Raw genomic sequence first — 71365 nt, forward strand, 5'->3', positions numbered from 1 at the left:
TGATGGGGCCAGCATGGGTCAGAGTGGGAAGGGCCTTGACAACCAGCCCAAGAAGCCTGGACTGGATCCTGTCAGGACAGACAGACAGCGGGACAGGGAGCTCAGGCAGGGGAGGAAGGAGCCTCCCTGAGAAGAACCCCCTGGGGGCAATGGGGAGTGAGCGATGGGACTTTAGGAGCGGGGTGATTAGAAGGATGCTGCAGGAACCCCAGCAGCGATGAGGAGGGCCTGACTCTCCCTCAACATCCCTCCTCTGACCATCACCAAGTTTCCCTCATACATTTCTCTCGAACTCTCCCACTTCTATCTGTCCCCTCCCTACTCCTTGCCCAGACCCCTCCGCAGAGGCCATCAACATGTCTCCCCTGCACTGCTGCAAAAGCCACTCTCCCGGCTTCCGGGTCTGTCCCCACGTCCCACATCCTCACAGCAGTCCGGGTGAGCTTCATGACATGGAGATCCGACCTGTCCATCCCCTCGTTGAAGCTGTGGTGGCTAACAGTCGCGCAGCACTTGTGACAAGCCGTTTGGGGCCTTGTAATAGTCCTGTGAGGCTGACACTATTATCAGTCCCCGGGTTACATTTGAGAAACTGAGGTCCAGAGAAGTGAAGGGATCTGCCTGAGGTTACACAACCAGTGGGTGGCCGAGCCAAGATTCGAAGCCAGACAGTGGCTACTCCTGCCCTTGACACCTTTCAGTCTGCTGTCAAAGATGTAGTCAGAAAGACCTTGATCATGTTCAAGCCCTTACAATTCCCTCCAAGGCCCTATGTAGCCTGGTCCTCCTTACTTCTCTTCCCCCTCTGCTTCCCTCTCCTCACTCTACAGTGCCTTCATGGCTGTTCCTTGAACGTGCCAGACCTCAGGGCCTTTGCACTGCCTCTTCCTTCTGCCTAAGAATGTTCTCCAGTATGTCTGCTTGCCTTGCTTATTTACCTCTTTCATGCCTTGGCTCAAAAATCACCTCCCCAGGAAGGGCCCTGAGCATCCTACTGAAAACTGCAACTCTTTCCCAACACTCTATTTCCCTTCCTTGCTTTACTTGTCTATGTAGCACGTATGGCCTGCTGGCATATTATACACTGTTTGTTATAGTTATTTATTGTCCTTCTCTTCCACTGGAATGGAAACTTCATCAGGGCAAGGATTTTCATCTGGTTTGTTCATGGCAGTATATCTCGTGCCCAGAATAGTGCCCGGCACAAGGTAGATGAAACATATTTTTTGAACAAATAAAAAGATCTTCACATCTCTGCCCTTGCCCAGGTTGTCCCATCTCCTTGGAATGGGTTTCGTCATGGGTGTCTATGAGACTCTGATGTGCTCTCCCTATGGTGTCTCCAGTGGCACTTCTGCTGGGAAGCCTTCTCCAGTCCTTACAGCTGGAGCCAGTCCTCCTGGTTGGTCACAGCCCAGAAAGTTGCTCCTATGTCACCAACCACACACTGTCCCATGTGCGTGTGATCCTGAATTTGAGTCATTACGGGAAGGGATGAGGGCAGACTGGTGTCTGACTCAGCACTTTCTGGGAGATTGGGATGAGGCACACCCCATGGAGTGGAGGTCCGCAGGGGAGAGGATTCATCAGCCTGGCCTTCCCTTCAGACAGGCCTCCGCAATTCTCTGGGACTTTGCTCCTTGGTTTCTGCTCCCATCCCAGGACCTTTGACGCTTTGCTCCCTTTCAGGTCCTCGTCCTCAAACTGCTCTGCACCTCTCTTTAATCTGACCTTCATCTCCCTACCAATCTATTTCCATCTTAGAGCCCAGAGACTAGGTTCCTCATGTTCAGTTACAGAGGTTGTACACTGCACAATTTGAAGAGGGGGTATTCGTCTTGTGGTCTACATAAATAACACTCCCGGAAGCTTGTGCAATGCAAAATCAGCACAACCAGACTAGCAGACCTGCTGGATCCCCATTCACAGTACCTCCTTGGGCAACGTTTCTCTAAGACCGTATAGTCTTTGGGCCTTTCTTGGGGCTTTGCTCTGTTCTCCTAGTGTCAGGCTTCACTCACTCTGCTGCCCACAACCTAGCTGCATTGTCTGAAGCCAGAGAAAGACTTCAGAAAGTAGGATCTCCTGGTTCTGAGTCTTCCCGCCCCCTTCTGTGGGAGAAGCTAAGCCCGAAGGAGGGCATGGGGAGTCCCAGCTGGGGCAGCAGCCTGCATGGACCCAGACTTGAACCTGTAGCTTACCAATTACTTATGGAGAGACAAGAAGATCCTGTGGGCACGTTACTTTGGGGATCATTTCTGGGCCAGCAAAGACTTCCTGATGTAGTGTGCTCACTCCTCCTTACAGCGTAGGGTGGCAACAAAGTGCCCCTGGTCATTGCTCACCACTCCCGCTGCCCACATCCACTGCTAATTGCAGTGACTCAGCCCCATCTAGTTGGGCTGCCCATGTTAACCCAAACAGGCCATCAATGTCCCCATCTTCCTCTCTGGCACAGCACAGACTCAGGGCCGTAACGACCGTTACAATCACTCCCATATATGACGGTGAACCACGTGCCCGACAAGATGGAGACTATCCTCATGCCCATTCTACAGATGAGCAAATTGAGGCTGGAGAGGTTCTGTGACTTAGTCCAACTCACAGTAAGTTGGTGGAACTGGGATTTGAACCCAGGCTTGTCTGGAAGCCCGTCCTACATTCTCAACCACTCTGCTCTCCCACCTCTAGAGCCTCTGGACGTCGAACATCGGGTTGAGTACGCATACCAAGCCCCCAGTGCCCAGGTGCAAGATGTACATGTCACACTGTGACCGGTCAGAGGTGCGGCCTGGGTAAAGCGTGACCCATAGGTGGGTGGATTGTGTGGGAGCTGTTCTTATGCATGTGTGAGGGGGTGAGGAGCAGAACGTGGAAACCTGGGCCTCTCTTCTCCTGACACAAGCAAGGGCCTGGAATGGATTTCTCGCTGAGCTGAAGTCAGGCCAAATCTGCTTCCTCACAGGTGTTAGGTTGCTCCCCTGTTGGCTGGAAATTCAACTGTGGTTGATTTAAAATCTGACACCTGTGTCCATCACGCCAGCCTCCACCGTGATTACCATCCCTATAAAGTTCCTAATCCCTGTACTTATGCAGTGTCCTTACCCTCTGACGGGCCGGACCTATGTGAGCAGGGAGATTGGGTTATTATGTAGAAGAGTTATAATAAGAAATATGACTGCAAAAGCCAAGTCAGTTGAAATTGGACTATAATTAAATGCTTAGAAAATTCTATGCTTGGCTCATTTTAAAATCAAGTGCTTCTTTGTAGCAATTTCCTTTCTTTAATTACAATTTCCTGTCTAGTTTGACATTTACAATGCAATCTTGGGGGACATGTTTGTGATTTATTATTCCTGCTCCTATCAGGATATCACTGTGCAGAAATGAGTTTATAAAATAAGAGCTCAAATTATTATGGCCTTTGACCAATAAAGCAGGCTCATAATTTCAGGCCTGAGAGAAGATTACCATTTTTGACAATCTAAGGCAGAAATACTGGAGAGGGGGAGGGCACAGTTTAGGAATTTGCTCCATGTTCACAAACATTGCATCATCTCCTCGGGGAAGGCCAGCTTGGGAGGCAGAAAAGCATATTAATAACACCTCAAATATATACAAGCCTTTGCAGCTTTGAAGAACTTTCACTGTCATTGGTTCCTATCATTGTTAGCCATAGATAGATACCCTTATCCCTATCTTATAGATGGGGAAATTGATGGCCAGAGAGGTTAGGTGACTTGCTCAAAGTCACACAGCCTATAGGAGGGGTCTTAGAAACAACATCCAGGTGCAACTTAGTGAGTCCTTTCCCCACAATATAATAGCTCTCCCAAAGGCCGAGAGGGGACCTGAGACCCAGAAGATGCCCTCAGGGTACCTCCCATGGCAGGAGCTCTGAACTAACCCCAGGGGAACATGTGCCCATTACCCACATGTAGGCCGTCAACATAGGCCTCCGTGGCCCCAGTACATGAAAGAGGTGTCATCATTCCCTTTTCTCTTTTTCCTTCTAGCTCAAGGTTTTACCTAGAAATTTGGGAGTATCATTCACTTATTGGCCGGCATCATGTCCTTTTACCCTTGGGCTGCAAAGTGGGACTTCCAAGCCCAGTATAGGAGGGTTTACCTTCATATGCACACATGGAGATACAATTTCTCAGCTACATGTTTAGGGGTATGTGTGGGCACCGGTGTGCAAAGTGGTGTGTACACGTGGTGAGTACGGTAGGTGTTAGATGCTTGCACAAAAGTGTGCATTATTACCCCATCCCATTGGACAGAATCTAAAGAGCAGAGGCCGAAGTGAATGCACAATGTAATGTGCACCCAAATCAGGAAAGACTCGGTTTCAGTCCCCCTGGGAAGGCCTTGAAGAGAATGGGTGGGACGGAGAAAAGTTGGGTCTCCTGGCGGTTGTCTGCGGACCCTTCACCATCCCATTCCCTGGAACTTCCTATGGCAAAGGTTCCCATCGGCCTAGTCCCCATCTGGGGGGCTAGGGGTTGATTTCTGGTGAGGTTAAGTGTACCCACTGGCCCCTCTCTGAGCCTGAAGAGTCTCTGGGAAATGAGCATCCCCTATCCCACTCTCTTCCAGAATGCCAGTCAGCTCTGTGCCCTGGTCAGGAAGGTGATGCCATCTTGGTGATGGTGAACACAGGAGGTGAGGCAAGCCTGCGCATTGGTGATGAATCTAGTTGTGGATGCAGTGAACTGGAGGCACTATGGGACATCCAAGGGGTGGGGTCCAGGTGGTTACATGCGCAGTCTGGAGCCTGGGGAGAAGATCTGAGCTGTGCTTATGGTTTCTGGCCCTCTGGCCTCTGCCCTCAATGCCCACCCCAAGGCTTTCAGCCCCGGTGTCCCTCTCCAGCTTTGGCTGTGGCCATGCAGCCAGGATCAGAACAGATTTGGGCACATGGTACAGACATCTGAGGTGGGCTGAAGCAGTCAGTCTGTGACGAGGTGGCACCCAGCAGTTGGTTGAAGTGGGGTTGGTGGAGCTGTTGGCCTGGGTTTGGTCATAAGCAAGGCTTCTAGGCCCAGAGCAGGGAGTTCTGGGGCGCTCCTTCCTGCCTCTCTGTGGATCCCCTTCAGGAGTGGAAGTCAGGCTTCCGCTTTGTCTCACTTGAAAAGAGCCGTTATGGGAGGTAAATCCCCGTCTCTGGCTTTTGGCCTCAGATTAAGTCTGTCCAGAGACTCATTTGTTGCCTGTGAAAATCCCTTTATTACTTCAAAAAAAATTTAAAGCAGAATGCATTAAGATTTTTGAAGAAAGAGAAAGAATCATATCCCTACACCAGGATGCTGGTTATGAAATTCAAATGGATGGGACAAAGCAATCCTCTTATAGTACCTCCCTCACGTCAAACTGGGAGATGAGGAGGGGGCTTGGGCTCACCCCTCAGAGTCTGGAGTCCTAAGGAAACCTGACCACTGAGCAAAGCACCACTCTCCTGAAAGCTACCACACTGGCCTTGCCTGGACTCATCTGCACTCGCTTTCCTCCCCCACATGCACATACATACATTCACATGAACACACACACATGCACACAACAGTCCCTCCCTGTCTACAGTTACTTCTTTGAATCATCACATTGTTCAGGAAGGAAGGAGATGACTATTTGATCCCTATCGTTGAAAGAGAAAATGGAGGCTCAGGGAGGAGGGAAGTGACCCTTTGAAGGTCAACTAGAACCAGATCTTCCAAGGTCAGGACTCTCCCCTTAGAATTTCCCAGACTTCCAGGCATAAGTCTGGGGCTCTTACCAGGTTCCTGAATCCAGGAGGGAGGCCTATGAGGAAGGTGATCCTGGGACTCCAGCTCTTCCCTTGCTGGGTCTGTGGGGCTTGCTGCCCTATCCTGCCCAAAGAGACAAAGAAGTAGGCCAAGTTAATGCCACTGCCCTTACCCCACTCCAGTCCTCCCCTGTGCTGGCCCCTTCAGGCCCCAGGATCAAGCAGGGAGGAAGGCCTATATAGGAGGAAATGGTTTCCAGAACTCATAGGAATCCCCGCATGCATGCCTTCATCCTTCCGTCCACCCGGTTCAGCTACACTGTGGCTATAGCAATGAGTAAGGCTGCTCCAGTTCTGCCCTCCAGTTGCTCATGGGTCTGAGAGAAGACAGGAAAAGTCATGTCAAACCAGCGTTAAGTGTTGTGACAGGAAAAGTGTAGGGAGCTGCGGTAGCACAGTGATGTCACTTACTTAGCTGGGGAGGAAGGACTCCTGAGCCACGACAGATGGAAGAGCCAGCCACGGATTCCAGGGGAAGAAGGAGGTTGGACAATGGGTGACCATGTTCTTTCCAGATGTTTGGTGGGAGGACAATGGACTCCCATTGGAGGACAATAGACGCCAGGACTGCCTCTGTGGAGTGCCCACAGAGTCTCCATAAAGCCTCTGGCCTCACCTGCAGCCCACAGACCCTGATTCCACTGCACATCTGTTGCAACTTGCCCACCCCACATTCACCAGTGGGGGCCCCTTCTCTAAGCACTGTTCACAATATGACTAGCTCTGGCACAACCACTCCAAAGATGTGTGCCACACCTTCTGCTAAATGCTTTAGGGATGTCATTTCCCTTGGGGGTAATGAAGCTGGTACAAATACCTCTATGACACTGAGGATGCGAACAGTGGCACATCTTTTGAGTTTTCTAACAGATTAAATATGGTGCCAGCCAAGCTCCTCAAGGTTGATGATAGATCCAGTCTTCATTATTTGTAGTGGGCTCTTTCTTCCCCTCTTTTTTTATCTTATAAGAAATTCAGGGACCTTATCCTCAGATATGGCTGTCTTTGCTCATGACCTGGGCCCATCCCCTCAGCTGGGACCTTCTCCCAAGGCGCTGGAGCCTGCTGGTCAGCCTTCCACCTTCTCCTCTAGGTGGACCCAGATTTGTCTTCAAGGTCTTCCTAGAGTCTAAGGATGTATCTCATGGACTAAATCACTTGGAGGACCCACCTAAGGTTCATAAGTTGGTTTAGTGGCTTAGGATCTCCTTTGGTCACCCAAGGATGTCAGTAAGCCCAGCACTCTGTGTCCTTCTCCTTGGCCACTGGGAAGAGTCTGGCAGCCATCCCTTCACTGTCCTGCTAAGGGCACTGCCGGCCTCTCCATTCCCTGCAGGCTGACCCATCTCTGTGACAGTTCAGAAATTGTACATTCAGTGGGAAGATGAGGCCTGATTAAGAAATTTGTGCTAACGCACTGTGCTTAATTGGATTTGGAGAAGGACACAACATGGGCTGCTTGACATTCCAGGGTCCTCAGCAAAGTCTTGGGACCTCCCTGTTTCCTCCCTGCAAAGCTGGCCGTAGCCCCAGCCCCGTCGCCCCCAGTGCCGCAGCCTTCGGCCTCTCAGCCTAGTAACGGGGAAGTTATCTGCCTAATCAGACTAATTAGCACTGGGGACACAAAGTCATAATCTACAAAGAATGCAAATGCCAGTTTTACAAAATGAAAACGCCATATGTGCAGTAATTAGCAAACCACGGGCACATTTTATAAATCATATTTATTAGTTTGTAAACAAATCAAGCTCTAAATGAAATGAAAGATGCCATTAACTGTGACTGCAGCAGTGGAAATGCTAAGCCTCAAAATGGGGGCCTGGGGGTATAGGGTCGAACCTGACCCCGTGACCCTGCCTAGGAACCCACCCACCTCCACCTAACCTTGCCCGCCCCCCCACCTCCACCCAGGAGCTCTGCTGTGGGAGGCAAGGGGTCTGTGCCTTGGCCCATGGCCCACTCGTCCTCCCACCAGACCCCTGCTGGGATGACCACCTGCCCAACATCCCACGATTCTCGGCTGGTTACTCAGATGAGGGCTTAAACTGATTGTTCCCCCCATGATGGCAAGATGGTATCTAAGTGCCAGGCTCCCCTTCTCTTAATTTTGGAGCCATGGGCCTCTGTGTTCAATTACATACTTCTGGGGCTTGAGTAAAAGTAAAGCAAACATCTTAACTGAAGGAACTACCAACACTGACCAAGCCCGCTGCCCTGCTCTCAGCCTCTCCTGTCCTTGGAAAGGGGCTTGGGGGAAGGGGGTTTTCCTGGGCGGGCTCTCCTCTATGCTGCACTAACATATTCTCCTGTCCATCCAGCTGAGGTCCTGCCTTGCACTCAGCCCTCCACTGGGCACTCCAAGTGTTGAAACAGAAGTATAAGGGTAAGTCTAAGCTTTTCAGGTTCTCCATATCCTGAGAAGGGCTCCTGGTGTGGACTGTAGTAGCATGATTATGTTGTGCTCAGAACATTATCTCAGAACATCTCCCAGCTTTGGAGATTTTTTTTTTTTTTTTTTTTTTTTTTTTTTGCCTTGGAGAGAACACCTCTTTCTGCCCCATGTGGCCATGATGAGACTCTCAGTCCAGGTATCCGGTACCATCTCCTCTATAAGATAAGCATGTGATGCAAAGAGAACCAGCATTGCGTTGCATTGCACATCCCAGACCCAGTGACACAAACTAGGCCCATCTCCCTCTTTGTCCCGATTTTCCGAATTGAGACGGAGGGATTGTCAACTTCAGAATGAAGTTGGTTCACACTCTGGTTGCCTAATTTGGCCTAGACAAGGATCAATGACTATAAATTTTATAAAAAGAAACCCAAAAGTTCATCAGCAGTTTCAAAAATAAGATTAACATCTCCACAAACCAGACATGGAATAGAAGTCTAAAATGGTACAGTGGGACCAAAGCCATAATTTTGCTTGGATTCTGGGTCTGGCATCAAGAGAGGCAGTCAACACTTCAACCCTTGTAGGTTTAAAGGGGAGGAAAGTGATCCCCAAGGACAGGAGGGGTAGGAGGCAGCTTTGTGGTCCAGAATGAAGGCAAGCTGACTGGCCAAGTCTGTGACTGTGTTTGGGACATGCCACTACACCCAGGGGAAAGGAACCACAAACTGCTATTATAAGAGTTGGTTGGGGATAACAATGGGTAAAAACAGGGGAGAGAGAGGGAGAAAAGGAGGAGGAGGGGAAGGGGAAAGTAAGGGAGAAAAGGAATCCCTGCTTAAAATGAGCCTATGACTCAATATTCCAAGATATATGGAGAGACTTCTTGCCAGAAAAAAAAGATCAGCAATCTGAATAGAAATTCAGTCGCGATAGAATTCACTTGACAGAAGAATCTGTCCAAGACTTAAAAATAAATATGTTTAGAAGTTCAAAGATATACAGTCTTATTAAAAGAAAACAAAAGAATTATAAAATAAAAACAGGCATAAAGGACAAGTAGATATGAAAAGGAACCAATTAGGAACCTGGTTAAGGAAAAATGGAGTCATTGAAATTAAATGTTCAATGGATGAAATAAACCCCAGACTGGGCGTAGTTAAAGAGAGGACCAGATATTTGAGTTGGAAGTTAGAACTGGAGAAATTAAACAAAAATGCACCACAAAGTGGTAGTTAGAATATTTATTAAAAAAAAGCAATGGAGACACATGGAAGTTAGATTGAAGAGCTCCAACATGGGTCTAATAAAAGTTACCCAAGAAGAGGAGCGCCCGGGTGGCTCAGCCAGTAAGCGTCCGACTTCAGCTCAGGATATGATCTCACGGTTCATGAGTTTGAGCCCCACATCGGGCTCTGGGCTGACAGTTTGGAGCCTGGAGCCTGCTTCGGATTCTGTGTCTCTCTCTCTCTGTTACCCTCCACCACTTGTGCTCTGTGTGTCTCTCTCTCTCAAAAATAAATAAACGTTAAAAAAAATTGCTTAATTTACCTAAGAAGGAAATGAAAGTAATAGTAGAGAAGCAATATTTAAAGATAATTGTCAAAACTTTTCCAAAATTGAAGAAGGATGTGAGTTTTCAGATTTAAAAATCCTCCAATTATACTGATGGGAAAAATAAAAATAGATCCATATCCAGGCACATCACAGTGCAACTTCAGAACATTGAGGGTAAGGAAATCATTTAAAAGCTACTAGAAAGTGGAAACAGATTATGACAAAAATCTAAATAGATCCAAAGCAGGATTCTCTTCAGCAAAATGAAATAATATCTTTAAGGTGCTAAGAAAAAATGACAATAAATCTAGAAATGTGTGGCCCGCTAATGTATTATCCAAAAGTGCTCTGGCACTTTTTGCTCTGGCAAAATGAAAATTCTTGCAGACATGCAAAGACTAAGCTAATATTCCCTATAGCCCCTCCCTGAAATAAAGATTTCCCCTTAGTGAGAAGGGAAGTGGACACAATGAAATGGGATGCGGGAAACCATGGATGACCACAGGAAATAATAAAAGCATGTTGGTAAATTCAATTAAGTGTTGACTATAAAAACTAGTAATGATACCCATAGCATGTATATTTAAGAGGTTAAACTCAGTTTCTAAACAAAAATTACTAAATGGATAGGGATGTTCAATACGGCATCACATGAGAAAGAAAGGAAAGAAAGAAAGAAAGAAAGAAAGAAAGAAAGAAAGAAAGAAAGAAAGAAAGAAAGAAAGAGAAAGATCTTCAGGATGAGAAAGAATGTATTTATTTTTAGGATGGTAAGCAGATAGTGATGCTGTAATGTCCCACGGTGGTGGTCGTAGGGTTTTAACACCCAAGCAGGGACAGGAGATTTAGCCTCCTGCGCCTGAAAAGCACAGAGCTGGAACTAAGTCCCCTGTAAATGGCCAGGAGCACTGAAACGCTGCCATCTATATGAAAATGGAAGTAGAAAAACTGAACTCACAAGCTGAGGAAGCAACAAGAAAGCTTATTGTGCACCTGGGGCACTGGATGAAAGAGGGAAAGAGCCCATGAGAAGGTAGACTTGAGAATGAAACAGAAGCAGGTGTGAAGTCCCCAGTGCATAGTATACTACCCGTACATAGGGCATAGGATCCACAAGCTAAGAGAATAAAATGGGTCTGGGGGACCAGCAACAGGAACTATGAAGTGGCTTGGAAGGATTATTTCGACAACTATGGCACAAGAGATTCCAACAGAAACAAAACCCCTGCTAAAGAAAAGCTCAGAAAAGTTACCAACTACATGAGGAAATGAGGCACCATGAGGGAGAATCAGGACATATAAGATCATCTGAAGATTCCTGGTAGTTCCAAAAGAAGACAGCAGACAGAATGGTGGAGGGCATGCTAGAAGGGAACATGTCTAAGAATTTTCCATAGTTGACGAAAGAGGTGAGTCCTCAAATTGATTCACCCCCTTAAATCCCGAGAAGGACAAATAAAACATATCCACACCTGGATGCCTTATTGGGAAACTTTAAAACAGGAAATAAAAGAGAAAAGTAGAGAACTCGAGACAGCAGAATCTCTGAAAAAGAACGACGACTGGGTTCACAGCAGATTTCTCAGCTTCCAGATTGATTCCATAAGACAACGGAAGAGTATCTTCAAAGTACTAAAAGAAAAATGGCTGGCGATGTATATAACTCATTCTGAATAAAGACAAAATAAACTATGTCAGGAAAAGCCAGAGAGAGTTTACGACTCACAATCTTCTCTGAACTAACAAGTAAAGATTGCACCTTTAAAGGAAATCAAGACCAAAAGGTAGAGTTGATGAGCAAATACAGTAGAAAACATGTTTGGTTAAGCTAAGCATTGCCCACAAAAAATAAAGGCTAACCTTTGGGAAGAGTTAAAAACAGGGTAAAATTAAAGTACTTTATAACAATAACAAGAAGACAGGGGCAGGAATCAGAGTTAAACTATTTAAAGGTCTTTGTATTGTAGGAGGCAAATAAAGATACTAATTACATTTAGACTTCTATTTCTTTTATTAATTTAATGTTTATTTTTGAGATAGAGGGAGAGACAGAGCATGAGCAGAGGAGGGACAGAGAGAGAGGGAGACACAGAATCCAAAGCAAGCTCCAGGCTCTGAGCTGTCAGCACAGAGCCTGACGTGGGGCTGGAACTCACAGACTGCGAGATCATGACCTGAGCCAAAGTCGGACGCTCAACCGACTGAGCCACCCAGGCGCCCCTTACATTTTTTTAAATGTTTTTATTTATTTTTGAGACAGAGAGAGACAGAGAATGAGCAGGGGAGGGGCAGAGAGAGAGAAGGAGACACAGAACCCAAAGCAGGCTCCAGACTCCGAGCTGTCAGCACAGAGCCCGATGCAGGGCTTGAACTCAAGAACTGCGAGATCATGACCTGAGCTGAAGTTGGACACTTAACCACCCAGGTGCCCCAAATTACATTTAGACTTAAAAAAAAAAAAAAGTGTAACATCCAAACCACTAGAGAGAAGGAGAAAAAAAGGTAATAAAAAGAACTCAATAAATCCAGTTGAAAGCAGGAAAGGAAAAGAAACAACATGGTAAAATTTTTACAAGATGGTACAAAGAAGTCCAAGTTTATCAGTAATCACAATTCACTTAAATAGATTAAACCCACTTATTCTGAGATATTCTGAGATTTTAAAATTCCAGTTCTAAGTTGTTTATAAGAGAGATAATAACTGAAACATAACTGCGGAAAGCTTGATAGTAAAAGGAGAACATCTAAATACTAACAAAAATAAAGGAGGTATAGTAATAGTATAATGTTATAATATTATCATTCTATAGTATATATGTAATATAATTATAATATAACATAATAATATAACAGCAAGTGAAAGAGATTTTAAGGCAGAAAATTTTTTGAGATTTTAAAAAGGTGAACATTTACTGACAAGAGAAATAATTCAATAAGAACCTATAATGATGCTGAACCTGATTGTTTTTAATGATATAACTCTTAAAATGACAGAATTATGAGGAAAAAATTAACAGAGTACATTAAACAAAATTATGTAGCAATATGGGAGAGAAACTGATAAACCTAAAATCATAATGGGAAATTTTAACCTGCTCTTTCAGAAACTAACAGAACAGACAAAAGATTAGTAAGAACATATACAGTTGAATATCTATGATCAAACTACAAAATTAGCTCTTGTTTAATATACATATATAAAATCCTCTCTCCAATAAAGAGTACACTTTATTTTTAAGTACACATGGAACATTAACAAAATTGACTATATAATAGGTCACAAAGGACGTCTTAACAGATACTAAAAATCTGATGTAATTAATGACACATGTCCTATGACTCCAGTTCAATAAAATTAGAAAACAATAAAAAAAATTAGGTCAAAAAATATCTCATTCTTGTTTTTGGTATAGTTGTGGACTATGCTATATGCATAAAAAAGTATACTTACGATACACACAATGTTAAGAAATACAATAAACATTTGTGTACCATCACTCAGATTTAAAAACAGTGTATTTCCAGAATCTCAGAAATCTGTGTGCCCCCTCCATCTGCATTCTTTCTGCTCCCCACAGGTAACCACCACCCTTTTAGGAAAATAATTTTATTGGTTTTTCTTACAGTTTTGTTACCTATATGTACATCCCTAAACAATATCCACTCTTGGACTGTTCTTGATTTTTATATTAATGAAATCTATATTCTGCCTGGTATCTACATGTCTTGCCTTGTATCTAATCATGTGCTGGGCAAAGGGAATATAGACGTGAATTACACGTGGATCCTGTCATCTAAATGATCACAGGGTTGGTTGTGCGATGCGTAATTATGCCATAGTGTGCAGTAAGCTATGGGAGCACACAGAAGGGGGACCACCACAATCAGACTGGGGAGAAGAGAGACTTCTTAGAGAAGTTGACATTTGAGATGAGTCTTGTAATCAGTTGTTTTATTTTCCAGGATGACAAGGGAGGTGAGAATTGCTGACAGTTTAAACAAAGGTGTAAAGCAATTCAGCCATCGTCTTAGTTAAGATTCAAACTAGGCACGCACACAGAATTTAAATTTACATAACTGAAAAACAGATGAGTGAGTTCAGGCATGGCTGGATCCAGGAGCTTAATCTCCATGTCTCTCAGATAGGTTTTCTCTCTGTAGTGAATTAGATGGTCCTCAAGAGCCCCAGACTCACTGCCTTTCAGCTTAGCAATATCATTAGGAGGTGGTCTCTTACTTAAGTTCCAGCCAAGATTCCCAGAGAAGACTCTTAATAGGCCCTGCTTAGGTGATGTTCACATTCCTGCGTTACCCACTGGGTCTAAAAGGATGGTGTGTTAATATCCTAGATCACAGACCTAGATCACCAACCATCTTCACTTAAACCACATAGAACTGGTTTCTCGCATGAGAGGACTCTGTTCTCAGAGTGAGAAGAAATCCTAAGAGAGCAAAAACAAGTAGAGTCCACCCCAAATATGAAGACTGCTTTGCAGTTGAGAAACTGCTAGCTGTTTGGTAGGAGCGGAGGGTATGATACAGGGGGACGTGGCCAGAAAGAAGCTGGGGAGGTGAGGGAGGGGCAGAATACGTAAACTACCAAGTTTTGTTTTATTCTGAACCTAATGAGAGCTTTACAGTGATTGAGGGGATTGAAGCAGAGGGTGAGGGGTTCAAATGTTCATTTTAGAAGGATCCCTCTGGGACCTGTAGGAAAGAGGGACTGGGGAAGGACTGTCACGACAATTCCAGGGAGGGGCATGAAATGGTAGAGGGAACGGAAGGCATGTGGGGCAGGGGGCAAGGAACGGTCAGGTAGGAAGCTGATAAACAAGTGGAGACTATAGAATGGGGTAGGAAAGGATGAGAAGACAAAGAAGTAAGAGGAGTCAAGTCAAGGTGACAGCCACATTGTCATCTGGCTATCAGGTGTGTGTTGGGGTGCTCATCACCAAGATGGAGAGCCTGAGAGGGAGGAGCCCCTTATTATATGATGGTTGTTACTCTGCCCCTGTCCTCAGGAAGGACCTGGTGCTGGGTACACTCTAGGCTTCTGACAAACCTTTAGGGGTAGGCTGATTGGGGGTGGCACTGAAATGTAGATTTAAGTGTGGCCAGGGCTCCAAGCTGTAGGTCTCCATGGGGCCCGTTGCCAAGTACTTGACAGTCCCATTGAGGACGGCTGGGGCTGAGCCAGTGTGTGTCTGTTCCTATTGTCTTGTCTGTCTGTGTGAGATGACTTTCCCGCCCACTGCACTCACCCTCAGGCCTCCCCATCCCTGACAGCCAGGCTCCCAAGCCCAGGCATCCTGCTGGCCAGGACCAGGGTGGGCTTCTCCATATCTGCTACCTAGCCTGGTGTGGGGGTGTCCCTTGTCACCTCGCCAAACCTTCCAGAGGAAATCCTGGGGAGGGGAGTGATGGAACCCATGTCCTAACCTTAGTCAGACAGAGTGTGTCAGGGAGGGACCAGGCCACAGCGTTGTGCTCTGCCCCCAGCCCCCATCGGGTGCTCTGCAATGCCTTCTCTCCGTTCACTCTTACCATGTTCTACAAGGCAGATATTAGCCATGCCCCCAATTTACAGATGAGGAAACTGTAGCCCAGAGAGGCAAATGGAGTTGCCGAGACCCCTCATTGGTAAGTGGGGGATGGAAGCACAGGTCCAATCAAGCTTGGGTGCCTCAGCCCTTTCCAGAAAGGTTGTCTGGAAGCAGGCAGCCTGGAGTGGTAGAGCCACAGGGCTCCTGGGGGAAGATGAGGAGCTCAGATTTTCCTGGGCCCCAGAGGAAGTAGATCTGAAGCCCAGCTTTAAGGGAGCACACCAGCCCCTCCCCCACGGGCCTGGGTCCCTAGGGGCCCTCATAGCCGCCCAGCCCAGCCCGTGGCAAGCAGAAGGCCGGTGGTGGTGGGGGTTGGGGGGGCTGGAGGAGTGGGTGGCCAGGGGTGGGTTAATGCTGCTACCTTATGAAGGACATTTTTCAATTGAGCCAGTAACTGGAGGCCCTGGGAGTGCGTTCTGTCTCAGCAACTCTACAATCGGAGGATATGAACTGGCTGTGAGAAAGCCATCAGGGGCTGGCTATTCCCAAACTCTTGGAAGGCATAGGGCTAGATTTAATAAAAGGGGAAAATGAAACATTTTCATTAGCACCAAATTTTCCATTTAATTTGGACTTTTGCAAAATAAGTGGCCTAATTACTGCCAGGATTTGAGCTTCTCAATAGGTTTTACCTCTAAGAAGTTGAAGACCCCACACGGACTCTGTTCTCCAGAGCTTGCCCTGCACCTGAGCCCCTCCCAGCCATCCCTGGAAGCAGGAGGGCTTCTGAGGCCTGAGCGGGGTGACGGGGCAAGCCATGGAGGGGAGCCCAGGATTCACTGGAACACACACAGTCCTCTTCTGCTCCCATCTGGCAGCCTCCAGTGGGGCAGCCACCATTCTGGGACCCGAGGACCCTCAACGCTGGCCTAGACTGTGTCTGAGCCCTGACCCGAGTCTTACCTGAGTCCCAGCTCAGGGGCTGGGAGTTTGCTGGGCTGCAGTGAGTTGACTGTATCTTCTCCTCAGTGGCCTGGTTTTTGCCTTTGGTGCTGTGCACCCCAGGCGGCTAGTCTTGGCCTATAAAAATGACTGCAGCCCAGGGGTCTCAGTCCCCAGCCTACTCACACTGACCCTGCCAGTCCTGGAGGAGCTCAAGGAAGAGGCAGCCTCAGCTCTGGGTCTCACAGCTCTGGTTCAGGACCCTCAGGGGTCCTTGCTACCCCCACTCTGTATGGAGGCTGAAAGCCTAGGGCTGGAGCCACTTCCTTCATCTCTTTTCACCCCTCCCCCACTTCCCTCACCAACAGGCCTTCAGCTTTTTCCTATTAGCTCTGCGCTTGAGGAGAATCAGGGATTAAAGAAACAGAGCAAGAAATTGCCAAGAACTAGCCTAGCAGACGATCAGATAGAGTGATGGAGAGATGGGACCCTTCCTCCAAAAACAACTTGGAACATCCAGTCTGATTGCGGCCCAAGAGAGATGGCATAATCCAGTAGGCAGGGTCTGGGCCACTTACCCGCCATCCCTGATGGAGACTCCAGGCCTCCTTCTCTCCCAGAGAGCCAGTGCCAGCCAGGACCTCATCGCTGGGCCTTCTATCAGCAGAGCTTGCCAACCCTCCTCTTCCTGCCCAGGAGAGCAAACCCCACTCTGGCCCCTCTCCAAGCCAAACCCAGCTACTGTAACACCTCCAAGGACTCCCACTCCTAATTTTCAGAGTCCAGACCCCATCTTAGCCTCAGCACCCTAGTTCTGGTCCTCTTTTTCCAGAGAGAGAGAGGCTACCCCAAGTGCCTTATGGAAGATCAACCAGAGGCACATGGGGACTCACCAAAAGCCACTGGGATGTTGTAAAACAAGGTAAGATGTTTCCTAGGGAGTTATGGCTTCCCTCAGTCCAAGAGCCCTTGTTGGGAGAGGGTCTTACTATATTGACAGTTTCTCTTCTTTCTTTCTTTCTTTCTTTCTTTCTTTCTTTCTTTCTTTCTTCTTTCTATAAATGTTTATTCATTTTAGAGAGAGAGTGAGTGGGGGAGGTGCAGGGAGAGAAGGGGACAGAGGATCCAAAGCGGGCTCTGCGCTAACAGCAGTGAGCCCGAGATGGGGCTCGAGCTCATGAACCGAGAGATCGTGACCCGAACTGAAGTTGGACATTCCACCGGCTGAGCCACCCAGGCGTCCCTATATTGGCAGTTTCTTAAGCCAGACCTTGAGTAGAGCCCAGGGAGGACACAGAATGGAGAACATTCTTTATGGCCCCTATTCTCATGAAGCTTGAGGACCAGTGGGAAAGAGGTGGGTGATAGTCTCCTGGTTTACAGATGAGGAGACTGAGCCTCAGACCTAGTGTGAGGTGTCCCATTGGTCATCCAGCTGGGGAGTGGTAGAGCTGAGATCCAACTGAGACCATTACATTGAAAAAAAGTTTCAAAACCCCCCACAAAAACTAGGGCCCTTAAAGGGGGAGCCTATATCTGTTTGTTATTATAATTTTAAATTTACATACAGCAAAATGTGTGACTCATGTGTACATCCATGTGTACACCCATGTAGCCATCACCCAGCTTAAGGGCTAGATTTCCAGTATTCTAGAAGGTTCCTTTGTGCCTCCTCCAAGTCAGTACACTCCCACAAAGGTAATCTTTATTCTGCAAATCTTGGCACTTCTTTGCAGGAGAATGGATTGGCTGGCCCAGTGGGGCTCCCCCATTGTGCCCATGACTGAGCTATTGCTGAAAAAGTGGCATGACCCAGCACCATGCTGGCATATAGAAGGAAACACTAGCAATTTGGAAAGTAAAGAAAGTTAATGTGGGGACTACAGGTGTTAACAGGGACTATCCTCATTTCTCTCTTTACTTGGGCCTGCTGTCTCTCTGCCTGTGTCAGAGTTCAGAGGCTCTGAGCCAAAGTTTTTGGTGAGAGTTGTGCTGTTGGGGGGGGGGGGTCTCGCCTGAGGCAGAACCAGACCTGACCCACCAATCCCTTCTGGGGGTACACCAGCCTCGGGACACAGTGAGGATGGGGGGGGGTAGGTGGGAAGCTAAGACTCTCTGGGGCCCACGCTGTACTTTCCTTGAGGGTGGACCTCAGAGACAGCTGGTGGGGATTCAGTGTCCACAGCAATGAAGACTGTCAGGAAGCAGGGTCCTGTCCCAAGAGGCCTTCTGGGGCCTCTGAGGCCCGCGGACCCACCCCCACCCACCCCACCCCACCCAACCATCATCCATTGGCCTGGAAGAGACCACACGGGCAGATCCTCTTTAACCCCAGCCTGCCTCTTTGTCTCTGAGCCAGGCCAGCCTATTCAGTGTTAAAGTCGCTGGAGTGTCCAAGGAGACATAAAGAAAGTTTAGAGACTTTTAATTTGCCAGCTCGGCCTCTCCCACTGGCCAGCAGGTTGAGCATTTATGGAGAAGGGCAGCAGCAATAAAGGCTTATTGTTCCTCCTCTGAGCCACTGCTTGGTGACTCCTTTCTTAAGTGAGACAAAGGGAACTCAAGGCCCACAGGCGTCCCCAGGCCGAGGAGCTGGGCCCACAATTAGCAGGCATCCCCCACAGCCACCCCAGAGCCAGGCCTTGTGGGGAGGGCCCAACTCTGCCTCCCTCTGGGCTGTGCCCACAAGAGAGAACAAGTGGGGGAGGGGGCACAGTCCACTGGGACCCGCATTCCAACAGGGATTCTGGAGGACCCCAGAGCACCAGGGAGCAGGACTCAGGGAGGGGCCCAGAAGTCCCACTGCAGGGTTGCTACACAGCCAGAAGAAGAGCAGGTGTGGGGGACACAGGGGATGAGCCTCATTTTCAGAGTCCTCTGTGGAAGGTGGGGGGGGGTGTCCCAGGAAAGGTTTCCAACGGCCAGAGAGGCCACCTCAGGAGGGAGTGAACTCCCAGCCACAGGAGTGTGAGCAGAGGCCAGAAGCCCACCTGCCAGGAGGGTGCCCAGAACGAAGGCCGAATTCTGGTTGAGGGGGTCATTTCCAGTGTCCTAATGCCCAGACTCAGGATCTCCAAGCAGGCTCTTTTGGCCAGACAGGAAGAGCGGAGAGCAGAGGAATGTGGTGACCCTTTCAGAGACACGCTGCACTTAAGGCAGCCACCTGGTGCTGCACACCTGGGAGCCATGTATCCCATGGCCCTGGGGAATAGAGACTGAAAGGAGGCACCATGTCCCAGAGCACCTCTTGCTGGAAGCACCTTGTATCACATCCCATGGCAGCACTGCTCAGGGGTCCAGAAGAGAACCTGCACGGTTTGTCCATTCTGCCTGCCCTCACTTACCACGAGGCCTAACACCTGTTGGCATCCTGGCAGATAGTGATAATGGGAACATCCTCTCTCACTGTCCATCACCCCCTCTGGAGACTCTCCTTACTTCATTGCCCAGGACATTAAAGGCTTTGGAGACATTAGGCAGACAGTAAGTTGCTTAAATATGGCGTTTTCAGGCCACAAGACTGCTGGTAGGGAGGGTGGTAGGGCCGTCATGTACAGTTGCCTAGGTTGTATACTGCACAAGGGCTAAAAGAGCAAATGAGGGTTGGAATCTTGATTTTTCTCTACTTACCAAAACCATAGGCCCTGCATGGCCCATCCCTGCCTGGAGGAAGGGGACCCTTTTCCTAATTTTAATACACACAGAGTCACTATAAGGGGCTAATGGAGACCTTGAAGATGTAGCCACCTGGTCCGTGAGGACTGTCCTTGCCACTGTTTGGCTCTTTCCCCTTCAAGTCACTCTGACCAACGGTCATTTCCGAAGCCTTTGTGACAGTCACAGGCCCAGCTCTAGTGTATACTGGGTCCACCCCCAGTATGCGGGGTCTTTCCTGGGATTGGCAGCAAGAACTGGTGCCTGTGAGTTTTATGCCTGTACACCAGGCTTCAGCCCCAGTTACATCTGGGAGCTGCTACCTCTTTCCTCCCACCTCCCAACGCCTCTCTTCCTTGGGTAATTGGATTGGGGAAAGGGAGTGTTATTTACTAGTCGTGTGGACCTGTTCCTCTCAGACCCATCTACCCTCCCTTTTCTCTGTCTTGCCAAAGAACAAAGATTGGGGATGAAATAAATTTGATAATAACCAATAAGGACCCCCAGAGAAAATAAAGCAGCTTTTATTAAACTTCTTCCAAGACCTTTTGTGCTGAGCCTCTCTGCAGGCTCTATCAGTGCAGCCTTGGCAGGCTCGCCTCTGTCCCTGCCGGCAAGGGGAGCCCTCAGTGTGGCCCTCGTGGTCACTCCCGCAAAAGCCCAGCAATGACTCTGGCCATCATTCTTCCTGTGGCCGTCTTGAGTTGACTCCTATTTGAAAGGCAGTTACAACCACGGCGAAGACTCTGGCTATGTGTTGCCCGGCTCTGAGGTTTTGGCCGCGTGGTCTTCCTTGGCCCCGCCAGGGCTCCAGGTGGCTGGTGCCTGTGGGTCCCAGCTCCAGAGGCGACAGAGTGGAGCCTCCGGGGCATGCTGCCATTCATCCCTGGAGTCATCTCTCCAGGTTGAGTATGGCACGATTTAATGCTCCCATTCCTCCATTCCTGCTCTGCATGACAAATTGTTTTAATAAACATAAACCGGGTAATAATAAAGTCATAATAAGCCCGCAACTCACCTTATATCACTGCAGTTAAATCCTCCCATAAGCCGGCGCTGGTTACAATGACAATTACGGCCGGGCCAATCCGCAGGCAGGCCTGCGTGCGGACAGATTTAATATCGTTTGTAAATATGATTAGTGGGCTGTCATGTTATTGCAGGCTGCTATTTACATTTCTCTCCGGGGTTATACACTCCGCCAAATCAACATTAAGTAGTGGGCCTCTCTTTCCTCCTTAAATCATACATTCCCTCTGCCTGCGCCAATCCCGCTTAATGAAGAAAGGGAACCTGACGGCAGGCGCTGGGCAGAATGGAGCCTCGCCTCGGCATTTTTCTGAAGACAGATGGGCACTGGGAGCCCCGAGAAAGCTCCGCCCGGAAAACTCCAGTGGGTGTACGGGCCCTGCCTGCTGCAGCCCCCTCCCCTCCCACCCACAGCCCCTGCCCCTCTCCCTGCCTGCTCGCTTATGAAAAATGTTCAAATAATGAATGGTTGTTGTTTACAGAAGTAATTTCATGCTACATTTCCATTATTGCCTGGATTTGTTTAGCTTCGCACACTACCCCATTGCCTACGATGAACTTTTAAGGAAATATTGCTCGCGCTTCCCGCTCTGCCGTTCCGCTTCTAATGGAAGCCGCTTGCATTTGAGACATATTGTGACACTTCATAACTGTGTGCAAATAAGCATTCTTAAACTGCTAGGGTCAATTAATCATTGTTGCAGAGGCTGATCTGCTTCTGGTGCAGCAGAATCCACTCTTCGGGGGGTGGGGGTGGGGGTGGGGGGGGCAAGGTTGGGTGGGAAAGAGCCAAATAACTCTGGCAGAGGGACCAGGGGCCTGTCTGTGCTTTCCAGATCATCCTAAACCACTGGAGCACAAGTGTGTTCCTCTCTCGTCTTCAAAACAGTTCAGTGTGGGCCTGTAGAGCAGAGTGTGAGGGATAGTTAGGGTGGGGGCTGCGTGGGAGGACGGAGTAACACACGAATGCCATAGGCCTCCGATGTCTACTTAAAGACAGCGCTCTAGTCGGGATTCCATCTTGAGATGGCCCACGTCTCCGTTATGTTTGGGAGTGTGATATATTGACGCACTCCGAGGCTGGCTGTTAGCCCCTGCTCTGAACGCCCCAGCCCTGTGGTCTCTGAGCCCTGCAGCTGGATGTGCTCGGTGGCTATCACCCTCGGGGTGTCTGTCCAGAGCATCCTCACTTCCTCCTACTGCTCCAAATTGTTGGTGATCTTGGCGGCCAGGAAATCAACTTTGGAGCATGAGGACCAGATAGCCAAACTTTATGAATTCTTTGTGAAAGAAGAAAGAATAGACTGGCTACGAGCATGGGAACCCTCTTCAAAGTAAGAGTCAGGATGTGTATTTTACTCAGAGCTCTTTGTTTCCTTCCTGATTCTCTATTGAGTTGGAGCAAGGGAAGAACCTGGAGACAGGCTAGGAGGGGCTGTATCCTTTAGTGAAAGCGCGTTAGCCAGTTCATTCTGTAAGTCTACACCTGCTGTAGGCAAGACGCTCCTGAGCACCGTAGATCAGAGTCCCTTCCTTCTCTGAGGAGATGATGCTTGAGGGTGATAAACACATCCCCCCTCTTGGTGCATACCTGCAAATCCTTCCAGACCCCATATGTGTGCACACCTGTATGCATTTTCTTCTTCATTAATGACTCTCGAATGAAATAATTTTTCCTCATAATGGCCTATAGTTGCCAAACTTTGTATATAACAGATATTTATTATTTTAATAAAAAGAGATAAATATACGGTTTTTTTTCCAACATCAGGGGAGATTTGAAAACATTTGGGAAAGATTTTCATCCATAAGGATTAAAATGATTAAGTGTTGGTGCTTCAGTGATCATACATTCCACTATCTGAAAAATGTGGGTGATGAGCGAGGGTGGAATGTGTGTGCGTGTGTGAGAAGGGCAGGGGTGTAGCTAGGGGTGGCAGGCCTGGGGATGGTCCCCGGGATTCTGAGGCAGTGTGAAACGGACCATGGGTCCTAGAGCATGTGTTCACTAAGCTTGTCAGCCTGTACAGAGATTAGGGCTGGGACCATGGCCAGAGAACCGTCTCAGTCCCCAGCAGCACAGAGGAAGCCTGAGACATAATGAAAATGAGTCGCCCAGCACAGAAAGTGGAAAACGATATTGATTTTCCAGTGCTTGGTTGCTCAGGGGAGCTCATCAGGTACAACCTCACAAGCCTGTCCACCACCCTGGAGGGGTCTGTGGCGCCCCCTGCCTGCCTCACTTTGCTACTTCGCAGAAGCCAGCTCCCCCATTTAGCCTCTGCAAGCCCCATGAAGTACCTCCCCCGGGGTCCTAGGGGTCCAGCTCAAAGTGGAAGGGCAGGTAATGGAGGGGCAGAAGGGGTCTGGGAGGGCACAGCACTTGGCTCTGATGTGTGTGAGCAGAAGTGAGACCACTGCCCACAGACCAAGTTGTTGCCCCAGCTCTGGATCCCTACCCCCACCCATCACTGCTACTTGCCCCCCCTCCCAGCCCCCCTGCACTACAGGACTCCAAAGCCATGGGGAGGGAGAGCAAGCGCCACTCTTGAACATGAAGCAGAGAACGGAGGCAGCCCCACAGAGCCTCACACCCCTAGGAAGGTGTTACCATCTGGGCAGCTGATAGAATACCATTGTTACAATCCTGGCCTGGCATCCTGGCTCCTTCATTTGCCACTATGTAAGTGTAAGCAAATCATTGAACTTTCTTGAGCCTCAGTAGCACCATCTGCAGAACGGGGAGAATAGTTGTCTCCTCGAGGGGTTTATTGTGAGAATATCATCACATAAAGCAGGTAAGTCACTTAGCATCTGCTTGGCTATAGGAGTGCTCATGATTGTTCACTAAAACAACAACAACAACAACAACAATGATAAAATCTAAGGATCTAGGGGAGGGCTGGAGCCCACATCTGCTCCCTGTGACCTTTTTCACTTTATGAATGGTACCATCATCCCCTCATTGCCTGAGGCAGAAACCTTGAGGTCATTCTAGAGTCCTCTCTTGCACCCCACAGCCAATTAGTTGTAAAGTTCTTCCCATTCCACTTTCTGAGCACCCCTCTATTCCCACTGCCTCCCCTACCCATTCAGGCGCCACGACTTCTCTCCTGGACTATTATAGTTGCTCCACACCGGCTTCCCCAAATCCACTCTTGCCCTCCCCACTGCGTTCGACACCCCACACCTGAAGCATATCGGGAGTTCATCACACTCTGATTCAACATCTTCAATTGCTCCTCTTTATTCTGTGCTCGCGTGTCACTCTGCGTGTCCCCCAGGGAACAGTGAGCTCCTCCAGTACACAGCCCTTGGACTTGCACCACTCTGGAACAGAATAGGCTCACTGAATGACTGTTGAGTGAATGCACGATATATACAGGGGGCCCTTCCTCCCTCCCCTGTCTCACATCTACTGCTACTTAGAGCCAACACCTTGGGCCTGCATCTGACCACAATATATTAGAGGCATGAAATGATGGCCCATTGCAGGTGGGTGGGCACTGAGGGAGTGGGGTGCTGGGGGCAGAGCTACAGAGGTGGGGGAGGCAGAGGAAGAAGAAACAGTGGGCAGGGGCAAGACTGCGAGGAGCCTGGGAGGTCTGGTAAGGACTGTGCACTTTACTTTGTAGGTAGTGGGGGAGCCATTGAAGGTTTCAGGCAATTAGAAGACATGATCCGATTTCTTAGAAATGTTGCTCCAGAATGAAGGGATGTGGAATAGAGACCGGAAAACCAGACAGGAAACACTTCCATTCCTTTACGTAAGAATTGAGAGATGGTGGTGGAGAAGGGGGATCAGATTCAAGAGGTAAAATTAATAGGCTTTGGTGACTGTTGAGTTTGAGGGAAGAGAGAAAGAGAGAAGTGGAGGATCTAGCAGGTTGCCAGGTTTCTGGAGAATTCCCAGACGATTGTGCAATGATAGTGCCATTCACCGGGATGCTAAGTACAGGAGGAGGGGCAGCCTGGGCCAGGAGGGGTGGGCTCCATTTTGACCATGTGACACCCAAGGTTAGATGTCCGGAATCTGTTGGCTGTAGGGGTCAGGATGCAGCTCAGGGCTGGAGACAGAGATGCAGCGGCCTCTGTAAAATTCAACAGTGGGAGGAAGCCGAGCACCAGCCGGACTGTAAGGAGGTATGTTCAGTGAGAGAAAGAGGGCTGGGTCGAGACCCTGGGAACACCAGCATTTAGGAGGCCAGCGGAGGAAGGGGAGAGAGAAGGGAGTGAGGAGGAGCAACAAGAGGCAGGAAGAAAGTAGGGGACTGTAGGATCGGAGAAAATGGGAGAAAAAGCCTTCACAGAAGCATGGTCAGTCATGTGGCCCACAGAGACTTAGCAGGAAGGGGAGGGGTTCAAGATGCCTTGGGCAGGGTGCCAGGGGGAAGGCAGACTTAAACAAGATTCTTTTTTGGTAACCATTGAGGAGACTTAAGTGTAGATAGTTACCTACAGATTTAAATTTTTATCCTGCCTCCTTTCCCAAACAATGTAAGGCAGCTGAGAAAAACGTGATCATATTTAGAGTTGGGGAAGAGCATCAAAGTGGGGCCAGGCCTGCTTCCCGCATGATCCCCTATAGCGCAATTCATTTCTCAGCAAGTACTGTGCAAGGGTCTCCGCCATGGTCTCAGGACAAAATCAGAATTGGATGAGGCCAAGGTGGGGTCAAGACTGTGAAGTCAGGGTGGGGTTGCTGGGCGTGCAAAGTGCGGCAGGGGTCAGATGAAGACAAGGGGTGAGATTGGAGGGTCAGGGTATGGAGGTGTCAAGGGCATGGAATCCCAATGGGAACAGAGTGTGGTCAAGTGGGGTCAGGACAGGTAGGGCCCCAGCAAAAGCAGGAGGGAGTGGTCACTCTGGGTGGTGACTGTGATGGGAGCTGCCGTATCCCTCGCCCCACCGCTACATGTGTGCCTGAATGCATATTTGAGTGGTGGGTCTGCCAAGTGCTCGTGGCGTGTGTGTGTGCACATGTGTGTGCCATGTCCTTTTGTGAGTATGTGTAGATGTGGAACATATGTGTGTATTTTGTATAATGGTATGTGTTCTAAAACCACAGAATGGACTGACTATTATAATCAGAAACTCAGTACACACCCTTCAAAGATACAACCAAATATCCCATCCCATTTCCTGATAATTTCCCAAGGCCAAAGAACTTTGGAAGCGATGTGGAGAGGGAGGACCTCTGGTTCTTTGTCGGCTTTGAAGGATACATTGATGGGAATAGGGCAGGGGGTAGTTGGTAAAAAATGGACCTCACCCCCAAGTCTGGAATCTTCCCACCCTGCATCTCACCTTACTGAGTCCAAACTATTCTCCCACCTAATTCAGCATTGGAGTGAATGCTACTGCCTCAGCACCTCTCCTCCACATCCCCCTAATCTATCCCCTTCCTTCCTTCCTTCCTTCCTTCCTTCCTTCCTTCCTTCCTTCCTTCCTTAACTCAACAAATTTTTATGACTTGCTTCCAGGATCTGAAGATACAAAGATGAATAGAACTCAGACAGTGACCTCCGGGGGCTGGTTATCCCTCAAGGGAGAGAGTTGGATTAACAGAGTATCAGCCAGGCAGTGACTAAATATAATAGGTGCTCAATAAATACATATTGAACGAATGAGGGAACATAGTAAGTATAATAATAGATTATAACAAAATAAGGGACAGTGATAGGAAAGAAAAGAAACCTTTCCTCTTCCTGGAGATCAGGGAAGGCTTCATGACATCTGGTGACAACCAGATGAACTTGTAAGATTTGAATAGGAGCTTATAGGTGGCACTGAGAAAGAGCACTGAGCAAATGTCAGCACGGGCAAAGGATAGGCAAACAGGAGCAGCCGAGTGTGTGTGTTAATTGGCACAGCTAGGGCACGGGGCATGGAGACAGGAGGTGGCAGACGAATTGGGGAGGAAGCTGGCACTTGTCACAGAGGGCAGTGAGCAATGCTTTCTCCCGAAGGTGGATGGGGGCTCTTCCAACCAGTCAGGGGGGCAATGACCAAGCAGGGGCCTGGTGAAGAGGAAGCATTTGGGTGCAGATCTGTGGGACCCAGCTGTTGAACAAAGGGCTGTGGCCTAGAGGTGGTGGCCCATATTCAGAAAGGCCCTGTGCTTAGGGTTTAATGCTCTATCGTTGCCATCTTGAAATTCTCAGAATTTTGAGTTTGTGTTTTGTATGTGAAGCCCGAGGGGACAATGGAGCATGTGCCAAGGGCCTGGAGCACAGTCCAGCTTCCAAACCTCCTGGGGTGAATTCTCAGCCTTCTTCTACCCCTAGCCCTGGGTAGGGCCCCCTTGTTGCCTCCCTCCACTCCAGGGGCAAAAGAGGGCCCTATTCCGAATTGGCCCTCACCCTGGCAGTGTTCTGGACACAGAACCGGGGAAGGCCAGGTACGTATCCCATGGCTTCTTGGGCAAAGTGGCAGTCATCCCTGCCCACCCTCGTCAGCCAGGGTCAAGAAGAGTCCCGCATTTAACTCTATGGTGGTGGTCAGGGTGGGGGGTCTCTTGCCCATCCCTCACACAGGGATAGGTCACATCCCAAATACACCCTGCCTGGGTTATCAGGTGGCAAAGGGCTTTTTAAGTTTGCACAGGGATGACAGATGAGGCACATGGGGTATGAAACAAGGCAGACCGTCTCCTGACCATCCCACCTTTTGTTCTGGCTTCATCTTCCTGGTGTGGTCACCGTGGGGGGTGATCAAAAGGCAGATATATCAGTGTTACTCACTGCAGATTTCCGGGGAGTTCTTTATGGCTCAGTTTCTGTGGATTTGTTTGTTGACAAAGACGATCGTGCCTGCCCGTGGCTTCCATTACCATGAGGACCTTCACCACGGTGCCCCTAGGAGTTAAGAGTTGGAGGTCTGGCTCTGCTGCTTATTCCTTTTGGGAAGTCGGGCAAGTTACTTAACCTCCCTGAACTTCGGACCCTTCATCTATAAAAGGATAGTAATACACCAACTTCATGGTACGGTTATGAGGATTAAGTGAAATTAAGAAAAAGTTGCTTCGTAGAGTGTTTGACACTGAATGGGTTTGACACTTGGACAATAAGAAGAACTGTAATAATAATGACCACTTGTATTGTGTCATTGTACTTGCTGTGTGCCAGACACCGCCCTAGGGCTTACGGGCATCAACTCATCCAGTTTTCAGCACACCTCGTAAGGTGGGTCCATCTTGCAAGAAACTGAGGCACAGAGAGATTAAGAACTTGTGCCAGACCACACAGCCAGTAAATGGAAGAAGCAGGCTTCTAACCCCTGGTCATCTGGCTCCAGGGTCTGTCTTCATAATCACTGTTCTATTCTGCCTTGTTTGTTAAAATAAGTGCACAATAAGATGACAGGTGTTATTTTTCTATTTTTTAAAATTATTTTGCCTCACACACATGCACGAGCTCCTATACTTATCAACACACACACATGCACACATGAGAACTTGCCTCCTGTGGCAATGGAAGATCATTCCAGAAGGTGACTTCAGGGGAGCGTGGACCCTGTAGAGAACTCAGGGCAGACAGAGCCAGGTTGCTCCAGCCCAAGGATGCCCACTCCCCTCCCACCAGGCCAGCAAGTTATATGAACAGAAGCCAGAAAACAGAGGACGGGGCCTGGCGCTCAGCCAAGCTCACTGAACATATTGAGTGGTCCCTTGTGTCACATGAGGCCAGGCTCAGGCAGTCCTGTCTCCCATCCATGAGAATTGGGTTTCCTAGTTCCAGAAGGTGGAGCAAGAACAACACAAGCCCTCATTACTTTGTGGTGTGACACAGGACAAAAGGACTGAGTGTGGGCTTCTGCTGAGGCAGGAAAAGGAAGTGACCTGGTATCTCTCTGTGTCCCAGCTGCATGGTCCTCTGGCCCTCCTTCTATACCTCCAGGAACAGAGACCTCACTGCCCTCCGAGGTAGCTGTGATGTCATTTGTCAGCATAGCACCACAACCCGCCCGCCTGTAGCTCCCACCCTCTGAGCCTACCTGGGGTCCTTCTGTCACACACTCGGAGCTCAATGACTCACCTGCTCCAAGCTAAGACCCTCTCTTGTTCCTGGGGCTCAGACCACCTCATCAGGTCACCCCTGCAGCCACCAGGCCTGGGATGGAAGACACATGGTCCTGAGACGATGGTTTGGTTTTGTCAGCAAGAGCCAATTTGTTCAATATTCAGGAATTTTGCAAGTCAGTTCTTAAACTACTGGGAGCTTAAAATCTGCCACAGTGGAAGTATTGACATCAAGGAAATTGGCAAACACTACACATTAGGGCCCGTTTTCCCCTGGAGAGCCAGTGTGCTGGCACGCCACACCGTGGAGCCCTGACTCTCATGGGCCAAGGAGGATGCCCAGTGTGTGTGTGTGTGTGTGTGTGTGTGTGTGTGTGCGCGCGCTTGTAGGAGTCTCCGTATGTATCCGTAGGAACATACATGTGTGTGTATGAGACGTGTGTTTGTGCATCCCTCTCTGTGTGTTTCAGGGGCTGGCAGTGGGCTCACTGACAACCAAAACTACCCAGGTAGCAAGAGTGTCCCAATGTAGGAAAAATGTCCCCCAGAGGTCTTGCAAGCGGCTCAGACCTGTGACCACGCAGGGTCTTCCACCCAAACCCGGGGCGGGGGCAGGGGGACTCAGGCTCACCTTAATCATATAGTAAAGGGCTGGGACTTCTGAGCAGATAAACCCATCAGCAGCCCCAGAATCCCTGCAGCTGGTCCAGCAGCCACTTGTTAGCTCTATTCATAAACTGTGTTCTGATTCAGTTGGTTGTTCTTTTTTGTTTTAATACAGAAAACAGGGTTGGGTCACTTTGCAAAGTCTTAAGTCTGGAACAGTTAAAACAGCAACGACGGTAACAAATTACCTGAGGTTAGTAAAGAGATAATCTTTAGCTTTTCATGTAAAATAATGTTCATACCAAATCCAGAGCAGACCAGTGAGAAGGCACGACTGGGGGGGGGGGGCGGGGGGCTGGTTACTACGGCAACTCCAACCCAGTGAGGGAAAAGACAGTCTGTAAAACAAGCTGTGGCTCAGTGTCCTACGAGGGCTGGGACAGCCCTGACTCTGTTGGGCCAGGCACTTGTGGAAGGAAGTCAGGGCTTTTTCCAGAGGCCATCGGGCTGACCTGGGTGCACCCGAAATGAGAGGGCTGGCAATTAAATAGCACGGTCACTTCCCCATGCTGGCCACGCACAGGAAATGCTCCGTAAGTGCTGTGTGCTTTTTTTTTCTTTTTAGGGGTCTTTCTTTCTTCCCCCACCCTTTCTTTCCTAGATAAGGACTAGAGATGTCTGCACAGCCTGGATCCCTGGGATGCTGGTTAGAGCCCAGAATGGGAAGATAATGATCCAGGTCCTTCCTCCCATCTTCCCTGAAGGTCTGAGAGGGAAGGACTTTGTTACAATGTCCCCAAAGCGGGGAGTCTACCGGCACAAGAAGTGACCAAGAGGGTAAGGACCTCGGGCCAGGACCCACCCACTCACTCTCTAGTTCTAACTGGACTCTCCATCCGGGAACTCTCAGAAGAGTGGGTGGTGGACTTTCTGCGTGGGACCCCTGCTGACCACTGGCTGGACCAGCCCTTCTGGCCACAGCAGCTGTCCTCAGCAGCATCTGGAGGAACTTGGCTCTGTCGTCAGTCCCTGACCACCCTGGGGGAAACAGCCGCTGTACCCCCTGATGGGTACACTCAGAAGGAGTACCCAGGAACCACAAACTAGAGGCTCAGCTTCCTGTGCCTGGTTGGCTGCCCTCTGGTGGAATTCTAGGGGTTCCCCGGAGAGAACTCAGAATGTGGGGGGTAGGGAGTGGCAAATGAAGATATTTAACCCAAGCTCTGTTGTTATCTGCTTTGCATGATAGGCTTGTTTGTACAAAGACTTTGTTTGAAGAAAGCGTTCAGTTACTTTTTAAGAGTTGCAAATCATTGGTTTAGGAGCAGAAATTTCATTAGCTAGGTTGGTTAATAACCCTTAGGGGATTCCATATGGTGGAGGCAGGGTGGGGAGTTGCATGTATTTTGTGCAAGATTCTTGGGGGTTCTGATTTGCCCTGAGAGCCTAGTGGGGTCAGAGAAGCCTGAGCCAGGCAGATCCCATGGATGGGACGAATCACGTCCTGGGTCCCTGCACCATCTTCCTCTGCCTGGACATGAGCCCAGAGACCTGCCCGCCTGTCCTGTGTTTATCTGGGGTGTTATCTCGGTGGCCTGGGCCAGGCCCTCCTATGATTACAGCCTCCGTACGTTGTGTTGGGGAGAGGTGTTTGCATGCCCACCACACCTCAGCCCCATTGCCCTCAGGTGTGTGCCTCTAAGAGGCTGACGGAGAGAAAGGGGTGGGGGGCTCCCTTCAACCCAAGGGGACAGGGCATCTTCTCAGCATCCCTTGGGCCAGATTCCTCTGACAGAACAAGGGAAGGGGGACTCTGGAGAAGGTGACATGGCCTCTGGGATTCCCCAGCTTCCCCCAGCTATCCTCTCAGTTCAGGAGTTGGAACCTAATGGAAGGGGATCCCTGAGTAAAAGGAAGGAAAAGAGGCCTGCCCTGGAGGAGGCTGTGCCTCAGGTTGGTCCCACACCTGGAACTGGTATGCTGAGGGGCAGGGGGGAGGGGAACTAGACAGGAAGGCCCTAATCCCAAGACTGCCCTCCCCCCCAGGACCTACACGCTTTACCTGCCCCTCCCACATGCAGACCCTTCTCCCAGGCACATTCTTCCAGCTCCCCCTGCTTGACTGTCCCAGGATGGGCCCATGATCTTCTCCCCCTCTACCCTACGCCCTCTCCACAGACCCAGCCAGCTCACTCCTGGCCTGGCACAAAGGTTCCTTCTCTGTTCTCCACCTATCCCTGTGCAGCTCCTATGTACCTGCCCAGGTGAGCCTGTGCCTTAAGCCTGGGTCCTCTAGGGGGCGGCAGAGAGAGTCCAGACTAAGCGGCCAAAGAGTCCTCTTCTAAAATTTTTTTAATGTTTATTTATTTTTATTTTGAGAGAGAGAGAGAAAGACAGCATGTGAATGGGAGAGGGGCAGAGAGAGAGGGAGACACAGAATCCAAAGCAGGCTCCAGGCTCCGAGCTGTCAGCACAGAGCCCAATGCAGGGCTCAAACTCAAGAACCGCAAGATCATGACCTGAGCCGCAGTCGGACGCTTAACTGACTGGGCTACCCTGGCGCCCCAAGAGCCCTCTTCTAGATGCATTTCTATCCCTGAATTGCTGGGTGCCTTGGGACAATCCATTGCCCTCTCTGGGCCTCCATTTCTACATTTGCTTTTTTGGGGAGATGACTCCCTGTTGGACATACATCTGTGGCTGGGCTGCTGCAGAGAATCAAAGGAGGAGGTGGAGAAGTGAGTGTCCAAGCTGCCAGGGAGGAGTGTCAGAGGCTAAGAGGCAGTGGGGGGTGGGCACCATCTGTGTGCTGTGGGCAAGAGGGTGCCATGGCTGAGAACCTCCCCCCGCACCCCCATCTCCAGGATGGCAGACCAACTTCTACACACAGGCCAGGGATCCACTGTTGGTGGATCACGCTCGTCAGGGTCCCAGCTCCGGGCACTGGGACCCAAGAGCCGAGAGTGCTGTGTGCCTGGAGGAGCCGGGCACCCCTGGGGCCCACATGCCTGTGACCACCTCTCCCTCTGCCACTTCTATCTGGGTTTTCTCAGCACGGTCTGACTTTAGGACTAATAGATTTGGGATTTCTCTTTGTGAGAAATACAAGCCCAGCATATGGAGCTGGGAGGTTCCTAGCCCACCCAGATGCCCAGGGTCCTACATTCCCCTTCCCTGGGGAGGACTGGCGTTTGGGCTTAGGGGATGTGGTTGGCCCTGCCCAGGAAGGCTGGGAAGTCAAGGAGGCTGGAGAGGCCTGGGCCCTGCTCTGGCCTCTGCCAAACTGCACCGGGGAGGCCCAGAGGGGTTTATTTGGTTTTTTTAATTATCATTTTTACTTTTTTTCTCCTCATGAAAAAGTTTTAATATACACAGTAAATTAAGCCCAGAAAAAGGGAGGGGGGGGCACATTTCATCTTTAATCTATTTACTTCTGAATATTTAACATACAATTCTGGCACCAATCACCAAATTTAACTGGAAAATTACTCACTAATCTGTTTGCTTATTTGGAATAATTGGGTCGGCTGCCAGCGCGAGGATTTCCCCCCCTGTTTAATATCTCAGTTAGTAGTCCAATTTCAGCTTGGCGGCATAATTACTCTGACAGAGCTGTAGCCACGGGGCCTGGGAGTGGGGCTGCTTTTAAACCGTAAATTATGAAGGATTAGCATTTATGAATTTTAAATCAGGGCTGGGGTAGGAGACACTAAAGCTGCTTAACGCTGGGGAACAGCAGCCTCCACTCAGCGGCAGAAGCCGTAACCCTTCCGCTCCCAGGACGTGGGAACCCAGGACGGGGATCGGTGACCCAGGAGGTGTGGACACACAAAGGACAGGGGGGCAGGGGAAGCTGAAACAGCGATGGAGCCTCTGGGGGTGAGAGAGCCTGGGAGGAGCAGAGCAAGGGGCTTTGGCCTCCTCCCCTTTCCTGTCCAGTCTGTGGGGAATGGGGGGAGCAAGAGTTCAACTCCCATTGCCCCAAAGGCAGCTTGGAGCACAGACTCAGGAGTTGGGGTCAGTGCCTGCAGCCCTCTGCGTGCCGGCAGCCTAGAATGTGAGCATTCTCAAGAACCCCCCTCTGGCCCTGAGCCAGTCTGACCCAAAGTTCTCTGGCTCTAGGTGAGACTTCCCAGTGTGCCCCGTGCTGGTGAGTTGCAGAATGGCTGGCGACACTCCCCCAGGTTCGTCACTCTCAGTTCTTGCCTTCCAGCCCACTCTGCCTCCATCCCCGCCCCAGTCCCCTCTCGCATGCAAGGGCCAGGGGACCCACCTTGGAAACCAGATGGACCTGGGTTTGAAACCCAGGTATGCTCTTTGTGAGCTGTGTGTCCATGGATAAGTTACTTAACCTTCCTGAATAGCTCAGCTAAATGAAAACAGTAATTCCTACCTTGCAGGTGGCTGGGAGACAGTCATCAGATACCGTGGGTGGAGTGCCAGGCACAGTGGTTGGCACATGGCAGGTGTATATCGGAGCAGCTCCGTGCTCTTTAGGGTCTCCTCAAACCTGAGTCTGTGCCCTGCCTCCACTGCCCTCTCCTTGTACTTCCTCCCTCATAGCACAGGGAAATCTCAGCCCCTGGCCATTCAACCTGGCCTTATGGCGGGTGCCAAGGGTGGGTCTTAGGCTTCTGTCGGCTCAAGGACTGATGGTCACTAAAGCTCTGACTCTGGAGCCAGGTTGGCTGTACTCGAACTCTTACTCTGTCATTCACTAGCCGGGTGAACTTGAACAAGTTATTTAGCGTCTCTATGCCTCAGTTTTCCAACTTGCAAAACGGGAATAGTAGCAATAGTATTTTATCATAGCGCCGTTAATAAGGTTTAGTGACTTAATTACTGTGTTCAGAATCACGCCTAACACACACAGTAAGCACTAACCGTGGTAGTTATTTTTATTTATCATCCTTATGAGGAAGAGGACTATTGCCCTCTCTGTGGAACCTGCCTGTTGTGAGGCTGCAGGTTGACTTCTCCTGGGCTTGGGGCACCTCCAGGTTGCTCACAAGAGTAGAAGGAAAGGGGGCAGGATCTGAGTGGGTAGAAGAAGGCTACCCAGAACCTCACTGAGGACCAGTCTGGACCATATCACTCTGTTCGGGAGCAAGCAGGCCTTACAGTGGTCAGACCTCTACCTGTCCCATCTGTGGGTGATGGGGCCTTCCTGTGACTTGCAGCTCTGAAAGGGCCTTCTGAGGCACCTGCAGGGGCAGATCCCCAGGGTCCAGGCTAGCTGCACAGGCAGCAGATACATGGGGGACAGGAGAGAGGGCAAAGGGGCACGTTAGCCCAGAAAACCCCTCTGCACGGACCAGCCCTCCTTCCCAAGCTGGCCAAGATCTCTGTCCTCCAGGGTCCCCAGGCCTGAAGTAGTGGCATAGTGGGTGGCCGGGGAGGGGTGAGGGCCACTTCAGGCATCCCAGCGTGCAGGGTGAGCAGGCCGGGCTGAGTGGAGCCCAGAGGCCTCACTCCATGCCTCCAGGACTATGGCTCTGGGCCCGCCCTTCCCATGGCCCCGAGCCACACTCCGTGACACTGTCCTAGACCATCATGTATACAGGTGACAAATTGCCTACTGTGAGTACTCTGGCCCTTCAGTTCCCCTCTGTGGACCTCATTTTGCACATCTGAAAGAAGAGCAGGAGGGTCTAGGGGTCTGTGATTCAAGTTCATGGCTCATCATCTCAGCAAATAGACACAGCACGTCACTCCCCTGTTCTCTGCAGAAGAGGTCCCACGGCCCACCCACAGGTGCAGGCTGGGGGCAGTTTGGCTTTCTATGACCGTCCGACACCATCCATGACCTCAGGCTTAATGACAGACCAAGGCATAGCCTCAGCTCCTAGGCGCGGGCTGGCGGTGGGGGTCCTGGAACAACGTTGCAGCCCACACAGGGCCCCACAGGCTGTCACATGGTTTGGTGTTCTTTCTAAGGCTGGCCTGCATGATAATTTGCTTCAGCAAATAAATCCTTAAGTATTCCCCCTTTTACTTCCACGGACCCCACACCATCGTCTCCAGCCAGCTGGCCTTTCAGGGCCACGATCCGGGGCCCAGCGGAGGGGAAGGTAACTGCAGCAGTACTAAGTAAGGCTAGATTCCCGGGGGCCCAAGATTTCTGGCCCGGCTGGTCTGCAACCACGCTGGGATGCTTGATGGATGGGAAGTGCCCAGTTTGTCGAGTCCTTGCTGAGCTTTGTGATAACTCATTATATTTCTTTCTTTACAAATTGCCCCATTAGTGCTCTCGAATTGAACAGAATCATAAAGCCAGGAGCACCCCAGCCTGAGCTGAGCCTGGGCGGTGAATTACCTGTGGCTGGAAGGCCTGCATTTGGGGGAGGAAGCCAGGGGCCCGCTGGCTGGAGCAGGCCCTGCATCCTGCAAGGGAAGTGGGTTTGTTTTCTTTAAACTCCAGAGAATAAAAGAGTTCTAACCAAGTCCTGCTGGATTTAAATAGCAAGATCTGCCTCACTGTTCATTGGCTTTCAAGCTGGGGGCTCGGATCCCTGTTTGAGGGGTTAAACTCTAACCCCATTAAGCCATTTATGGGAAGCTGACCACCAGGGAGGGAGGCGGCCCCTCTTCCTGCAGCCTTCCTAAAGCCCACAGGTTCTGAAATTGGTTGTCACTCTCAGTCAGAGGATTCTAAACAAGTAGGCGCTAATCCCCTCTGTTAAGGAGATACTTATTTTGTCTGAAAAACTTCAAAGAGCCCATGACAGACACTCAAAATCAAAATTAGCATTCCAATGAGGATTTAAAAAATAATAATTCTTACAGTTCTGCTGAGGAGAGGAGAGGGGAAGTGACTGGCCAGGAGGCTGGGGAAGGAGGGGCAGCGCCTTTCATCTGCCCACCCCGAGGGGCTCTGGGGATCTGCCCCTGCTGGCTGAGACGCTGAAGCCCCTCCACAAAGAGGCAAAGGCTGGGCCCTGGCCTGGGCCGTCCAGGGTGGGCAGGAAGTGGCAGCTGCCCCCAAGGTTTGCACAGAGAAGCCCAAGGCTTAGGGAGGAAGATGGTTCCTGAGCTGCAGCTGAAGCCAGCCAACTGGACCCAGGGACGCCTCAGGGCTGCCTGCCTGAGGGCCACAGTGATGTTCCCCACTCTGATCCAGGACCTGCAGGAGTACAGAGAGGCTGACAAGTGTCCTGGGGCAGCTCAGTGGGGCGGCAGGCCAGGCACCTGCCCACATCTTGGCCGCAGCCACTGCAGGATCCCAGCACTCCCAGCAGCCTCCCTTCCAGAACCCAGCAAGCCTCCTGCCACTCCCAGGCACGACCCCTCCCTTTGCTGGACCAGTTCCCCCAGCTCAGCCTCACCGTGGCCTGTCCCACCAGTCCAGGAATCCTCTCTAGTCCTCTTTTACCTGTCATGTGGGCATTTCCATCTCTCAAGGGACCCTCTTGTTCCAGATTCCAAATTCCCAGGCCATGAGGAACCCCGTCTCCAGACAGGGCACTCTTCTCTCCCAATCTCTGTAGCCTCTTCCTGTCTGAAGTCTCCTGCAGGGCCTTCCGGGGCCTCCCTGGGCTTCTGGGCCAAATACACCACTTGCTCTATTGGCTCCTGCTTGGGCTTCCCAGGAAGCCAGGGGGCAGCACCTATCCCCTCCCGTTCCCCTTGGCCAGGTTGCCCAAAGTCTGTTTGGTGTTGCCCCCTGCAGGGAGGAACTAGCACATGAAGACTGTCAGTGCAGGGGTCATGGAAGTTCCAGGGACTCAGTGTTCCTCTACTCCCCTGGTACACACTGCTTTTCTGCATCACACCCCCACCCCAACCTGCCCCTGCGAAGCTCTCTCTCATCTGCCTAGTCCTCACTAGCACCTCTGCTCTGCTCCAAGGCTGACCCAGAACCAGATTCTGTCTGCTCTTGGGATGCTTCCAGCCCAATGGGAGATCCAAGCAGCAGGACTAGTCCATCACGGTGTAAAAGGTGTGAGCATTTGACAGGGGGATCAGAGAAGTCCATCTGGGGGCTTCCCGAGCAGCTAGGTGCCAATGAGCTTCAGTAGAAAGTCACCAGGTGGAGGAAAGAACAGAGCCTTCCAGTAGAGACAGCAGTGTGCAAGCACGGGGAAGCCAGAGAAGCTTGGGAATGAGACAGAACCCCGACTCTCAGTTCAGACAAGCCCAGTACCCCTTCCTTATCCCTAGCCCGGGTCCCCAGGCTCTGGATGAAGAGAGAGACCTAGCTTCCTCTCGGCTCTCTGCATTGTGAAGACAGCTAGAAGTTGGCAGTTTGCAACCTGAAAGAAGGCTCTTTCATGCCAGCATGCCAACCATGCTGGCACCCTGACCTAGAACTTCCAGCCTCCAGAACTGTGATAAATACATTTTTGTTGCTTCTAAGACACCCAGTCTATGGTATTCTACGACAGCAGCCCAAACTGACTAAGACAGACTTTCTTGGGGCCAAATGCAAACCAGGCGTTGGGATAAAGTCCCCCGACTCCAGCTTCTATCCCTCCCACAGCCTTGCTGGATCCTGAGGGGGCCCAGAGTACTGAGATAGAAGACCACGGGCAGGGGCTAAAGACCAGCATTATGCGCTGGGTCTGCTGCTGACCTCCCTATGCATGGCCTTAGGTGGATCAGGACTGCACTGAACTTGGGGCCCCTCCTGGCCCTGCCCTCTCATCCTGTCGGTCACACAGAGGGGCAGATATCTCCTTTTCCTGCTCCATGCCAGGCACCATGTTGTGCATGGGTGCAGCCTTTACCCAGAGGAGCTTGCAGTCAGGATGGGACAAACATCCACACAGTGTGGCAAGGTCTACCCGCGGAAGCACATGGCACTGTGGAGGCATTGAGGACAGGGTTTCAGGGGGAGAAGGGAACTAGGTCTGGGAAGAGGGGAAGAAAACCTGCTCGGAGGCCCTCTTCTGCAGCCGCGACCCACCCAGCTTCTCAAAATCCCGGGACCCCAGCTATCCCTGATGTGAACAGCCCAGGTGAGGAGAGCCGGCTAAGGAAGCATGACCCCAGCCCTGCCCACAGGCCTGCTGGGCAGGCAAAGCCCAGTCTTGGTGGTGGCTGCTGCTGTGTCCTCCTCAGCAGAGCCCCAAGGGGCCTAGCCTCAGCTCTTCCCCATTTCCTGCAGGCATTCCAGACTTCTTTTGGGCTAAACTGAGTCTGCCTATGGGCCAAGCTCGGGCAGGAGAGGAGGACTGAGTCCTGCCTGCCAGAAGCCGGGAAGTGACAGCCCAAGGTAGGAGCTGGTCTGCCTCCTGGGCCAAGGTTGGGTGGTAGCCTGTAGGGCCTGTGGGGCCTCCACTCTGCAGTCAGGGCTTATCTGCCTCTTGCCCCCACCTGGCCACTAAGCCTGATGCTGGTAATGAGCATCTCTTACACCACCGTGGCTCAGAGGAGGCCTCCTGGCAGCCTGGCCTTGTTCTCATTGTCCTGCTCCAGCCCAAATGCACCAGGCCCAGGCCTCAATCATGATCAATGGGCCGAGGATGTGCTGACAAGGCACTTTCATCTTTTCTCAAGGCCGGTGTTTGAACTTCTCCGAGCAAGCGGCCTTCCCAAACGGGCCTGTCTTCTAAGAAGGCGGCCAATCTCCTTTCCCTTGCTTCCTAAGCAGGCTGATCCTGAGAGTTATTGAGGCACAAAAAAGGAGACGTTCAAAGGCAAATCTAAATTACCGTCCTCTTCAAACTGGGGAAAAGTCTTATTAAGTCACCTGCATGTGAATCCCGGCCTATTTCTGTCTGCAGACCTTTCTTCCTTTGTGCCACATAAATGGACACATCTTATTGATTTTCTTTCAACCTGGATCACCTCCATAGCTGTGAATATGGGCAGACAAATCCCACTTCTTCCTCGCCGGTGGGGCTGAGGAAGAATGGGGGTGGCAGCCACGCGGGCCCAGCATGCCGGGGAGGTGCCTCACCCCTCCTCACCGCCCCTGGGTGCCTTTCCACAGGCCTCAGCAGAGCTCCTGAGAGCCAGCTCTTTCCTCAGGGGCACCAGGGGAGGCCCTGTGGGCCCGGGGAGCTGGCAGATGGGGCCTAGCCAGCCCTTCCTGGGTAGGAGGGCAACTCTGGGGATCCCTGAACTTGCCCACCTCTGCCCTCAGCCTGTTCTCTCGTTTTCTGTGTCTCTGACTGCTCAACCTCTGTGATTCTTCCACCCCCAAGCCCTTGCCACTTTGGTCCCACCATTCCAGCCCTGAACTCCTTGCGGAACAGGCCACACATGCTTCTTCCTCAGGGCCTTGGCAGTGCTGTTCCCATGCTCAGAAACTTCTTCCCCCAGACATCCTCAAGTCCCCTTTCCTCACCTCCTTCAAGTGTCAGCTCAAATGTCAACTTTTCAGTGAAGCTTTCTTGGCCACCCCACTCAAAATGGCACTCCCCCCACCCATACTGCCCAGATCCCTCCCACGTTTTATTTTTCCACACAGCACTTATTACAACTGACATATTCTGTGTTTTACTTGCTTTATTTTATCTCCCCCATTAAAATCTAAACTCCGTGTCAACAGAAATTTTCGTAGAACAGGCCCCTGCGTGAGGGTGTATCACCCCCTCAGACCCAGCTGGCCAACGTCCTCCAGGCCCTCAGCTGCCCTCTACAAGCCCTTCCCAGAGGATGGATCCTCCTGTGGGGACCCCAGGGCTGCTGCCCACCTCCCTCATTATACCTCTAGACTGGGCGAGTTGGTGTACTAATTACTATGCACTATGGTCTGAATGTTTGTGTCCCCCACCCCCAATTCATATACGGAATTTCTAATTCCCAGGGTGACGGTACTAGGAAATGGGGCCTTTGGGAAGTGGTTATACAAGAGCTTCCTTGCCCCTTGTATTATGTGAGGGCACAATGAGTCAGCCGTCTCTAACATGGAAAAGGGCCTTCACTGGAACCCGACTGTGCTGGCACCCTGATCTTGACCTTCCAGCCTCCAGAACCAAGAGAAATACATGTCTGTAGTTTATAAGCCACCCAGTCTTTGGTACTTGGTATAGCAGCCTAAGTGGGCTAAAACACTGCGTAAACCACCCCGGCTGGCTGACGGGAGCCCCGAGCTAGGATTGGCTCTCCCGGCATGGGTCCCAGCGTGACTCTCCTTTTATCTCCTGACCTCAGTTTTCCCACGTGCAACATGGAACCTGAAGACCCCTCTGTAGGCCTGATAATCAGAGCCCCTGGCCCATTCTGGGGAAAATCAGAACCAGCAGCTGGAGGCACTTAGACTGATCTAGGCTCAGTTCTCATCTTTGGGCTGCTCCAGGCCAGGCGGGTAGGTTGAGAGGCTGGGATGGAGTAGAACATTGGGGCCAGGCCCAGAAGGTTCAGGTAAGAGTGTGGCAGTGAGGGAGACACCCCAAGTCATGATTTCATCCCCCCCCCCCCACCGTTCTCGGACCCCAAATGAACCACAGGCAGGCATTCAGGCTGTGAGGATTAGAAGGCCACCAAACCTGACCTCAGTCCTCAAGGAGACTTTACCAATCAGTTCTTCATGTTTGGGGTGGGGGTGAGGGGGGATTGGCCAGGAGTCTCTGACTTGGGACCCATAACCCTGTGATCTTCCCTTCTCCTATTTTAAATGTGCTGAACAGAATCCTGGTCATGAGCTCAGCCCCAAGGCTGACCCTGTCGCTGACACTGACCTTGCTGCCAGGCCCGGCCCAGACACCTCCTGCCCCAGTGGACACGCTACCCCCCAGGGCTGCCAGCCTTCTTGCTGAGCTGAGCTGCAGGGAGCATGGCTGCCTCCCTACATTCATCTCCACCAGACTTCAGCCACCGGCCACGCGTGTGGCAGCTCCACCCACAGTGACCCTCCAGTCTCCAAGAGGCCTGTTCCTCTCCGTTAGGCCAATCGGTGATTCTTACCTGTCTGGTCTGCCTAGCCGTGACACCAGATACAGCTCCTCCCCCATCCTCCCTGCCCTCATCTTGACTGAAGTGTGGTCCTCCTCTCCCCAGGATGCCCGCAGTCACTTCCAAACTGGCCTCCCTGATCCTGACCCTAAACCTTGGCGTCACTGGGCTAGGAGGCTGGGGTCCGGCACACACAGCTGCCAATGATCTTTCTTTAAAAATCTGGTCCTTTATCTCCCTCTTGGAAAGCTTGCATTGCCCCAGGGCCCCTACTAGGTCACAAACTTAAAGAAGGCACTCACTCTCAGGGCTGTGCAAGTGCAGAGTCATTCTTAAAAAGCAGTGCTTCTGGGGGCGCCTGGGTGGCGCAGTCGGTTAAGCGTCCGACTTCAGCCAGGTCACGATCTCGCGGTCTGTGAGTTCGAGCCCCGCGTCAGGCTCTGGGCTGATGGCTCAGAGCCTGGAGCCTGCTTCCAATTCTGTGTCTCCCTCTCTTTCTGCCCCTCACCCGTTCATGCTCTGTCTCTCTCTGTCTCAAAAATGAATAAAACATTAAAAAAAAATTTTTTTTAAAAAGCAGTGCTTCTGTAAGTCTTGTGCCAAAGGGGCCCTGCTGGACTCGCCCTAGTCTCAGCCCTGCATCACCCTTAAATCCAGATAAACTCCACATTCCTTCACTTGGCTCAAGGCGCCACCACACCCCAGCCCCAACCCTCTCCTGCCTTGTCTCCTACCCAATCCCCAATGCCCCTGTACCTCACCACAAGGACCTGGGATCATTCACCTAGAGGCTCCCCCACTTCTGGGTTCCTGTACCCTCTCCCCTCCTGGGCCTGTCTCCTCTTGGTCTTCCAGGCTTCACTTGGCTGTCACCTTTTCCAGGTAAGCCTCTTTGGCCAGGGTGGGCAAGGGGTCTCCTCTGCTCCCAGGGACCCATGGGAGGAGCACACGGCACTAATCCCATTGTACTACCTTTGCCCATTTATGCGTCCCTCACTCCCAACGGGCTGACTCATCTTTGAGGGCCAGAACAATGTCTGGTTTCTCTCCTTTTCCAGCTCAGGGCCTGGCCCAGAGGAAGTCAGTACGTGTCAGATGGATGAAAGACTAACCCACAAGTGCGCAGGCTCATCAAAGAACGGGCTGTCAGCCCCGGCCCCAGCACATGAGCCCCACTGAGAAACCCCATGCGTCTGCTTGCTGGGGAGAAGCAGACAGATGGAAGCAAGTGAGGCCTAGGAATTCTTTGGGGAAGGAAGCTCATTTCCAAACGGTAGGCATACAGGCTATGGGAAGACAAAAAAATTTCTCAAAATTAAACCAAAGGAGGGGTTTGGGGAGCGACGGGGCTCCGAGGGATTTATTAATGCACGCCTCCGAGTGATTCTTCCTTCTGCAATCCAGGCACTAGGTTAGCACTGACTTCCAAATTATATTTAATTGGACAATTATTCAAACTGAAAAACCTGCACAGAAAACGAAGGCGGTCCTTAATAAACACCTTGTCTCCTCAGCCCCAAACAGGCAAGTCGTTTACTGACCCAAGAGGCACAATTTTGTCTTTGGTAAATTTATTTTGAAGTAATTGCCGACTCCAGGAGTAACCATTTTTCAAAGGGAAACTTGGCTCTAGCCAGCAGAATAATAAATTGTTCCCTGACCCGTGTGAAGCCTAATCCCATTAGAAGGATGTGCGCTTAGAGGGTGGACGGTGGAGGGCGGCGCACGGGGAGGGCTGGCTCTGCGCACAGCACCATCACCCGGTCTGGCGGATGGGAGGCTCCCGGGATGTCCGGGGCACAACCACCGGGAGGAGCCCATACTTTCTCTACAGGAGCAGCCGCAGGGCTGGGCCGGGATGTGTTACCCGGCCACGCTCGCCACTGTCCGGGAGAGAAGGCTCCAGCCTCGCCGGGGTAAGGGGGTGGGGGCGGCCCTGGGCACCGCCCCACTAGGCTTGATTGCAGCCCGGGAGCCAGGCCTCTCCCCCGCATCACCTCCCCCGACCCCGCCACCCCACCCCACTGCGGGGACAGCCCTTATTTCCGCTCTGCGGCCCGGCCCGGGTGCCCCCAGCCAAACCGCCCCCTCCCCACCGGCCAGCGGGGTTGTGCGGAGGAGCCGGCAGGGCAGGCGGACCTTCCCAGCCGAAGGCGCGCACGCGCGGGCCGCACCTTGTTGAGCAGCTGAGGGCCTTGGGGAACCCGCTTTAATGAATAGAAGTACGTTTATAAATAGCATATCCATATGCAGATGAGCACCTCCAACAGCCTGGAAACAGACTGGTCTCTGATCGCTTCCTTTTAAGCAAATACAGTTTCTAAAAACTGGGGTCTTTTTTCAGGAGAGAAACGAAGGGACTTTCCTTGATTTGCCAAGGGATTCCAACTTGGTTTCCTTGAAGAACAAGGTCCCTCCCTTCCATGAATAGTGTACCTCGGTGCCCTCAAATCTGTCTTTGGCCTACTTGGTAACTACCACAGGTCTTTGTTCTTAGGGCAGATGCATCCGGGTACCTACTACAGTGCCTGCCCTGAGGTGGTGTTCAATAAAATATTGTTCATAGCTATGACTCCTGGAGAACCCGTCCTCTGGAGAAGCCTCATCAGTTCCTTCGTGCAGCCTTTCTCCAGACCTTGAGCAAAGTAAAGTTCACAGGACATCAGTTGGAAAGACCCTCAAGTGTGATCAATTATCCTCTTCCCTCTTTTTCTGGTCAGAGAGACGAACTTTGAGAGGCTGAACAGTGTCCCAACTTCGGAACAGATCCCAGGCTGAAGCAGAGGTGGAACCTGGGTCTCTCCTGCATCCAGGCCACCTCCCAACACCAGCCTGGCTCCACTCGGAGTGGTAACACAATCAAAAGAGCCCTAGCAGTGAGCAGGTCCTCCCAGAGCACCTCTGGCTACCCACGGCTTCTTACAAAGAAACCGAGGCTCCCAGAGCGAGACCCCAGGCAATACTTTGAGGGGGCTTTTCCCAAGCTCTTAGGCACTAATATGCAGCCTATGAGTTAGGACCAGGTGCCCTATCAGCACCTTTGGTCCTCTGGGGAGCCACAGGGCTTGGGCCCCTGTATCCAGCAAGTCCACGTCACCAGAGGACAGCAACCCCACAGGGCATGGAGGCTGCTTCTGTTGGGTTCTAATTCCTCATTCAACTGCCCTGGCTCATCACAGGGAGTTTCTGGGGCACCCTGGCCCAGAAACCCCATACCACTCCCCTTGTCTCCCTGAAACCTTCTGCCTTGCTCGTGCCCCTGTGCTCCCAGAGCAACTCGCCCCATGCCCACAGTCACACCCCCCACCCGCTAACTTCCTTCTTGATTTTGTGACTGTGGCCTCACCTTCTGCCTTAAAATAATAAATACATTGTTGAGCAAGAACAACCTGAGGCCCACAGCCAGAAAAGTGGAGGCATTTAGCCTATGGAAGACCAGATTTAAGGAGAATGTATTCAGAGAGGGCTGTGGGGGAAGCACTGGAACATTTGGGGTTAGGAGGACGAGCCCGAAAGTCTGAGGTCTGTGAGCCATGCCCCTCTTTTAACCAACTATGTGGGTTATGAAAGTCATATGACCTTCACAGGTTGTTTCCTTATCTGGAAAATGGAATGGTAAGTAGAGCCTAGATGGTTAAGTTGTGTCATTATGAGATCTAATGTTTTTGGAACACTTGCTGTGGCTATTCTAAACACTTTACATTCACACACTCACTTGATCTGCACTGCAAGCCTGTGAGGTAGATATTATTTCCCCATTTTATAGATTAGGAAATTGAGACACAGAGAGGTTAAGTTTCTTGCCCAAGGACACACAGCTAGCAGGCATTCCTCCAATGCATATAATAGACCTGGCATATTATAAGAACTCTATATTTATAATTGCTATTATTAAAAAAAATTTTTAATGTTTATTTATTATTATTGAGGGACAGAGAGAGACAGAGCATGGCATGGGAGGGACAGAGAGAGGGGGAGACACAGAATCCGAAGCAGGCTCCAGGCTCTTGAGCTGTCAGCACAGAGCCCGATGTGGGGCTCGAACTCACTGCGAGATCGTGACCTGAGCCAAAGTTGGATGCTTAACTGACTGAGCTACCCAGGCGCCCCTATAATTGCTATTATCAAGACTTGATTTTCCCTCTTGTACCAGTCCAAAAAGCAGAATGACGGCCACTGAGGCGAATCAAGGGAGCCAGTGGTGTGCCAGAGAGTGTGAATGGAGCAGGGCTGTGGGGGCAAGAACTGCCTCTGACACTCCTGATGGAAACATTGAGGCACATCCCTATGTAAGCATTTGCATCCAAGATTTACACAAGAGCCAAGAAATATACTGGGAAACACTTGAATTCAGACCACATGCATCCTTTATGTGGGCTCCGGGGCCCTGACAGAGAACAGAGAATAGGCCCCAGGTGACAGCTCATCCAAAGGGGGATAGTGGCTGATGTGGCGGACAAACCCAGCCAGGTCAGAGCCCCCCAGCAGGAAAGTGGGGTATGGCCCTGCAGCTGGAGGGGCAGGCCATCCTGGGAGCACATGTGAGCTGTGCCCTGAAGGAGGAAATCATCACAGACTGTACCCTGAAGGCCGAGCTACCCAGCTGTGGGACCTCCAACTGGGCGTGACATGGAGGAGAGGCACCCCCCTGGCTTTGAAAGGGAGACCCTGAAGACACAGGTGTCATCTGCCATGTGACTGGCAGTAGAGGAGGAAGCAAATGCCTGGTACAATGAGCTCCAACGTGGTGGTGGTGGGAGCAGTTAACAGTGGAAGCTTGGCCGGGATTCTGGCTCAGTTGGCTGCCCCTGTGAGTACAAATCATATAAGGTACTTCTGGCAATCACCCAAAACACTTGGGAAACAAAGGTCTGCGGAGACCTGAACTGGGGCCGGGGCCATGGAGATTCAAATGTTTCGCTAAGACCTGAGCCATACAGGTCAGATAAGGACGAACTTGCTGATTTCAGAGGGTCTGACAACAAACTAAGCAGACTAGAGTGGGAATGAGCTCCCCATCCCTATGAGTATGCGAGTGGAGGCTAACCCACTATCTGCCAGGGATGCTGCAGAAAGCCTCCCTCTCCTGTCCTGAGAGGGGTGAGATGAGCCTTCCTGATTCATCCTTCCTTTTTCTATTTGCTTCTCCCTCTTTTCCCCTCCCCCACTCAGATATGCCCAATTTCAACCTAACGCTCTTCCTGAAGGTTCATTGCTCACACTATCAGGCATGCATATGCCCACAGAGCACAAAAAAAAATGATAGTAAAGATAAGCTAACACTTACATACGGGTATTGGGTGCCACAACTTTGCAGGTACTGACTCACAGCCTCATGACAGGTGAACTGAGTATTGTTATCCCCATTTTACAGATGGGGAAACTGAGGCCCAGCAAGGCCTGATACCTGTGGTATCAGGTGGCCTAGCCCCTGGTCCACATGCTTAGCCCCCATTCTATGCTGCCTCCCACCACACAGCACACCCATGAGTCCTTCATGGCTGTGCTGAAGCCTAAAGACCTGGGTGAAGCCCAGCCCAGAGGAGGAGCCATCAGGAATACCCTCTTCTTGGGGACAAGAAGATCCCTGTGGTCCTGGCTGGGTGGCCTCCTCTTGTTGGACACAGCGTCTGTGGACCCTCTGTAAGGTGGGTCAGGGGGACTGTCTCAGTAAGATGGGTCCCAATCTTCCTTAAGGAGGGAGGCAGACACCAAAGCACAGAGAGGTTTTAGCCACCACCTCAGAGGGCATCAGACTGTAGCTGGGCACCTGCCCTGTCAGGGCTCTGGGAACCTGTTTCTGTCTGTGCTGTGGTTTCTGCTGCTGTCTGCAGGGAAGCCCTCAGAGTGGACTGAGCTGGGGGTCTTGCTGGGGGCAGGGATGAAAGCAGAAGTTGTAGAAACAGATGGTCTGTCCCTCCATGGGGAAGGGATGAAGGCTTAGGCCCCTGCGGGAGGCCCTAGAGAAGAGTGGCTGCACCCTGGGGCAGGCCTTAAGGGGTCAGGCCAGGCCCTGAGGTGCCCTCCCGATCACAGTTCAGGGGGCTGCTTTCATTGCTCACTCCTGGCCTCTCTGCTGCCCCCTCTAACCTGATAATCCCCTCACCCAATGGCCCCATCCTCTCTGCTGCCCCAGATTCCAGAACATAGTTGTGCCCATGCCTTGCCCCTGGTAAGAGCCTTCTGGTGGTTTCTTGGCACCAGAGGGCAGAGCCCAACACTCCCCACCTTGGGAGATGTGGTTTCATCTCCCACCACACACCCTCTCCCCGCCTGGGCCCCAGTCACCTCGCATCCTTACCATTCCTCCAAAGGCAACCCGAATTACAAACACAGGCTGTACCCTCAGCTTTGAATGCCCTTCCATGCTCTTCTCCCCCACAGGAGGTTGTATTAATCCTTCAAAGCTGCAACCCATGACCTCTTCTTCCGTGCAGCCCATTCCGGTCCCCTTTCTTCCTGTCTTGAGCACCCAAGCAAGACATAAAAACACCAGCAACCCCCTCAGTCCGCACTATTGCAACAGCTTTATACCTTTACACCTTTCATCCTTCAACGTGTGACATAAATACTGTACTGGATCAGCCCCAGTTCACAGATTAGAAGACTGAGCACAGATAGTTAAATAACGTGTCCAGGGTCACACAGCTAGGAAGGACTGGAGCTGGTAATTCAAACCTAGACCATCTGGTTCCAGAGTCTTAACCATTATTTTATTCTCACCGGTTTGGGTGTCAGCCACAGGCTTTGTTTCCCTCTAGGGTGGGGAGAGGAGTCCTCAGGTCTAGGTCCACTTTACTACACACCCCTTTGGCTGGGAGTCAGATCCCACAGCTGGCTGACGCCTCTGGGATTGGAGGCCTCTGATCCCTCTCACTTAGCATCTTGTCACATCTCCCATGTGCCTCTGGGCTGCCTGGTAAAGACACCCAGGTTAGCATGACAATCCCCAAATCAGCTCAGGGTCCACAGGAAAAGGGCCCATCCAGAGATTCCCCCCTCCAAACCTCTCTCTGCCCCACCTCCACCCTCCACCACATTGGGCTTCAGAGAAGGGTGAGGTTGGAGCCCCAGGATTCCAGGCATCTCCAGAGCTTCCCTAAGACAACTTGCAGAGTCCCGCTATAGTCCAAATTCCAGCTGTTGACAATCCCAACCTTCTAATCTTCACGTCACTTAGAAAGTTCTGGCTAATATTAGTCATAAGACCACTGTGTCTATATCTGTGCTTATTAAAGGCTGGCAAATCTTATGCAAACAGAAGATAATGCGTGCAGGGCCTGGCCCAGAGAAGACACCACGAAACTTTCTTCTCCCTTCCTTCTTCTCTCCCTCTCTCTCTCCCTTCCTTCCTTCCAAAAATATGTTTTGAGCACTTATTGGAGAAAGGCCTATGCTGGATGCTGGAGAAATGTTGACAGAATACTGATCTTCATAGAGTTAACAGTCTAGTGAGAGAGATGGTCCAGAAAACCCATCCATAGCCTGTGGTTTGAGAGCATGGACAGAGGGCAGCCCAGGGAGTTCGGGGCATGGCCCCACCTAGAGAGCTCGCGTATGTGTGACAGACTTGGGTGATCAGAAGGGGCCTGTGGGCCAAGCTGAGCAGCTTGGACTCCACTCAGAGGCTGAAGGTTCTACATGAGGGGTTCACCATGAGAGGGAGCTTCAGCAGGGTCACTCCAGCAGAAGAGGTAGAGTGTGAGACTGGGGCAGGGAGACAAGAAGGACAATTCAGATGGTCAGGAGCAAGGTGACGCTGACCCGGCTTAGGAGAGTGGCAGTGGGGATGGAGATAAATGATATTTCAACAGTACTTAGTTGGTCACAGTTAACCACAGCTTCCGGGTATGGAGTGACACCAGTGGCCTAGGTGTTGGATCTTTGTGCCTCACACCCAGTTTCTCCATCCTTATAGGAACCCCCCAGGGAGGTCCTTTAGGCCACATCCAGGGCAGAAAGCAGATGGCACCCCTGAGGCACAGGGCTGGGTGGGGCAAGCAGGCCTGGAGTGTCCAACACAGGGTCGGCCAGAGGGCTGGGACACTGAGTATGGAGGAAGAGTCGCCAAGGGTGACACAGGTCTCTGGCAGCTGGTGGTGAGATGCTCTGAGACAGAGTCCAAGACCAGGGAGGGCTGGATGGGAGTGTGGGAAGGGCCCTGCTTCCACCCTGAGGCTCCCACATGGTCAGCACTGGCTCTGTGCCCCAGGCAACATGCCTCTTCTTATCCTTTGTTTCTAAAACAAAGGACGTACCAGCGACATGAAATGGCCTCCTGTTCCCCCATCCCAGCTCTCACCTTTCTTGCTGCTAGCATTCTAGGCCAGGCACATGGCCCCTTGGAGAACCTTCTTTCATGGGGGGTGGCATTTTAGGGAACATGAGCTATTTGGGGACAGTAAGGGACAGGCTGGGAAGCCAGAAAGAATTGAGTTGGGCAAGCACAAAGCTGCAAAATGTTATACATTCAGATGTGCAAAATCACAGACCTTTATTTTCTATTATTTACTTCACTTTGCTGTTGAGCTCGAATGCCCCCAGATGACTGGGAGGGGAGTGTGGGAGATCCTTTGGCTAACCAGTTAAAGATAGCTCAGCCTTTTCCAGCTTGAAAGTCTCTTTCAGGTTAACACAACGACTTTTTCATAAATACTCCGTCTTTCAGAATCAAGCTATAACAACTGTTTCTCTCCTCTGTCAGTATATCTTGAGTCTACTCCTTTTTTCCCAAGATGGCTGCTGGCTGCTGAGGGCAGCTGGCACCCCTCATGGTGGCAGGGGAAGGCCAACAGGCCCACGTGCTACAGAAGATGGATGTCACTGCTCAAACAAGCAAGCAAATGCACCTTTCCTCTGCCTTTTTGTTCTCTTCAGGCTCTCGACCCATCTGAAGATGCTCGTCCACATAGGTGGGGAGAGGGCGATTTTTACTTGGTCTACCAACTGAGATACTTATCTCTTCTGGAAGTGTCCTTACAGACACACCCAGAAGCAATATTTTTACCTACCTTCTGGACATCCATTGGTTCAGTCAAGTGAATACATAAAATTAACCATCACACGGGCATTGGCCAACGACCAGCAGGGGCTGGAATATGAAAGCCCAGCTCCCTTGCCCCTGCTCAGGACAACTAGGAAGCAGTATTTCACTCCAGAGTTCCTCATGCAGAACTGAACTGGACTGACACTACCCTCTGGGGAACTGAAATTGTTTTAAATCTCTGCCTCATCCCCTGATGCACCAGCTTGGCTTTTCCCTTCTCTTCCCCCTGCCCACTCCTTCCAGGCTTCTCCTGGGAACACCTCATTAAAAACCACTTAAACATACATCCTCATCTCGGGGTCTGCTACCAAGAGCCCAGCCTTGAAGCAACATATGCCCCACAGAGCTGTAAGCACGCAAACTAAGCGCACCAGCTATTTATTGAGCACCTGTCGTGTGCATTGTACTTCACGTGCCTTATCTCACTTAATCCTCAGAACCCAACTGCCAGATGGGACATGTTATTGTTCCCAATGTACAGATGAGGACACCAAGGCTTAGAGCATCATTTGACTTGCTGAAAGCCATCCAGCTGGGGAGTGGTGGAGCAGGATTTAGATCCAGGACTGTGGGACTCCACGGCCTGTGCACTACCCTCCCAATGTCCACCCTACCCCAAGATGTACAGTGAGTGAACATGGCCCAGAGGCGCATGGCAGGAGGTAAGGCAGTTAGTGTGAGGGAAGAACAAGATCCTTTTTGGAGAAATCGTGGTAGAGCAACACAGAACGAGCTCAAAGTGGGGATAGGTGTGGAGAAGCAGACCCATACCTGGATTTAAAAAAAAATTTTTTTCATGTTTATTTATTTTTGACAGAGAGAGAGAGAGAGAGAGAGAGAGAGACAGAGCATGAGTGGGGGAGGGGCAGAGAGAGAGGGAGACACAGAATCCAAAGCAGGCTCCAGGCTCTGAGCTGTCAGCACAGAGCCCAACGAGGGGCTCGAACTCACGGACTGTGAGATCATGACCTGAACAGAAGTCAGATGCTCAACCGACTGAGCCACCCAGGCACCCCAGACCCATACCTGGATTAAGACATGGGATTGGAAAGGGGCTGGTCTGAGCTTGCCCACAGTCATGTGCACCTGCCATAGTGACACAGAAACACCAGGGAAGCTTAGGGGGTTACAGCTCACATCTCACCGTTCCCTTGTGGGGACTCTGGTCGGCTCCATGCTGCTCTCCTGGCTACAGACACCTTATCTTGTACCGTAAGACTTCTAGCATGGCTGGCCTTTAGGAAAGAAGGGATCCGCCTAGAGCAGGAAGGATCAGCTCACAGAGGCTGTGGGTTGAGCTTAGAGACACAACCCCTATGGGACAAGTTTTTGTTTTTGTTTTTTTTTAAGTTTATTTATTTATTTTGAGAGAGAGAGAGAGAGAGAGAATGGGCAGGATAGGGGCAGAGAGAGAAGGGGACAGAGGGCCCGAAGTGGTCTCTGTACTGACAGTAGAGAACCCTATGTAAGGCTCAAACTCAGGAACCATGAAATCATGACCTGAGCCGAAGTCAGCCAACCAACTGAGCCACCCAGGTGCCCCAGGGACAAGTTTTGATCTCAACTGGAGGGAGGGATCACCCTGACCTAGCTGCTGATGAGGGAGGTGGGGGAAGGGCATGGGCCTCCCCTGTACCAGGTGGGTCAGCAGGGGAGGGCAAAGACAGGAGTGGCCCACATCTGGGACCTGTCACACAGCAGTTTTTGCCTAAGCCCTGGGAGCCTGCGGGGGGGCGGGGGGGGTGGCTTTAAGTCAAGTGCGGCCAATCAGGAATCCAAAGTTCCGCTTCCTGAGATCTGGAGCCAAGCTTCTGCTTGATCTGGGGACAGGGTTTGCAGCTAAATGGCAGGTGTGGGCTGGTGGTCATGCTGTGCGCAGGGAGGGAGAAAGAAGAGGAAATCCAAGAATCACTATCCTTCGGAGATGGTACCATACTGCTCACACCAGCATCAGTGTAAGCGACTGGGCCACTAGCCCCCCCACACCCTTTGTCTCCAGAAATAGTTGGGACAGAAGGCGGTGGGCTCTGAGATCATGGCAGGAGATACAGAGCACTAGGCTGGAAACAAGAGAAGGAAATCCCTGGATATTCCCCGAGGGAAGCTGCAGGAGACCCTAGGTTGACATGCCTGGTCCTGTCTTCTGTCTGGGCCCCCAGACAGGATGATGAGCAAACAAGTATCTCTCAGACAAGGAACCCCCACAGTCTGATGCCCATGTGACCCCCAGCTGTACCCCCGTCCAGGACAAAATGCCTTCCCCCTGAAACCAAATTCCAGTTCTATTCCCTGATCCGAGCCCCTCTCCTATACTCAGATGGAAGTGTCACTTGACCCCTGACCTGAATCCAGGCTTACTTCAAACCTACCCTGACTGAACCCAGACTTCACTGTCAATCCCCCTCTTACCCTGCTCTTACCTTTAACATCCGCTGCAACCTTGGCTGTGACTTGGCTGCACGCTCGTGTGTATCCAGGGCCACAGTTCCGTTCATTCAGGAGGACTGTGCTGGCCACCTGGTGGCTGCTGGCCTCTGTCTGCCTTGCTCTGAGGGACACAGGGGACCCCTTAGAATGGCTGTGCTCTGAACGGCTCCGGCCATCCCTCAGCAGTGACATCTGAGCTCTGGTGTTATCAGCATCATGGGAGGGATTCACCGATTTCCCTGCCTGTCACTTTACCATAATTTCAAAGGCACGGTAAGCTGATTCCATCTCACAACACCATGTGACTCCATCTCGGTCTCCGAAGGCTTTCTTGGGGCCAGGACCCAGAAGAGATGGCCCGCGAGTGTGATTATTTGTAGACATGCTCTGCCAGGCCCCTCTGCCCTGGCCCCGGCACCACTCCTGGCTCATCTGAGGCCTGATGGTCCCAGGAGCAACCTCCTGGAGCCTGAAGGAGGCAGGTGAAGCAAATGCCACCAGGAGGCCCTGCCAAGCTGTGCCTTCAGCCCCTCTGCAAGATGACAGAAATCCTAAAAACCCCAGAGTTGCTCAGGCAGGAGGGCTGTAAGCAGGGCCTGTGGCCTCCCTTCGTCCATCACCTTCACCATTTGCAACTGTCCCGACTGACTGAGCATGTGCTCAGTCTACCCCGCGGCCAGGGGCGAAGCTGGTGGGCAGTGGCTGTGTGGGCCGCTCTAGAGCTGGGCACTGGGGAAGAGCGGTTCAGAAAGAAGCCCGCAGGTTAACGGGGAGGAGGGATGCTGTGGCTGGAGCCTGGCAGGATTACCCCCAGGGGACTGAAACTATCGAAGGCAGAGCCCACCCAGAAGACTGATGTTAACTGGCGCCCTAGGGGCTGAGCCCTGGACTCAGAGGCAGAACCCTGCCAGGAGATGGAGAAGGGTTTCCAGACCTGGGACCTCAGCCGGCGGGGTTGTTTGGTGGTGTAGCCCTGAGGTGCAGGGTGGGTGTTGGAGTCCCCCTCCCCCCATCCACAGCCTCAAGACATGCTTTCCCAGGGCCCCCATGCCCGGGGAGGCCAGATGCTCCAGCCTGGCACAAGGAGAGAGGAAAGTAGGGTATTGTTGGGAAGGCTTCATCTCTCAGTATAGCTTTCTAACCATCACAGCATCCAATTTAAAAGAAAATCTAAAAAGAGGACATCACATCAACTCTCTGATTATTTGTGGGCTGTGAAGACTGCCTGTAAAACCTCCCCGGTAATTAAGTAGAATGACTCCATTTTGCCACATAAGTATGGTTATTGCTCCTGGGTGGCTGCAATGAATATAAAAGCAGCTTAAGGAAGCCATCATCAAGGCGTAATGAGTTTTTAAATATTAATTAATATGTTAATAATCATTCTAGGTTGAGGGTGAGATTGTGGTACCATCAGAAACGGTTTCTGCCAGGGACTCAGGAGTGCCTGCCTCCTACCCGGCACACCCTCTTCCTGGAGGGCTTCCTGAGGGAGCGGTAGTGGAATGGAGATCAGAGCCCTGCTTTATTACTAGCGCTGTGATGCCTGGGCCCCCGTGCAGCGCTCTGAGCGACTGGTCCGGAGCACATGGAACATCATGCAAGGTCTTCAGCGGGGGCCTGTCACATCCCCAAATGGAAATGTGGCATCAGCACCCCGGGAGGGCCCGTGGAGCGAGAGAGATGCTCCAGGAGAGCCCCTGGTCCACTGCCCTCCCAGGACGTGGAACCAGAAGGGATGAGCGGAGAGGTGGCCACAGGACTCAGGGCCCGTGCCCTGCCTGGATGGGCAAGATGCCACCATGAACCTGAGTGGGGTCCAGTAAGGCTGATCCACTCAGGCCCAGTCGCTGCCTTAGATTCTGACCTCCTTTGGAAGGAGCTGGGAGGACAGTGTTCAGAGGAAGTTCTCGCGTGGGAAGAGGAAAGGGAGCTTGAAGCACTTCCTTCCCCACGGCCACCCAGTTTTCGTTCTTAACCTTCTGGCCTGCCTAGCAGAGGCATGGCTGCCTGCTGCTGGGGCCAATCCGCAGCTCATGGATACAGCCTGTTCCTAGCTAGCTCAGGCCCATCCATCAATACCGACTGGAAATCTACAGCCCCCAGAAGCCTCTGAATAGGTTAGAACAGGGTGTTAAATGATTAACCCAAGGCTGTCCTACACACTTATGCCAAAAATTCACCCTCCTTTCTATTTCCCCACCTTAAGTTATAACCAGGCTTCCTGTCCTGGCTAGTTCAACCGAGGGCTACACAAGGACCACCACAGACAGCATATGCCTGGGCAGCAGTAGAAAAATTCCCCTAATCTGAACCTCATACCCTTCTCCCATCATTAAGTTCTTACAGAGAAATTAATGTCCCAAATGAAATCCCTTTCCATATGTTAATCCATCTCCAAAACTCTCCCCTGTTGCTTTTCAGCAACAGAAGGGGCTTTCCTTGGAAGCCTGGGGGAGGGGCACCTAGGGTACTTCTTTAGCCCTGCAGCCTGGACCAGATTCCTCTGGAGTGGTTTGCAAAGTTTCATAGAGCTAATTTGAACTCTCTCATCTGTGCCCTTTTCCTTAAAACTCCAAATAGAACAGCCACAGCTCTAAATCCAGGCCATTTGGAAGCAAATGTGGCCACTTTAGCAATAAATAACATTCCCCAAGCCAAGTGAAGGTCTGACATTTCTGCCGGCAGCCATGGACCACAGGCAGATGTTGGAGCCCCAGGTTAGGGAGCAAATCCCTTCTGCACTGTGGGCCTCAGTTTTTCCCTTCTGCAGAATGGGAATGACAGTCCTGCCCTGCTTGCTTCCCAAAGCTGTGGGGATAAATGGAGAAGAGGCACTTTATAATCTGTAGCTTGAGATGTCAAGATGAGAGTGCTAGGTCACTGTGTCCGCTCCCTTCCTTGCCCTTCCTCCGTGTGGCCTCCGTGTGGATCAGCTCCAAGGCGGAAAAGCCTCTGCCAGGCCCAGCCTGAGCTCTATACTCTCCCACAATCTTCCTACCCCTTTCCCCCACCTCCACTCCCACCTTAGGCCCTAGCTCCCTTCTCAGTCCTGCCCCAGTCCTTACTTCCCAGATAGAAGATTCTAAAGCACCAGCCTAAGGGTCCCTACAAGTTTGGGTCTGAACCCTGGCACGGAGCGCACCCTCGAGTACACCACCTCCAGCTCATCCCACCCAGCTCAGCACAGGTTGGGGGAACTTTACCTCCTAGCAATCTGCCTGGGGGCGTGACGAAAGTCCAGAATGCTGCGAACACGGGGCTGCCAACTTCTGTCCAGATGGTTTCAAACTTGCCGGGACAAAGGGCTGAGCCCCTTCCTAGGAGCGGCAGCTGGGCCCACGGAAGCATGGGGAGCGCCGCCGAGCAAGCCCCCCACCCTGCATCAATTAGGCACTGATTAGCAGGGAGGGGGCCAGGTGGGTGCTGGCTGGGCGCCGCCCCGTGGTCACAGCCTCGCTTCTCTAATTGGAAGCCGTGCCTGGCAGGGCTGGGCACGGACTTCACGCCGAGAGAGAAGAGAGCCAGGCGCAGCCTGAGTGCTTCTGTTTCTGATCTCTTCTTGCAGGTTTTTCCAAAGCTGCTGTGAGCTGCCCAGCCTTGGGGAGGAGGGGAACAGCGGGTTTAAGCAGTGGCCGCCACCTGCTAATTGCAGCTTCTGATACTTGAATGGGGCTATAGAGGCAGGTGCGGAGGTGGGGCTCTTACACTTTGCAACACAGCCCCTTCCCACACTGCTCCCACCTGGCGTTTGTTCAGTGCTCTGAGACCCTGAAGGGTAGTGCTGGGGAAAAGATTCTTGAAGGTTTCCAACTCCAGGTTCTGCCTGGGGCTCGGAAGGCCACTGACTGGCACTTAGGGGTGGCTGATGACGGCAGACACGAATACTCCACATCTGACCACTGAACATGGAAATGTGACTTCCAAGAACCCAAATGTAATTTAATTGTAGTTCATTTAAATAGCCACACGGGACTAGTGGCTAATACCGGACAGCACAGATTTAGACAGAAGTGAGGAAAATGTTACCGCGATTCCCCCAGGTCTCTGAGAGGAACCTGAGGAATGAAGTGACTGTCCCCTGATGCTGTTCTCTCCATGCACCAAAACAGGGCTTTCCTTCCTCCTCCCTTCCGGTCTGGGCCTCTGCCGGTGAGCCCCGAGCCCCCACAGGCAGGGCTGCTTCCAGGAATAGTCAGGGACTGAGGTTAGGAATGTAGCCTTTGGGGCCACACAGACTGAAGTTCAAATCATCCCTGCTCTGAAGCTTTCTCATCTGTAAAACAGGGGGAAATAAATAACACCACTATCCACTGAGGGTTTCTGTGAGGACTGAATGTGAAGCACCGCGACCAGCCCCTGGCGCATAGGAGGCACTGGGTAAGTGGCGGCTTTAATCGCTATCACCATCGCCACCACCACCACCGCTGCTGACAACTGTCTTCTGGAGGGAGACTGCAGACCTTAAAACGCAGTCTGAGTCTGGAGCTTCTCAGGTAGCAGCAAAGGCCGCCAGGAGAGAAACCAAACACGGCCCTGCCCCCAAACGGCTGTGTGTGTTGAGGGGGCGGGGTGGGGGGGTGGCAATACCTGTTGTTAAGTGAGAGAGCGTGTCCTTTCAGAGTAGGGATTCACACATAACGATCGCTGCCAACTGGTGGGGGGTGAGGGGTGGCTGGAATCTGTCAGTAGTTACGGGAACAGTCAGGCATGAAGCTCACCCCAGCGGGAGCAGAGACAGGACCATCCACATGAAACTCCCATGCTCACTCTTGGCCGCGGGCCTGGCCCTCTTCCTGCCCACAGCTGTCCTGGTGAACCTGGGTGGCATTGGTGGGAAGGTGGAGGAGTGGGGACCCCCAAGTTGCTCCAAAGTGAATGACTGATGCACGGTGTTTGCACTAAGGCGGAAGGACAGACACAGGGCCAGGCGTCCTTTCCTGCTGGTCATGGCAAGGATTCCTGAGAGCAGGTGCGACTTCAGACAGAGAGGTCTGCAGAAGACCCATCGCAGGGCCATGGGCTTTGGAGCTGGGGAGGACGATGAGGAGTGGAGAGTACCCAGGAATCACCACCTCCTACAACGTCTGAAGTCTGAGGTGACTCAGGAGCCCCCCCCCATCTCTGCTGGTTCCAGGAAAGAGCAACATCAGCTGTCAGATGACTGGATTGTGACCCCCCCCATTCTGGGCAGTGGTGGCTGTCAATGGAGACCGGAGGCCCTTGGTGGAGCTGGCCACACCAGGGGAGCATGCTGGAGAGAGAGGAGCCTGACCCCTAAAGGTGCCCCCGCCCGCCGCACCCCGAGGTGGAGGAAGCCGTCCCTGAACGGGGAGGACTCCATACAGCAGGACACAATTGAACAAAATACATCGTGGAGGTGTGGACTTGGGGTGCCCCGCGGCTGCTCACCCTTCCCTCTCCCGCCATCCCCACCACCCAGCCCTCCAGGAGCAGGGCTGTCATCAGACTCATTGGCTCCCAAGTTCTGAAATGAACTCTGCTCCAAGTAATTACAGCTCTTCAAGTTTCCCGTCCTCTGTTTAAAGAATTCGTCCTCTGGCCCTCAATGCCCCATCAGCTCCCTAATTAGCAGCGCACAGCGCGATTACACATTCTCCGCAGCTCGCTGGGTCCGGCCCCCTAATGAGTGTTTGTGGACAGCTGGGAGCCAGGCCCGCCACCGCGGCCCCGCCGAGCCAGGAGTCAGGGCCCAGGAGTGCGAGCTGTCAGCTCCGTGATGGGGCTGGAGCTGGTCGCAGCCCCGCGGGCCTCCAGGAGGAAAGGCCTTGAAATATAAATGAAGATGAATATTCATATTTGGTTCAATAAGTGCCAACTATTAATATACATGTCTGTCGGGAAGAGGAGGCAGCACAGAGCCAATTCTGCCGGGCATAATTGGGCTCCTAATTCACAATTAGCCTTGAGCTCCAGGCCTCTGCACAGCCAGAACCTGGGCTCCAAACCTCGAGAGGGGTAGGGGATGGCCCTGCCATCTCGGGGTGCTTCTGCCCTGAGACCCCTCCACCAGGAGAAGGCCAGGGAGAGGAGAGGGGCCCGCAGTCCCCTCTAGAATCCCCCAGGGATTATGGGAACCACATCCTTCAGGTGGACCCCAAAGCCACATCTGAGCCACCCACACTGTGTCTCTACGGGGCTGTCAGTTCAGAGAGCTCACGTCCAGCTTGTAAACCAACTTCATGCCACGAAATGTCTACAGATGCATGGGAGTGAAGCCAGAAAACTGTAGGGTCGAGGCCTAGTGTGGTGGCTATCCACTCTGAAGGCTGGCTTGCTGGGGCCTGCCCATGTGGCCAGAGAGGGACTCCAGCCTCTGCCTTAACCAGGATCCTGGTGTCACTTAACTTCTCTTCTGAGCCCTGTCTTGCTTCCCCCAGACTCTGACCAGATGCCCTGCATTATGACACAGCTGCCACCTGGCCTTCTCTATACCCTAAAATTCACGGACTGCCTGCTGGTGGCTGCTGAGCATGGCTGCCTTCTGCTGTGTAGCCTCATCTCAGAGGCACAGGGAAGACTTCAGGATTCAGAGACCAAGAGGAGCCACAGCCCAGAGCGGCGGGCATGTCTGAGCCCTGGCAATGAGCGCACACCCGGGGCAGCTGTGTAGACTCCCTTTGGGCCAAAAGGGGCACCAGGAGGTTGCCAGCTCAGTTCTAGGTCTGCCCCAGCCAGGGGCAGGGGCCAAGGTCTGCCACTGGGCAAGGTCCAAACCTGCCAGGTCCAAACCTGCCAGGACTCAGATGGCTCCAGTGGGGATGGGAAATGGTCTGAGAGGTGCTGAATGCCTGGAAGATGAAAGGCTAGATTGGAGGCTTGTCCAGGTATGCTTCTGCCCGAGCAGTGGCCAGGAGCAGGCAGGACAGGGCAGGGGAGGCAGGAGCTGTGACGAGGGCCTGGTGTGTTCTGGACTTAGGTCATTGCATCCTCTTAACGATGTGTGAGGCAACCTCCATTTCACAGATGGGAAGGCTGATGCCCAGAGAGGTTAAGCTAAGGGAATAGACAGGAAATCCAAGCATGGACAAAGCCATTTTCCCATCTGCTACCTCAGGGTCTGCAAAATGGCCACGTGGAACCTACAGGAATGGGGGTGGCCTCCCATCATAGGCAAGTGAGAAGGATCCTAAGAGAGTTTCCACTCTTTCTCTTCTTCCTCCCCTCCTCTTCCTTTTATGAACAACTTTGCCCAAAAGCCACGAGGTGAGGCCAAGCAAGGTCAGTGTCTGCATCAGAGGCCAGGGGATGTCACAGTGGCCCAGAGCAGGGCGTTGTGTCGGAGCTGGAGTAGAATGAGGACTCCCAGGAGGGAGGTGGTCCACCACGGTGGATGAGGCAGGCACTGTGCAGGAGAGTGGGGTGGCAGGAGAGCCTGGCTGCATACAGGGGGCTGACCAAACACAGAAAGACACTAAGGCTGGGGTGCCTGGGTGGCTCAGTCGGTTAAGCGACCAACTTCGGCTCAGGTCATGATCTCGCGGTCCGTGGGTTCGAGCCCCGTGTCGAGCTCTGTGCTGTCAGTTCGGAGCCTGGAGCCTGCTTCGGATTCTGTGTCTCCCTCTCTCTCTGCTCCTCCCTGACTCACGCTGTCTGTCTCTCAAAAAATGAATAAACGTTAAAAAAAATTTTTTTTAAAGAAACACGCTGAGGCTAATGAGAACCATGCCCCCTCACCATTGGGGAAGGGAGTTGCAGATAAGGAAAAGGAGTAAACCAGAATGAACCCTGGGTTAGAATTGTAAGTATCCTTGTGAACATACAGTTTGCAACAGAGATAGGGATGGATTTGTCCACTAAAGTGGTTCACTGGTTAGGACTTCTTGGAGAAACAGCTGATTCCAGAGGGCCGAGGCAGGGAAAGTACCAGCTGAACCTAGGACATCTGATTGTGCCAAAAAGCAAGTGTGTGCTCAAATCGTGACGGGGGAAATAGCAACAGGAAACAGAAGCCAGCTTGAAGGGGCTCCCACTGGCCAAATCTGGGGCAATCTGAACATCAAAATAAATAATGATAGTGGCAGTTTATAACCCATTGAATAAAATAGGAAACCATGAATCCATACGGACATAAATGAATAAATTGGAAGTTTAACGAGGAATGGGATATTTACATAGTCTCAGAGTACCTTCCCACATGGTTATTAATTATAAAAGGAAAGAAAAAGAGTAATTTTACAGTGGAGAAGCCTGGCAGACACCATCTTCCTCAACTGATCGAGGTGAACAGCAGTCATGGAACAAATCAAAATTGTGCACCACCTGATTGGATGCGAGGAGAGAAGCTCTACATCACTTCTGTCATGTTTCTGCCAGAAGCGCGCAGCCTGAACCGAACCTTCAGAAACACTGCACATTCCCCCCCGACTGAGGGACAGTCTACCAAGTGCCTGCCTGTCGTCTCAGAAGTGACCAGGTGAAGGGAGGCTGGGGAACTGTCCCATACTGAAGGACATGAAATAAATGACAGCGAAACGAGACACATGATCCGAGAACCTGGATCCTTTTTGCGGTAAAGCACCTGACTGGGACAGCTGGTGAACCTGAGCGGGACCTGAAGATCACATGGTGGTTCCACGTCCGTGGGGCTTAGCTGCCTGGAGGATAGGTGGAGAATGCCTTCTTTGTACGAAATATACTCCGACACGTGGAGACGCGTGACGGGGGATTATGTAGGCAATTTATTTTGAAAGGGTTCAGCGAAAGAGATGGTTATGTGTACTGTGATTGCCGCTTTTTTGTAAGTTGACATTATTTCAAAATAAAAAGTAAATTTTAGAAGGGCAGAGGGAGGTCCTCGCCTGGCCTGGGGCCCAGAGCCGGGAAAAACAAGAGCATGGTCACCTGCGTTCCGTGAGGGGTACTGACTGCTCCAGGCCAGGCTTGCCAACAGGAAGCCCAGATTGGCCCAGGCCCCTGACCTCGTCATTTGCCTCCAGCTGATAAAAGAGAGAAGCCAGGATTCCTCTGGAGCGATCACATAGGGCTGCTCCCCTCCTCTCCTCTCCCATCCCCAGTGGGGGGAAAGGCTGCCAGGGCAGCAGAGAGTTTAAGGGAACATGGCCTGTGTCCCTATAGAGTCTGGGGGCAGCTGACTGACATCTCCCCACAAAGTCTGAAGTCCAGAGGCCACCCAGAGCTGCCTGTGAACCCACCACTCGGGTGCCCTGTGCTGGCAGAGTTTGGGAGGGCAAAGGTGAGGGAAAAGAATCCAAGGCTCTAGCTTTCTTGAAAGAACCCTTCCCCAGGAGACTGGCAGGGCATGGTGACTTCAGGCGGTGACTCTAACAGGAAGGGCCCAGAGTGCGTGTAAAGATGCAGTGAACTGGACAAAGCAAGCATGCACTCAGCCCCTGCTCTTGGCCTCTAGGGTTCACCCCTGCACTGGGCACCCGCTCAGGACCCAAACACAGCCCCTGCCTCTGGTCCCAGCTGCTGCTCAGACGAAGGGGTCTGTAATAGGGAGCTATTGCTGGGACATTACTGCACAACGAGCCTGTCCAGAACTCCGGGGTTTACAGCAACACTCTTTTCTCAGCCCCAGGTCTGCAGGCAGGGTGACTACTGGAGGATACAGGCTGGCTGGGTTGGTTGCAGGTTTTTGTTGGGTTCAGGCCCTGCCCCTCAGGCCCAGCAGGAGGGGCACTACGTCCGGGGGCATGTGCTTCTCAGGCCACCAAAGACAAGAGGCTGAGCAGAAACACAACACCTTGTCCCAAAGCCACGTGCCGCCACTTCCACCACCCAAGCGAGTCACAGGACGTGTTAGTCCGCTGCTGTGTAGCAAATTATTATGAATTTAGCCACTTAAAACAAAACCCACTTGTTAGCTCGCCGTCCGTAGGTCAGAGTCAGGCCCGGTGCGGTAGATTCTCTGCTCATGCTGAAGTCAAGGCGTCAGCTGACTCCGTTCTCGTCTAGAGCTCAGGATGCTCCTCCAAGCTCACTCCTGCCGCTGCGCTGGTAGGACCGTTCCTCGTGCCTGTAGAACTGAAGCCCCCACTTCCTGGCTGGCTGTCAGCCAGAGTTGCTCTCAGCTTCGAGAGGCTGCTCACATTCCTAGTAGCGAGGCCTCCCCCATCCTCAAGCTCGCAATGGTGCAATGACGTTTGAATGTTTCTGATGTCCCTTTCTGCTGCTAACCAGAGAAATCGCTCTGCTTTTAAAGGGCTCACTTTTTAAAAGGCTCACCTGGATAATTCCTGCATTTTAAGACCAGCTGACTTGGGACTTTAATTACATCGGCAACTCCCCCACCCCCCCAACGCCGCCCCGCCTTCACAGCAGTACCTAGATTAGTGTTTCACTGAATAACTAGGGGTCAGGAATCTTGAGGGGTCATCTTTAGAATTCTGCTTTCCACACATGGCCAAGGCTAACCTGTAAGTGGGGGGGGGGGGGGGGGGGGGGAAGGGGGCAGATATGCACCTTCCCAGAGAGAGGGAAGCAAAATTTACCAAACATTACAGTGTTTCTGGAAACTCTTCCTGAAACCCATTCGTCTATGGGTTGGGAAAGAAATAGAAAGGGAGGACCCCAGGCCTGTTCCCAAGATACTCTAACACTGTTCTCTTCCCAGGATGGTCCTGGGCCAGGGCCTGGTGTGTGAGCCCCACACGGGCACCAGGGAACCTCCTGGACCCCTTCCTTTGGCTCCCTATGGATGGTTGTCCAGCCATCACTTTACTGCACAGCTGGCCCTTCCTGGGCAGCCACCGGCCCAGCCACCAGCTCTATCCTGCCCTCAGAGCTCCCCAAACACTTCCCTGACTCCAGGACAGAGGCTGAGGTCCACCCCCTTCGTCCTTGTCCCCAGGCCATGTGCCCACTGTCCAGCCTTTGCTCTCTGTGCTGTTTTCCACTCTCTTCCCCCTCACTCCCCAGGCACCTGCTCCTGCCAGACTCTAGGCTTCCATCTCTGGCCTTCTTCACTGAGCTTCAGGCTCTTCCTCTCTGATCTCTTTATTCACATCCTCACTACCCATCAAGGCCTCCTTTGTCCTCTTTCTCCTCTGGAAGCCCCATAAGACTACCCTCTGGGCTCTGTCTTATCTCTGCTCTGGGGCTGGGTAGGACTCCCTCTAGAAGGGTCAGAATGAGGTGGTGGGAACCCTAGCTTGCTGTAGCACAGTTGTATGTGGGGAAAATTCCACAGGAGGGAGTGAGCACCCCAACATACCCTGAGACTATAGGATACCCAGTCCTACATGAAGGGGATCCAGCAGGGGCAACTTACCCCAAGCCCACACAGCCCCATAGCCCCCATGGAGTCCCATGCCACCCTCTTACACACCTGCTCAGGGCACTTGGCTCTCCCTCACACTCTGGTACTCCCTCCCAGAATGGTTCAGGATCTGGGCTGCCTGTTTCCCCAGGTGGGATGTCTTTTCAAAGCATGTCTCTGCCCCCTAGGACCCAGGAGCTGGATTCAGTTTGAACAGAGAGGGTCTGCTGGCTCCCTGGGCTCTGGCTCCAACCATCCCCTGGCCAGCGGAGCCTCAGGAAGAGAGGGCCCGAGCAAGCGGCTGAGGGGCTTTGAGAACAAGGTCACATCTCGGCAACCGAAAGCCAGTGAAGCCCCTTCCATCAAGTTTTTAACTAGAAAAATAGTGTGCCCATTTCTCTGTAATACACCTCTGGGCTTTTTTATTATGACTTCATTTCCCCTTGTAATATTGGAACGTCTCTATAATTGTAAAAGTGTAATAGAATCTAATAGAATTTCATTTGGCGCCTGGAATGCTCCATGCCATGGCCGCTCATTCAGAGTGAAATAATGATGTCTAATGCCCACACACGGCTCCCCGTGACCTTATTCAATCTTGGGGCTGATCGGGAAATATATTGATTCAATTATACACTGATGACAAATGAACTCAAAGAAAGAGGAAAAAAAGGTCAGCATATATTTGAAAATGTAAATCTTAGCAATGTCTTTGGGGTTCGCCCAAAAAAAAAAAGGCCATTTCAAAATGCCATTTGTGGCTAATAGTGTGGAGTTCCAGGCTCAATCAGGGAGACATGTCGGTGGCCAGGAAGGCATTAATGGGGCGCCACTTCTTTAGAGCTGGGATCAGGCCCAAATCCGTCCTGAGCAGTTCCTGCTCCTTATGACTTCTTCCCACACTGCCTCTCTTCCCCAGCAGCCAGTCCTATCTTCCTTCCCTGCTTCCTTCCTCCCTCCCTTCCTTCCTTCCTCCCTCCCCTTCCTTCTTTCTTCCCCTTCCTCCCTCCCTTCCTTCCTCCCTTCCTTCCTTCCTTCCTTCCTTCCTTCCTTCCTTCCTTCCTTCTTCCTTCCTCCCCTTCCTTCCTCCCTCCTCTCATTCCTTCCATACTTCCTCCTTGGGGAAGGGCGAGGAGACAGGGGTGTCAGGGTTAAACCACTGACCACACTGGATGAAGTGAGGGCAGAGGAGGTTCCAGGTGTGCTTGAGCCCCAGAGTGGAAGTGCTCCTCAGTTAGGACAAGCCGGCAGGTGATGGACCAGGTGGGAGTTGGTGAAGAGCAGCTCTTAGAAGCCAGGTAGTGGGGACTAAGGAGTGGCCAGGGGAAAAGGAGGAATACCAGGAAGGCTGGATCACAGAAGTCAGACAGGAAAGAATCTGAAGAAGGAGAAAGGGCCAGTCATGTCAAAAACTATCAAGTTCTAGAAGATGGAGCCACATAAAACCCCAAGGCACTCACAGAATGTCTCCAATAAAAAATAATTATTTATTTAAAACTATCTTATACACGGTAAAGTACACAAATATTAAGTGCACAGCTTGATGAAATTTTTACAAATTTATACATGCCTGTAACCAGCACTCAAATCAAGATGGTCCAGCACCCCCGGCAGCTTTTTTTCATGATCTCTACAAGCTAACAGCCCCACCTGCCCCCAGGGAACCACTATTCTGGCTTCTCTCCTCACGCATTAGTTTTGCCTGCTTTTGTGCTTCATATAAACAGAATTATAAAGTATACACTCTTCTGCGTCTGACTTCTTTCCCTCAACTTCGTGTCTACGAGATTCATCCAGGCCATTGTAGGAACCAGTAGTCCTCTTGCTTTGGATGGCAGTGAGGGGCTGCGAAGTACTATATAGGTTGAAACCACACAAAGTGATCTTAATAATCAGTGGGGAGGGGTGCCTGGGTGGCTCAGTCGGTTGAGCATCAGACTTGGGCTCAGATCATGATCTCCCGGTTCGTGAGTTCGAGCCACACATCAAGCTCTCTGCTGTGAGCACAGAGTGCACTTCTGATCCTCTGTCTCCCTCTCTCTCTGCCCCTCCCCCACTGGTTCTCTCTCTCAAAACAAATAAATAAAACTTAAAAAAATAATAATCAGTGGGGAAGTTATGATTGTTCCGTGACTTTTAAAATCAAAACAATAAGAAGTCTCTCACTGTTTGTTTAAAATGTATACGGAGATTTAAAAATTGTAATACTAATATTCATTTAGTATACTTTAAAATATTAAGAATTCAAGCGTTTTATTTCTTTGTAGGAAATTTATCAAGAACAATTAGAACAGTGCTCTCCTCCTTCCTCTCATCGTGCAACTTACAATACAGAGCAGGCATCTTTTCTGGTCTTTTCTGTGCCATGGTGAATTGTCCTACTGTTTTCTAAGTTTGGATCAGCTTCCAACATTTTCTCTTTTGTGCTTTCAATGTTGTGAAATATCTCTGAAAGTTCCTTTCATGGGAAGTTATTTTGGGAGCATCACTTTCTCCGGGAGGTCTTCATCCTCTTGGTCACAACCACACGCCTCATTTACGTCCATAAGTTCGCGGTCACAAAATGCCGCTGAGTCCCATTTATGTTTGATTCGAATTTCAATTTTATCAGCATTGATTCTTTATTTCTTCCTTGCACTTACATCTTTGTTGACGAGTTCCTTCTTTTTTTTTTGTTTATCGATTTTGTCAAATGTCGCCTGGGTTTAGAAGTTGGGAGATAAGGAGGCAACACAACAGTGCCCTCTGCTGTCTGTGTATGAAATGAATGGCAGATGCCCCGTGGCCAGCCACCAGCAGACTTCCTTCCAGAAGTGACATGACTGGTCACAGATCATGTGATGTACATCGGCTGTTTATGTAGTGACTAGTGGGCTGAAAAGCTAGTGGGTTAGTCTGAATTTTATGCAATTACAGCTAATATACCACGATAACTAAAATTTGAACTGTGTTGTTGGGAAACCAGGATTATTTAAAACTAAACTGTGGTAACTGGAATCCATGCATATCAGAACCATGTAAGATGAAGACTGCCTTTATAAGTAGTATTTTTCTTTTTCATTGCTGTGTGCTACTCCACTTATGAATATGTCACAATGTATTTACCTCTTCTTTTGTTGAGGGGCATTTAGGTTGTTTCCAGTCTGCCTCAATTACAAATAAGGCTGCCATGAACATTCTTGTCTTTGTCAACATATTTACTCATTTAGCTGGTTAAAGATTTTTTTACTCAGCTTCACGAATGATTGCATGTGACCCAGGAAGCCCCCACTCTCAGAGAGCTGGAAGCATCTGGGCCACACCTATAAAGGAGAGGCTTCACAAGCTTAGAACTGGACTGAAATGGGGAAGAAGTGCTTTCAGGGATCATCAAATTGGCCCCGTCCCCTCCTCCAGACCCATTTCACAGATAGGAAGATAGACACTAGGTCCAGAGGGCCTGGCCTGAGGTCACACCTCATCAGACTTCTGGGGCCTGCCTACCCTGCAGAGGCCTGCCCTCCAGGGTATAGCCCCTCTACGCTGTGAGGCTGGAACTGGCCTTATTCTGGGGCTGCTGGCGTTATCCCTCTGTCTCCATGGGCAAATACCTCCACCCTATCCACATGGGGGCTGAGATCAAATCAGGCATGTAGGGCCAGGAGGCCGATGATGGGAACCTTCCCTCCTCCTACTACTCATGAAGTTTTCAGTAGAAGCTCGGCCTGGCCTGGCTGCCCCATTTAATTCTCATAATTAGCTGACAGCTCATTAGCAGCTCATTAGAGACCCTGGAAATGCAGTGACAGTAACAAATTCGGTGCAACCAGGCAGTCTGGGGTGTCCCCAGAGGCCTGACCCAGGCTGGGCTTTCGGGGGGTTACTGGGAATAAGCTCAGCCTCTCTGCCCATGCCTGAGTCCTTGGAGTCTGAATCCCAGGCTTTTGATCCCATTAAAATGTCCTCTTCCCCAATCTGCCCACTGCCACTTCCCAGCCCCACCCCCAGCTCCAGGACCTGCAGCTACCCTCCTCTCCTCCAGGGTCCAGGTAGAAGGAGGTAGCCTAGCTCCACACCAGTAGCGGGGTCTCCAAAACCTCTAGGGAGCCGCAGAGAGCCCAGACTCTGTGCCCGACCCTGTCCACCAGGCCAGCCGGCGATGTCCGATGTCTGAGTGCCTGTCTATCTCGTGTCCTGGAGGGCATGCTCTCCAACACCCATCTCTATTTGTCTCTCCAGCTCTGGTCTCAGCCTTTATGTCTACCTGTCTCAGTATATCTGCATTTATCCAACATTCATTAGGCATCTACTCTTTGCCTATTCTGGACTAAGTCTGAAATAGTTACATAGCTAGGTCAGATAAAGTCCAAAAGCTAATGGCTCATGACACAACAGGGAAGGGATTGAGTAGACAGGCATACTTCTATGAGATAAGGGCTGGGAGAGAGTAAAAACTGAGGAAGCAACAGAAGAGGGGACCTCAGGACCTCAGAAATGGGGCACACTGGGGAGGCTTCCTGGAGGAGGCGGCATCTAAAAGGAGGAAAAGGAGTTTGCTGGTGTGTCTGTTCTTCCCATGACTACTCTTGCGGTATTCCAGCCCTCCCATCCCTGTAGCGGAGCCCCTTCACCACATGGTCTCGGGTCCACCAGAGGCTCCAGGACAGAACAGATACTTGCAACAGAGTCGGCCCCACAGGAGAGAGCTAGGGCCTGGAGCCAGCAAGGAGAGACAGAGTGACCTCTCTTACAGAGAGGATGGAGAAGTAGAGAACAGGAAATGGGGGCGGAAGGGGGCAGGAAAGGAGAGGAAAGTCAGATGAGAGGGGCTGGAGTCCTGCTCCCCAGGCCCCCAGCCTCCAGCAGGCCAGGTGACCTTGGGCAAGTTGCTAATCTCCTCCTGGATTCCCATTTCCCCTTCTCTCTGTACTCTGTGGGAACCATAGTCTGGGTGGAGGAACAGGGATTCCTGGCAAGGCCGCCAAAGGTCAGAGCTCTGCAAGGGAGGCCTGGCCCCCAATCCTGGGCTCCCAGCTCCACCTGGGGGTGGCCATACGTCTGCCACTGGGATCGATGGGAAGTCATTATCATCGCCACATGTTAATGACACCAATTAATTCCCCATCTGTGGGTCCCATGCAGCCTTCAGTGCTGAAGGTTAAAGGGAGGGGCACTGGCTCCGGGTGGTTTTTCCCGAGGATGACAGTCACAGGCCTGTCTGTGTAGCTCGTGTGTGCAAGCATGTGTACTTACAATCCTTGCACTGCCTTGTGTATAAAGAGTATATTCATCATTTACCGGTATATGCCTTGTGTGTACACAGGTATGCGTTCTGTGTATGTATATGTGTGTGTATGCACAATGCTCATGTAAAAGTGTAAATCTTGCGTACATGTGAACAAAGTACTGTGTGTCCTAATTATGTGCCTTATACGTGTACAAAGTGTGTGCATATAAATTATGCTTCTATATTATGTCTGCACACAATGTAGAGCTTACATCTATGTACATTGTGTGTGTGTGTGTGTGTGTGTGCAAAGATTATGTGTGTGAGTTCTGTCTGTGAACACTGAGGATGCTAAGTATTTGTACCTCCTGTATCCAGGAGGATTACGTGTGGATATGTGGGCGCACATTCTGTGTCTACCTGCATCACCGCACAGGTATGTACAAAACACCCATATGTGGAAGTGTGCTTACTTCTACATTTGTGTGCCAAGTGTGAGGGGCCCCGATCAGCAGAGCCCTTTCTCTGCTGCATGGGTGTGAGGTAGGCAGGAGTCTCCTCTCTGCTTCTTTAAGGACTGGGGTTCTGCCCTTGAGCCCACGGTTCTAAGACTAGACCCCGCACCTGACGCGGGCCTGATGCTGTCTGACCTTCATCCATGTTTTGAATGATTAAGAGTTCACCAAGCAGGTGGAGAAGTAGAGGACAGAAGGGGGTTCCAGGCTCAATGTTCTAAGTGTGTGACACACATTCATATAACCTTCACGAAAACCCCGTGACGTGAGCGCTATCATTATCTTCATTTCACGGATGAAGAGAAGGAGTCAGAGATGTTAGTGGCTGGCCCAAAGTAGCTTGCAAGTGGTACAATCAGGATTTGAACAGGCATACATTCACATCCACACAGGCGTTTGCACACACCACGATACACACAATGCACGTGTAGACAAGGCAATGGACGCACACTCCTGATCACACAAGTATGCCGAGCACACGCTTATGCACATCCACACGTGTACACAAACCCAGCTGTCCAGAGTGACCCAGACCAGAGCTCCAGCTCAGCCCTGGTTTTGTGTGGGTGGGGATTCAGGGGGAGGGGGGCAGTGAGCCTGAGATGAAGGGGAGCTGGAAGCAGGTGCCTGGGGGTGGTCTCCACCTTGTAACCATACCTCTGCAGCCCCCAGAGGGCAGGGTCCTCCCCATTCACCACACCCACGCCAGCACAACCTCTTTGCAGACCTCAGCACAGCCTTATTCTCTCCGCCTCCATGAGGGAAGAATGCCGTCCCCTTGCCACTGCCCGAGCCTGTAAAAAGGCCTCTGTGGGAATCGGGAGACCCCAAGCACTCACCCAGGTCTCGTATGTCTCCAGTCCTCTTAAGGGGTTCAAAAAGAAACCTAAAAGCTACAGCCTGCTCATGCACAATGCCTCCTGTCCCCCGAGGATGCTCCCTGAGATACAGGCTGTCCTGGGCTGGGGGCTGGCCTGCCTTGCTCTCAGGGCCTCAAAGTCAAGCCATGTCCCGGCCACCCCTCACCCTCAGAAGGCCCTGGATGGGCAGCCTGCCCGGCCTGCCTGTGCCAGAATGTCTGGCTCACCGCACCCCCCCTCCCCTGGGCTCTCTCTCTTCTTAATTAACAGAAAGTCATTGTGAATACCAAAGAAGAAATTAGCACCTGCCAGTCATCGCTGGGTGTTTATGGCTTTCTCAAGCCCTCTTTAATTAACCCCTCCAGTTCTGGAGCCCCATGTCCCCCATGGGAGCCTGGCCCCTGCCCTCAAGGGGCCCAGCCCCGCTTGTGCTGATTGCCTCCTGCAGAGCAGCTTCCCATTCATCTCAAGGTCAGACGTACCCTGGTCCCAGGGAGGCCCTGGCCACCCCAAGATGTCAGGCAGTCAGATCAAGACATGAAGTATCCGTGCCCTTTCACCCTCCAATCCACGCCCTCTTCACAGGGGACTCACCCAGCGAGCAGGACCAAGGGGCGGGGAGTGGGGCCCGGAGACCCTGGGGAGTGCTGGTGTCAGAAGCTGGAGAAAGCCGAGCTCG

At 51.5% G+C, this 71365-nt stretch overlaps 1 long non-coding RNA gene across 1 annotated transcript; it reads right to left on the minus strand.

The window, feature by feature from the left end:
- Nucleotides 1-23424: 23424 nt before the first annotated feature.
- Nucleotides 23425-56395, minus strand: LOC123601335. The gene is made up of 4 exons (XR_006714053.1): nucleotides 56067-56395; nucleotides 52854-52981; nucleotides 27664-27777; nucleotides 23425-24250 (listed from the first exon to the last, which is right to left on the minus strand). It is a non-coding gene; the product is annotated as an uncharacterized LOC123601335 (long non-coding RNA).
- Between the last annotated feature and the right edge of the window lie 14970 nt (nucleotides 56396-71365).

The sequence above is a fragment of the Leopardus geoffroyi genome, chromosome D1 (assembly GCF_018350155.1).
Source record: "Leopardus geoffroyi isolate Oge1 chromosome D1, O.geoffroyi_Oge1_pat1.0, whole genome shotgun sequence".
NCBI classification, from domain to species: Eukaryota; Metazoa; Chordata; class Mammalia; order Carnivora; family Felidae; genus Leopardus; species Leopardus geoffroyi.